Source organism: Hemibagrus wyckioides, linkage group LG15 (genome assembly GCF_019097595.1).
Source record: "Hemibagrus wyckioides isolate EC202008001 linkage group LG15, SWU_Hwy_1.0, whole genome shotgun sequence".
NCBI classification, from domain to species: Eukaryota; Metazoa; Chordata; class Actinopteri; order Siluriformes; family Bagridae; genus Hemibagrus; species Hemibagrus wyckioides.
In genome coordinates, this window is record NC_080724.1 from 18875256 (window position 1) to 18937500 (window position 62245).

General features: G+C 40.5%; 1 protein-coding gene across 3 annotated transcripts; it reads right to left on the bottom strand.

The window, feature by feature from the left end:
- Positions 1-2518: 2518 nt before the first annotated feature.
- On the bottom strand, positions 2519-43155 carry sgk1 (serum/glucocorticoid regulated kinase 1). Of its 3 annotated transcripts, XM_058410260.1 has the most exons (14): positions 42926-43155; positions 42603-42724; positions 34180-34410; positions 20280-20477; positions 16692-16752; positions 7005-7080; positions 6533-6608; positions 6260-6448; positions 5570-5701; positions 4922-5158; positions 4666-4761; positions 4409-4564; positions 4223-4312; positions 2519-3710 (listed from the first exon to the last, which is right to left on the bottom strand). In XM_058410260.1, exons 2-14 carry the CDS (start codon positions 42678-42680, stop codon positions 3543-3545), a joined length of 1788 nt encoding a protein of 595 aa, XP_058266243.1. In that variant the 5' UTR covers positions 42681-42724; positions 42926-43155; the 3' UTR covers positions 2519-3542. The 3 variants fall into 3 exon arrangements, with proteins under 3 accessions (XP_058266243.1, XP_058266245.1, XP_058266244.1); XM_058410262.1 differs by lacking the exons at positions 16692-16752; positions 20280-20477; positions 34180-34410; positions 42603-42724; positions 42926-43155 and adding an exon at positions 8085-8241; XM_058410261.1 differs by lacking the exons at positions 16692-16752; positions 20280-20477; positions 34180-34410; positions 42603-42724; positions 42926-43155 and adding an exon at positions 7215-7391.
- Positions 43156-62245: the final 19090 nt, after the last annotated feature.

Genomic DNA, 62245 nt, shown 5'->3' on the forward strand with positions numbered 1-62245 from the left:
CAAGCAGATAGATAGACAGACAGGCAGGCAGGCAGACAGACAGACAGATATAGAGATAGATAGATATTGTGAATGATATGAATGATCTCCTGTAACGTTCACTTAAACAATGAATCTGAATGAGCTCAGCTGACTCTGTAGTGTGTCGTAGAGCCGGTGAGACGGATCGTCCATGATGGAGAGCAGTTTGTTCCTCCTGTTCCTCACTGACTCAGACATCTCCAGTTTATGTCCAATGATAGATCCAGCTTTGTGAATTAGCTTGTTAATCCTGCTGGCATCTCTGGCACTGATGCTGCCCCTCAAGCAGACCACAACACAGACTCACATGTTTACAGGACTGCAAAAAGAAATATCTTCAAAAAGAAATATCTTCTCTTTATCAGAAAATTAAACATGCAAAGCTGTAGGCATTTTGTGAGGAAAATGCACACATTCTACTTTTGGCTGAACTGTTTTTAAGCTCATAGATGTAATGTGAACTGTATAAACATAGTCGTTATTCAGAACTCCAGAGGAACGCGGTAGGTTTTAGCTCTTCGGCATAATTGTTTAAAATCCTCTGTTGTTTCTGTACCGAAGCTGATAACCATGGATTTACTGTCAGTAAAAGGTTTTGATCTAAGAACCAAGCTTTATGTTTAATAATAAGAGAGCAGGGTTGTGTTGTGTGAAACATGAGGAACCAGCAGGGGACAGTAGAACACTGTGGCCGTGAATCCACTGCGGAGAAAATGGTGGCCATTTAGAATAAAGCCTATATCTGACAGATTGTTCAATAATTACTCCCTGTCGTCATGAGAAAAGCATAATTATTTCTGTCTAGAAACAAAAAACGCAAACGTACATGCGGATAGATAGACCAGTTCAAGCTTGAAATTTGTACAGTCCGGAACCAGAATGAACGATCAATTCATTTTATTCTAGTATCACAGCAATGAAAAAAAATATATTAGACCAGTCTGATTTCTTTTTGCAGTCCTATAGGCATTTAAGTCTGACTCAACACCACCAAAGTAGTTTACCATCAACAACATCCTGTGTCACTCTGTTTGTTGCACCATGAGAGAAATTTAGGCTTGTATCTCTAATCTGACCGAGAAGCAACGCTGGTTTCTAGACCTCATGTCAAATGTTAATGCAATTCACTTGAGAGATGACTGCTTGGGAGGTCGAAGACAGGCTGTAAATGTTTGTGTTTGTGCGTCAGTGGGGTCAAGTTGTGTAAGAGGAGTGACGCACAAGTTTGCGCTATAAGGGCAAAGTAAAAAGGAAGAAAGTCCATCTATCGCCATCAGGTGAGCTGTTAAACTGTCTATCTGTCTGTGGATGGAAGAATTACACCATAAATATACAGATATATCTCTTCTCATGCCTGTACATGTATTCCAGCATATACTATTAAGCCATGTTATTAGCACAGGGTGTAAACCCCCGTCTACCACATCTGTCTATGGAAAGGGACCAAGTCAAGAAGCTTTTATTGGGATACTTACTATAGGGACCCCGGTGCTACTTAAAACAACACAGAGCTACAAAACATCAACACTACCACTGAGATCTTATCATTCAGTAGATCATTCAGCACAGCAGTCACTCTGACATGTGGCACTGATATGAATGTATCAGGAGCTGCAGTATCTACGGTAACTTTATTGCCGTATACACTAAACTGTTTCAGGGTTTTGCCTTGGTCCAGTACACCAGACCACTCAACATACACACTTACCACTTACCTACTGGTTCAACTTATAGACATAAAAGTAGAGATAAAATCACATCTGTCTGTAATCATCCTCTAATCTGTACATTTTCAACCCTGTTTTGGAGTTCTAGCTTGAATCAGGTGTGCAGGGAAAAGACTAGGGCCAGGACCAGGGTTGATCAAGGAGGTAGAGGTCTGTACCTGTAATAGTATAATAGTTATATATAACAATATATTTAATATCTAATTACATACATACAAAGTCAAACTAGATCAGATTAGAGTGGAAATTATTGTCATTCTAGCTATACATACTCACGGTCATTGTGGCATTAATAGGCTTCATCTAGGCTCTCTAGACTTCATCTGGAACCAATAACCATGCCATGGCACGTTTTCTGCTCTTAGATGAAGCTCTTGACCGGTACGACTGTATGTATTGTTGCTGCTGCCACATGATTGGATAGCACTGTGTAAATAAGCAGGTGTTCCTAATAAAGTGGGATCAAGAGCGAATATATACAGTGCCGACCAAAAGTATTGGAACACAAATACCATGTCTTGTTCTACACTTGCTAAAGACATTTGGGTTTAAGGTCAGATGATGAATACGAGATGAGAGGAGAGACAACATATATAATTTGCTACGATATACAGGAAGCTTAATAGGTTCAAATATAGATCAGCATCTCATTACATTTATGTTTCACAGGAAAGTTAAACGCTTTCTTATGATTTTTAATCCCATTAAGATTAATTCCCAACCCTGAGATCACCAGCCCTGGAGATCCAGTAAATGATGGAAGCTGAACATTTTGGGGAAAATAACAATATTGTTTTTATTGCAAACCAAACAGTCACATAAATCAAACATTTTACAATTTTACAGTACATGTTTAACAGTTATCATTACATGTAAGCATATCCTTAGTTGCTTTGTTCCATATATATTAAACCTAATACACAGACTCGAAATTTACAAACAAACTTAAATAGCAGTACACAGACATATCGAGTGGAATGTGGTGAGCGGATGCAGATGGAATGCTTTTATTTTCCGAGCGGCGTTGTTACATCACATAAAGGAGGCTGGAAGACTAAAGGTGAGACAAAGGCGTCTGATCGGTCGGTCCAGGCGTCTATCTACACGCATACATAGCAGCAGATTCCTTCCAGCTTTGGCCCACTCAATCAAGAGGAATGAAAAAAGAAAAAAAAAAGAAAAAAAAAGAAAAAAAAAAAAAAAGGACAGATGAAACTAAAATGTTAATGTGATGCTTAAAATCATAAGCAAATTGTGCAACCAAACCTGAGGTCATGCAATTGGTGACAGAGTGTGGTCATATGACCCAGAGGACTCATGAGAGGGGAGAGGGAAGATGAAGGCACATATACACAAAGTCCTCTGGAAACAGAGCATTCACATTCTGACAACAGCAATACCCTCAAATATGTGGGTGAATAAAAACAAAACAAAAAAAAACTTGAAAATAAAGTCCATCAGCACTTCTGCACATTCTCTCTCTCTGTCCATCCAGGACAGTCTGACCAGGATGTATGTAAGCGAAGAAGTAACCATGCTCTGCGTAGACAAACAAGACAACGATGATGATGAAAGAAAGTCACTTCTCTCATGTGTACGATTTAGGCCTTTAAACCAAGGCCTATGGAGCTGCCTAAGGCCATGTGCAAACAGGGGCCCCCAATCTGGGGGCGGGGCAATGGGGCTGGCTTCATTCTCATAGTGATGCACTACAGGTGGGACTCCATGGGACGGCATTTCCATGGCAATGAGCTACGGTTTCAGAGTCTATGGGATGGTCTCCATGGTGACAGGCTACAAGTACGAGTCCATATTGGGAGCGTAGGAGAAGCCCAGAAAGGCCTCGGCCGCGTCGCTGATGCTGGCCGTCACCAGAGCGCTGTCTGGGGAGCAGCCGATGGAGCTCGGCACCGGCTCATCTGTGAACTCCGGGTCAAAGTGCCGCAGGTCGTTGGGACCGGTCTGAAAACAAAAAACACCACAAAAATGAATTAGCTTGAAGAACAGTCATATGTGTATCTGTGTTTAAACATCATTTTCATTTTATCATCAGGCAAAGTGTCATCAATGGAGTCAATCCTATATTCGCAGCACATTTTTGTAATTTTGGGAATTCCCTAGACTCTATGCCTCATTGAAATTTTGTAGAGGTAAGTAGGTCAGTATGCAGGTTGTGTTAATTAGCTCATTTCATTAAGAAAATGATTAAAATCACTTGTACAAAGGATATCTTTAAAATTAGATTGAAAAAAAAATGTGTTAACGTCTGCTTTAGAGTGTGACCTTTGGTGACACCATGTCCAAAGCTAGGAACCCCCTAAGGAACCATAGCAACCTTGGGAAAATCCCCTTAAAGCATCATTTACAGCTAAGGAAATGTGAAGCCTTGGGGAATATACGGCTTTGGGAACGTGGATACACTCTGTGACCCTTATCCTAACTAAAAACTAAAGCACAACAATAATGGAACATACCACATTGGGGTTGAAGGGAGGGGTGAGCTTCTTGGCATTCAGATCATCCCAGTTAATGGGGGAGAAGAACATGTGGTTCTTGATCTCATTCTGTAGAGAAAGCAACAAGAACATCATGAGCCACTGGATTACAGCGTGCATTCATGATTCATGGACTGTCAGTGTTAGAGGCAACAACACACTTACAAAGTCATCGGTGCAGCCTAGCCTCTTAGTACGGTCCTTCTGCAGCAGACCCTCCAGGAGATGGCGGGCAGCGTTTGAGATGTTGGGCTTCAGCTGCAGCGGCTTGTTCAGGATGTTGTCGTACATCTCGGCTGTGTTGCGGCTATAAAACGGAGGCTGTGGGCCGGATAAAAAAAGGGTACAGGGTTAAAACTCTAGTCTCAGTGGTGGGTGTAATTATATAGCTGACTTGGCTGCTTGTATGATGCAAGGCTCACCAAGCCGTACAGCATCTCGTAGAGCACAGCGCCCAAACACCACCAGTCCACTGTCCGGTCATATGGCTGCTTATGCAACACCTCTGGAGCCAAATACTGAAAGCAAAGGACAAAGAACATACATTAGGGATGGAACATCTTTTCCCATCACAGGCTGAGATAAAAAAGCGCCATCTAAGGATAGGCATTTAACAAAATAGAGCCATGTCAGCTCCAGTGGTCTCTATGGTAACTGTCAGAGACGGATGGTACGTACCTCCGGCGTCCCACAGAAAGTGGACGTGGTTCCGTTAGGCTCTATGTTCTCCTTGCAGAGGCCGAAGTCTGTTAGGATGATGTGTCCTTGCGAGTCCAGGAGGATGTTTTCAGGCTTCAGGTCCCTGTAGACAATGTTCAGGGAGTGCAGGTAGCCCAGAGCGCTGGCGATTTCAGCAGCGTAGAAACGGGCACGGGGTTCCAGAAAGCACCGTTCCCTCTGAAGGTGATAGAAGAGCTACAGAAAGAAAGAAAGCGAAAAAAGAACGAAAGAAGAGAGAATGATTATGTCCTTGGACCGACATCCTGCGAGCCAAATTTAATCAGCGCTTTCTTCACTCTTCACTCCTCCAACAATGGGAGGAAATGAGAGTGTACTCTACTGAAAGATACAACACACACACACACACACAGGAGTAAAGCTCCACCACTGCTAAATTGAGCTGCCCCCTCTCACACACACACAGGCCCTCCCAACCTTTTCCTGAATAGCTCTCTTTAAAGAGCACAGAAGGGATATCCGCTCTCTGTCTCTGTCTCCGTCTGCCCCCCCTTTGCTGTCTCACTTTGCCTCTACTCACTTTACCTTTCTCCTGTCCTCCATTTTACACATAGAAAAGTTCCAGAAATCACATTAGGATTGTCTTACCTCTCCTCCGTTGATGTAATCCAGCACAAAGTAGAGTTTGTCGGCAGTTTGGAAGGAGTAATGCAGGCCCACGAGGAACGGGTGCTTCACGTTCTTCAGCAAAACGTTACGCTCGGACATGATGTGTTTCTCCTGCAAAAGAGAACATGGTCAGGGTCAAGACAGAAAAAAAACAAAAAAACACCCAAATGCTAATTAATCATCTATGAGATTCTACTGAATTGTTATTAAAACTAAAGTTAACAAAATGTCCAAAATTTGGCAACCTAATCTTAATACATTCATAATGCATCTATTTTTATCATCATAGACAATACAGATAAGAGTTTTAACGTTTCCAGATATTTGTCTCCAAAATCACTTAAAAAAAAAAAATAATAATAATGCATGCATGAATTCATCAAAACCGTTCGGAAATGATTCTTTAAATATGTAAAATTAAACTAAAAATAAGCTCTTAGTGGCAGGAGGAGATATGTTAAAATTCTTGTCTGTGGTAAGCATACACACACACACACACCCCAAATGCTGTAGATTAAGAAATGGTGGAATATCCCTTTAATAAGTGCTAGATGTCCCAAAAGGTTTTACTTAATCAGAAAGTACAAAAAAAGAAAGAGGGAGGAAAAAAAAAGAAGACACTAGACACTAAACCCAGCCTGGCCTATTTAAAGAGATCACATTTCGCACCTCTTTCTTCTTCAGGATGGCTTTCTTCTGCAGAACTTTAACCGCGTAGAATTTGTCATCGCCGCGATGGCGAGCCAGAAGAACCTTCCCGAAGCTGCCTTTTCCGATAACTTTCAGAAAGTTGAAGTCGGAGGGCTTAGCGGTCGGGTTGGACGAAGGACCCAGGTTTATCTGCTGAGACGGACTGGGCTACAGGACGAGACAGGGTCACGGTCAGACGTGTGCCACTTTTGTGGGTGTATAATGTGTGCATACATAAGCACAGTTACTTACAGGAGGAGAGGGGTTGCTCGTCATCAGCTCGGGATCTTGTGGCGGTGTCAAGGTCAGGATGGAATCCACCTCTGGGCTGTAGCATGAAAGAAAGAGCGGGATTAATAATAATAATAATAATAATAATAATAATAATGCAATCAGTAGTGCAATTTACTATAAAGGCTATCATGATGATGCATGCATTTTCCCCTCTGTTGTTTATATTTATATATATATATATATATATATATATATATATATATATATATATATATATATATATATATATATATATATATATAGCAATGCAGAAAATATTTTTAAGAACTTTACATTTTGTTTCGAAGTTTGTTTGTTTTTTGCAGAAAATAAAATAGTGTTCTCATAAACAGATCGAGAAATATGAGGATTACATTAATTAATTAATGAGTTTTTATTTGTTTAACCCAACTGAATGTGTTTGTTTATCATCAGTGAACTGAATACTCACTGTTTGCAGGCGTAGGAGCTGGTCGCCAGTTTCTGAATAAAGTCATTCAGTCCCATTTTCCTCTGTTTCATAAAAGCTGCGAGAGAGAGAGAGAGAGAAAGAAGAGAAAGAAAGAAAAGATAAAAAAAAAAGGAGTCACTTGATATTCTTCCAGTGAAGCAGGTTGGGCTTGAAGGAGCTCCATTCATCGCAGCTATAATGAAAGCCTACCGCTGAGATTAGCCACCAGTCCCCTTGTTTTAGAGTAGGTCATCGCGGGAGCGCTCACGCTCGTCTCCGTTTGGATGGTCATGACTGTCCTTGTAGTTTTCCAGCGCGGGCACGAGCCCAAAAACGACACAAAAGCCTTACTGAACTCCTACACTGCTCTTTCCTCACTTTATAACCAGACAGCGGGCGGGGGGGGGGGCTGTGGGCGGGGACTTGTCGACACATTCGAACGGCACACCGACCAATCAGACACCACTGCGCTTTGAATAGTAATGAGTCACGAGTCACGCCCCTCCCACGCGCGCAACGTTCCATTGCAATAGTACCAAAAATCGGGTTCTCACGCACAGACGTGTTGCCAGATTGGGCGGAGTTTAAACCCACCGAGTATTTTTTTTTTTTTATTATTATTCTCATCCGATGCCTTAGGTCATTTAATTAAACATTATCCAAATTTCTTCGATTTAATTGTTCACTAAGGTTAAAATGTGCCAATGAATCGGGAGGGATTGAAAGAGTAAACAGTTTTGAGTGAAACGTACAATCTGGCAACCCAGCATAAAACCCGGCTTAAAAAATATATACCTATTTTTTTTTCCCAATATAACGCGAATGACACCGTGAAGTAAATAAACATCACTCATCTTGAACTCTAGTAAACACTACAAAGCACATCTATAACATCACAAGTGATTCAAAAACTATTATTTCTTTTCATTTAAGAGTCCAGTCACACACAGAGAAGACAAACTGAGGAGCATTTAGCCGAACGGTAACCATCGTACACATGAATGAATGAGAATAGTTATTTTTCTCCTCTTGCAAGCTTTAAAAAAAGGACGTTATTTTACAATATGTAACTCTTCCTACCTGATCAGGGCAAGTTTCCTGTCACGAAAACCACACCGATACCGCAGAAGTCACTTTGTTTTGCCGGTGAGTCCACGAGCCCATAAGAACTGAGGGAGTAGGCTCGCGCTCTCTCCTTACTGCACCGGGTGGCTCGTGCTACGCCGACAAAAGCGATAGGAGGCCTGTGCCAACAACTTTTCCCGGTGTTGCCAGATCTTTGGCACTTCAACTTTTCCAAATCAACTCATAATTACATACTTAAAATGTATATATTATAGAATTAAAATCTAAGAAATAAGTAAGTAGGAGAATAAAAATGATCAGTGTTTTAATGTTCACGTAAAGTGATTTTAATCTAAATGCATGAGTGAAATGTATTCATGTAGACTGATACATATACAGTTCTTCCCCCAATACCTGCAAAGTCTCCAGTGTGGGTACCTTTTTAATATGAATCCAGATGTTTACGTGCAACAGTGACTTTTACTGTTAGAAAATCATGCAGACCTTCATAGAGGCAAATTCTGGTTAACTTTTCGAGAACCATCATAAAGGAAATGTGACATAAATGCTTGTATTAGGACAGCAAACAAAAGGATGTCTAAAGACAAAATATTTATACTCGGTGTCTTGACTCGTGCAGAGTGTTCATAAGAAAGCAATTTGCAATTTTGTAGTTGTCTGATCAGTCTGAACTTAATAAATGCCCTGCAGAAACCATGCAAATAAACCAACACTGAAAATGTCCCTATTGCAAGCAGGGGGTTTAAAAAAAAGCAATCTGGCAACCCCGACTTTAGTTCATAACGGGGGGAAAAGCTATAAAGTTTTGCGGTGAAGCAAAAAAAATTTTTATTCATGCTACTAGGGGAGCTTATGGGACATAGGACAGCTCACAAAATCCAGTCTGCACCAGTGTTATATGGCTAAACTTCATAGAAAACATTCAACTTAGTGTCAAAGCACTCGACGATTAAGTCTGTCAATCACAGTGCTCCATCCTTTAATGTTAATAAGCTAGAAAAACAAAGAGTGCTGCTCATACTTAACCCCTGCTCAAACAATGCAAAATCTCCACGTGCACCCTTTTCCAGATGTGCTGTGGAGGTGAGTTCAAAGTGTATAAAAGTACATCCATGGGACCGGTTCAGATCCAGATGTTGTTTAACATCTACTTTATACAAGCTATAGCTTATTGTTTTTAATACTAAATTTTAAAAAAGCCCCCAAGACACAAACCTTTGAGTCGCTCGCTGGTCCTCATTGCCCTATGAGCCTCCTGAGAAGTGAACTTAACCTGGAGCGTTATCACACACGCAATCCAAGTCTCTTTATCAGATTTAGGCCAACCTGACAGATATTAAGTGTGGTAAAACCAGGTCAAGAGTTCTCACAGAGGTGACACTTGGTATGATTTAGTGCAGTTCATGCACTCTCAGAAGAAAGTGCACTGAACTGTACATTTCCCTGTTGCTATTGTACCTGTATTAAGTAACTGGAAACCTTTTAAAAATGTCTAAAGGTGTTTAAGGTACAGAATTAGGCCCATAATTGTTTTTAATTTTAGAATAAAGCTTTATGGGTACATTGTATGCTGTTGTCTAATTGTTTACCACTCCAGATACAAGGAATGGTATGGTGTACTACAAATACACTATATTGCCAGAAGTTTTGGGACACGCCTCCAAATCATTGTATTCAGGTGTTGTTTTTCAGGGATTGGGCTCAGTCCCTTAGTTCCACTCTTAATGCTTCAGCAAGATACCAAGACATTTTGGACAATTTCATGCTCACGTCTTTTTGGGAACAGTTTGGGGATTCCTGTTCCAACATGACTGCACACCAGTGCATATAGCAAGGTCCTGACCTCAACCCCATAGAACACCTTTGGGATGAATTAGAGCGGAGACTGTGAGCCATACCTTCTCGTCCAACATCTGTCTGACCTCATAAATGCGCTGCTAGTGGAATGGTCAAAAATTCCCATAAACACACTCCTAAACCTTGTGGAAAGCCTTCCCTGAAGGGTTAAAGCTATAATAGCTGCAAAGGGCGGGCCAACTCCATATTACATTCATGTGCATGTGAAGGCAGACGTCCCAAAACTTTTGCCAATATAGTGTATTTCCTCAAGTATGCAATTGCTGAACTCTTATTTTATCGGTCCACTTCAATTTTCCTGTAGCCTGCAGCATTTTTCATATGTTAAAAAGTCTTTTTGTATTCGGTCTACATTTTTATCCACGGCCCCTTGCAGATGAAGAAGACACTTCTAAAAACAAAAAGAGCTTCTTTTCTATCTCACTATTTTCTGGTGACATTCAATGTCATATTAATGAGAAATCGGCCATAGAGTAGTGGCAAAGCAGAAATCTGACGCAGTTAAGCTTGGTTACAGCAGAGACTCGGCCTGTCTTGTTAGGGATCTATGAAATGACAAGCACAGTGACATTGACAGTGGGATTAGCATGAATGTTGAAGCTGATCTGTTTGATCAGAGTGTACAGATGAGGAAGTGAAAGAGCTACAGGACTAAAGCGCCGCTGCATTGCTGTCCTTGGATAGAGATAAGGCAAGAGTTAGACTTCCCACTGCAGCACTCTCAGCAGGTAGCTGGACAGTATTGTGGGCAATGCAATCGGTAATCACATTTGGGAGCAGCGATATTAAACAATAACTTTTGTTTTTTTGTTGTTGTTTTTTTCACTTTTGGTATCATTCCAACCCATATAGGCCATGCCTCCTAGAGTGTGACGGTGGAATTGTACCAGGAAGCTGGAAACGATGCAGATTTTAATAAACTTGTACTCTGAACTTACTCTGACTTCTATTGAATGAAACTGTTTACCTAACAACGACTTTATAATGTCTATAAAGCCAATATATAGAGATATAAGCACAGAAATTGGGGTAAGACAAGGCTTCATTACTTCCTCATAGCTCAGGTGCAAAACTAAACCAACTACCTTCGGTGTTTGTGGAAAATTTGGCATTTGTTTGTAAATTTCCATAAACACTCATTTAACTGCCCAAAGTCTGAGACTTAAAAACAGCAACAGACAAAACAGTCATCAACAACACCCCGACTGGACGAACGTCTGGCCTGAGGTGATGACCTCAGAGAGAAGGTAAAGTTCAACACCAGACATCACTTAACCAAGAGCAGACTGGAAAAACAAATAAGAACAAGAATCATTTGTGCTGACAATAAACAAGCTTACCATTGTTAGCATCTTTCAGGAAGTCATAGAAGAGCTTGTCAATCAAACTGGTTTTCATTTCAACCTCACTACCTTTTACAATCCGAAAAGTTTCATACTTTTTTTGTCTTCTTTTCTACGCCTCGATTAAATTCATTGGCGAAAATTCATCAACAGAAAGCATTTTAGTCAGCTAGTTAGCAGGAGCTAACCTGACAGGATTTCTGAGGAGACATTTATGTCTGATTTATTAAATTTATAAACATTATATAAATCTTTACTGCCACTGAAAAGATAGCATAAGCTAACTAGACAAGATTTTAAAAGCCTTATCTCTTAATCTTTAAAAAAAAGTATAGTTTTTACTCTTAATGCTAGTTAGATGGCCAGCCTAAGTTAAACCTGTATTTCCAAAAGGATTTTCAAGTCATAGTTATAAACATTTATCATCTTTACTGCGTCTAGATTGATGGCTAGCGTGAGTTAATCTGACAGGGTATCCAAAAGGATTTATAAGTCATATTTAATGTTGCTAACCTGACAAAATGGATGGTTAACTGATGGTTATAAACATTTAGGTAGAAAGATAGCAGGAGCTAACCTGTAGGATTTCTGTGAGGATTTTAAAGTCATATTCAGGCATGTTTATCATCCTAAATGGTAGTTAGACAGCTAACATGAGCTAACCTGACAAAAATTGAGGGTTAACTGATGGTTATAAAGTTTTTTTTACCTTTACTCCGAGGTAGACAACTAGCATGAGCTAACCTATCGGATTTCTTTGAGGATTTTAAAGTCATATTTAGGCATGTTTATCATCCTTATTGCTAATGGTAGATAGACAGCTAGCATGAGCTAACTTGGATAAAATTTCTGAGGTAGCGTTTCATGACCTTCCCGGATGTTTTTCATACATTTTAGTGATGAGCTAAAATTAGACACCTTGACATACCCATCAATGATTATCATCTTTAATGCTAGCGAGCAGGGTAACATTTCATATCTTGGTAAGATAACACGTAGATCAATCGAATCATTAAACTATACCAATCCTCTTGGAGTCCATATCAGAGTTCCAGTCAAATAATTGTTAGGAATTTTATTTCTGAATGTATTCCTTGATATTTGCTCAGTAGCACAAATCCAACCTGTGCTCTACATGCTAATTTATGTGGCTGTCAAAGTCTTTTGAAGTCTTATGACCCATACATATTACATAGCATATACAAATATATAAATATCTTGTGTGTTGGGAGCTAGTTAACCATGATTAATGAGTAAAAAATAAAGCTTTATAACATTTACAACAAACTTTCCTCGCACAATATCTGCGTCTGCTTTCCCACATGAGTAGATTCGCTCATTTTTCCATCCATCATATGTAGATACAACACTATTGTATGTATTATGTCCTCAGAGAGCATTGAGCCAAGTCCACACATCCGCACTGTAAACATACACACACACACACACACACACACACACACAGACGTCAGCCAGATGATTTGCGGCTCCCTAGCTAAGCGGTGAAATAACCCGATGTTCCCTGCACACTGACCTTACACTCATCCGTCGTCAGCTAACATCGGCTTTCACCGAGCAGCCATACACTGCTGCCATAATTACGACTCTGAGATGAGTCACTGTGTTATTGTGTTTACTGTAACAGGACTAGGCCCGGTTGTGGGTTTTTTTATTCATTCTATAAGACTCGACGAATCCAGGCTTTTTATTTCTCTCCCCTGCTGACATTTTGTTTTATTGCGGCATATTTTATTCTCTCTTTCTTTCTGCAGTGGGTGAAAGAGTCTGAGATAGAAAGATTCAGGATGAGCTGATGATAGACGGGGATTTTGTGGATTTTATCCAGCAGGGTTCATCTTTCAGTGGCCAAACGCTGTGTTTATTTGCACTTGGAAATGATTATGTAATATGCTTTAAAAACCTAGTGGAGTCTTGAACTAAATCCAGCCATTATGTATGCTAATGTGGTTTTGGAGCGCAATGTTTTGGGGTTCCGTGACATTACGTAACCGCACACACACTTACTCACACACGTGCACACACACGCATGCACTGTATGCACAAACACAAGCCACATCCTGGAGACGATCCAGATCTAGATCCGTCCTGGCAGAAAGTCATTACAAATGGTATGCTCTTCAGCAAAGGTGGCTGATTTTTATGAGATAATGTGAATGGATTTAGTGTATGACGGAGCAAGACCAACCATCACTTGGGATGTTTTTCAGTGCTTCGGCAACAACAATAAGGACTAATCTGGAAAGCAGTGGCTTTCTGTAATGTCATGTTTCTGTTTGACTGTACAACCCAGATAGCAAATAAGTGACAGCCCACACTTACCACTTCCATCTGGCCTACATACAGCCATGAAATGACGCTGATGGAATCTGGCCACCAGAACACGGCCACAAGTCGACCTTGATGAGAGCACATATCCGGCAGGAAACGAACCAGAGCTTACAACTGCGCTATTTTTGGTAACTGAACTGCCACATAGCCATTAGACATCATTATTAGCATTTGGACCAAAAATATGTTTGTGAAGTTTTAAATTGCAATTCTACTATACATGTACCTATATCATAACTGACCAACAACAATCGGTCTGCTATCTGGAACTATAAGAATTGCATTTAGAGTAAAATTTATGAACATATTCAGCATTCAACGATCAACATAGATACAGGATATGAGATATTACTTCTAATAATTATAAACTAATCGGTTAGCAGTGTGCCAGTCAGCATGGTTATGTATCTGGCACTGGCTCACCAAAACTGAACAACTACAATTGGAAAAATATCTCCTGGTCTTATTCCAGCAAAAATGTCAGCAACCAGGAGCGCAATGCTATACAGTAAAAAAAAAATTAAAATAAAATAAAATAAAATAAATACATAAATAAATTGAATTTTTGTAGAATTTTAGTTTTCCAATTTGATATAAATGAAATAAAAACTGAAATGAAATCTGCATCAGTGCATTGTTTAAGTGTTTCAGTGAAACATTTACAATATATTTGAATGAGATGTATTTATTTTGTTTTATCCTGAGAAACAGTTGTACATATTGGAATGAAACGCAGTGTGTGGATTGTACATATGCTGCTAATGAACTTTATGATTCTCATGTCATGATTTTTCTTCACTGCCTTCACCTCGACTTGCTGAATTAGAATTCAGTCTAAGGGTCTAGAGGTCAGCAGGGGTCACAGTCCAGTCTGGAGTTGTGAGTGGGAAAGAAACTGAAGACTTTCGGTCATCCAGGTGCAGTTATCCTGAGGAGTCATATCAAGTGGACTTAGTCAGATTGAAACGTTTCAATCTAACCAGAAAGAAGTCCAGTTGATATGACTCAACTTCCAGATAGGACCACTCAGGTTTGTGGGACCAAAACTCTGCTAGAAACCAGTCGGTCCTCCCATAATTCCTGTCTTTACTGTACTGTTTCTCTAGTAATGAACAATGTTAAAGGTCATGTGACACAGTCACTGTGGACACTTTCAGTGATCTACTCTGTGCTAAGCCGTAGCTTTCTTAGTGTCTTTTACTATAATGTAATATAGTAGGCAATATATGGGCAATAAAAAAATTCTTCGAAAAACACTATGACACATTTTTTAACTACTTTAGCAGTTTGATTTAACAAACATCACTGTAATATAAATATACTGGTGGTATAAAATACAACTCTTGTGTAAAGATTTCGAAGAATCAGGGAGGAGCGGTCAAATATCATGTTGCGTAACTTGTTATTCTTTCATACGTCCGTGTATATGTGTGGTAGCTTAGTGGTTAAGGTGATGGACTACTGATCATAAGGTTATGAGTTCAAATCCCAGGTCCACCAGGCTGCTACTGCTAGGGCCCCTGAGCAAGGCCCTTAATCCTCAATTGCTCTGCTGTATAAAATGAGATTAAGCTGTAAGTCACTCTGGATAAGGGTGTAAGTGTTTCTGACAGCAAGCAATTATTAAGTTTTAATGTGAACAGTTAGTCATGTAATTGTTTGTTATGATCTTGAGGACTTGATGGCTAATATTTTTCTCATAAAAAGGAAATTCTCCGGTTCATCAGAGGTCATGGAGTAGATAAACACATGTAGACGCCCAGTATTTGGTCGGCATGGCTGATTTAAATTGGGCCACGTATGTTTGGTTGAATTTGTTGTTTCATTTTTAGTAAATATATGATATCTTAGAGAGTGCAGTGGGTGTCTCTAGGTCCTTTGTTAACAATTTTCTGTCAAAGAAATAAGCTGACGAAGATGAAGTTTGTATCTACGGGTTGGGAAGTCATAATTACGACATCAGGCGAGTTCAATTAAATTTGGTCGGAGCAAGTTGGAGGGTGTACCTTCTCTTAAAAATGCAGTAAGGTTTTTAAATACTGAAATCAGCTTCTGATACAAAGAAACGTTCCATTTCAACAAATTTACATTCGACTACAGCTGCTGCGTGCATAGATTCTGGCGTGTTTTCTTACTGACATGGCCCGAACTCGTAATTATGACTTGCGTGTGCTATTCATGGAGTTCAACTCGTAAATACGACCTCGCATACATGAGCTTTCACACCGAGAGCTTGCACGGAATACAAGATTTTACTTATTTAGGGATGTGCCAGAATTTTCACAGCGATGGAACGTACCTCTGCGACAGCAAAAGACTCTTAGACAATTATGGACTGCTCCTTTAAATCTGTCTTTGTCTCCCTTTACTAGGCCCCTAATTATATTTCCCTTTATGGCGCTTTTAAAGTTGACTACAAGAGCTTTTACAATTTCCTAGGTCCTTTCAAAGACACATAAAAAAAAAGCTTTTCATTTATTCATCTTCAGTAATCATGGGAAGGCTGGATGCTAAGCAGAGATACACCTGAACCCTGGAGCTGGGAGGGTTTAACGCTAGCCCGCTGCACCATGGTGTCATCCCTAAGACATCGTTTCACATCTTTAAAGTGCTTGCTTTTGTGCTAATCTTTATCATTTGGTTTCCTGAGCATGCCATTAGCATTCATAAAATGTAATTTGCCTCAATATCCTCACAAACAGAATGCAGGCAGAGATAATGGCTAAAATAATGGAAGGGAATATAATTGCCGAGGCATCTCAGCTAGTCTGTTGCGCCGTCTCTTTTGTTCATGACATTTCCAGGTTGTTTTCAGCCTCGACACAATTATGGGACGAAAATGTGTGAAGAGCTGCAGTGAGTCATCAGGCTTTATGAACATTAATTAAACCAGGACACTCTTGCTCGTCTACATATTTTGAGCAGAGAGAATTCATTAGGCAGTTATAAAATGCAGGGAATTTTTTTGTAAAGCTCTGGAGGAGGAAGAAGGAAATGATCACGGCACGTTAAATAATCGGGATGAAATGAAGGTCTTGTAAAGAGCTCTTACTGGTGTCTGATGTGCACCCGTAGTCTGGATCGGATTCTCCGTGGTAATACAGGTCCATCGCCTGGGGGGAAAATAAGCCACAAAGATGGTCAGCATGGCTGCATCTCAGTGTTCTTGCTTTATAAACAACATTTCATACAGTAACGTTAAATATATGAGTAGAACTACATTATCATCTGCATAGCTACTAGCTTTCTGTTACCTACAAACTCTGAAGGGTGGAGCCTAAGGGGGCGGGGGCAGGGCCATCTTGTTCAAATTTGTGTGTGGAATTATGCAAAATTATGTGGTAAGGAAGAAAGTGACGGAAGGAATGAAGGAAGGAACGAACAAACCATGCCATGATGAGGAGATCATCAGTGTTATTCACTTCACCTCTCACTGCTCATAATGTTTTGCCTGATCGGTTAAAGATAAACTAGCTTGGGCAAAAAAAAATTACATTTATCCTTCATCGTTTATACATTTACACTGTCAAAAAAAATAGGCTAGAGGATGCCTCAGATCTAATAGCGTCCATTATCTTGAAGCATGAATTCCCCACAAATCATTTACTTTCATACACATTATACAAATATCAGATAGACGCATTGCTCTCGCTCGCTCTCTCTCGTCAATCAATCTCGTCAATGGACACCTGTGAGCTCATCTATGTGAAAGAGGATGGAGAGATTCGCTGTCAGCAGCATGAGCAACAGTTTGATCAGATCACGCTGGCTGATAAGCTTCATGCGTCTTGCATGTGGAAGCATGTCTTATTTTTCATCATCCCTAGTTGGTCACTTTTGTATGATTAGGGAGAAGATTTTGAATGCCACTATGTGAAAAATATGTTTACGTTTCTGTTTAATTGAAACCTGAAGATTAATGTGCGACGCTAAACTGGAGACCTGTTAGCAAGATTAGATTAGCTCCAGTGTCTAAACGGGTCATGTCTGATCGAGTACAGTGGCATACATTTGATTTTCATCTCTTTTAACACACCGACCAGGCATAACATTATGACCACCTGCGTAATATTGTGTTGGTCCCCCTTTTGCTGCCAAAACAGCCCTGAACCTCAACCCAGTCGCTCGTCTGTTGGATCGGATCACACAGGGCCAGCCTTTGCTCCCCACGTGCATCAGTGAACCTTGGCCGCCCATGAACCTGTCGCCGGTTCACTACTGTTCCTTCCTTGGACCGCTTTTGATAGATACTGACCACTGCAGACCGGGAACACCCCACAAGAGCTGCAGTTTTGGAGATGCTCTGATCCAGTGGTCTAGACATCACAATTCGTCAAACTCGCTCAAATCCTTACGCTTGCCCATTTTTCCTGCTTCTAACATTAACTTTGAGGACAAAATGTTCACTTGCTGCCTAATATATCCCACCCACTAACAGGTGAGGAGATCATCAGTCTTATTCACTTCACCTCTCAGTGGTCATAATGTTATGGCTGATCGGTGTAAGTGAACAGAGCATTATTAGTGCAGCCGTAGAGCTTCAATATACAAGCCGTTGCTTGTTATATATGCACCTTATGATAAGCATCTTGTTGCAGATAAAAGGTTTCCTGTTATGTGGCTCAACATGTGTTGCTTCACGACATATCTGTGACTATTCCAGCAATAAATGACTTGATGTCATCTTTATTTACCTTCTTCAGTCATGAAGCTCATATATTTTGGAGTAATAGGCTAAATATGAAAATATGACTGTTATGCAATTATGATCTAATATTTTTCAGTCACATTGATGCCGTAGCCAGGATGCTACTTAAGGAAGTTTAGGTGCATAGTATAAAGTTTGCAGGCTGCTAAACTCTGGATTCATTCTAAGCCTGTAACCTCTTATTTATTTCGTATTTTATTTCTAATGTATCCTGTCTGTTTTTCCTGGAGAAAAGATGAGTGTAGCTCACAGCAGGGAGGCTGGAGTATGAAAGTGAAAAATTTTTGACTGCTAACCTTAACCTACTTACTTGATACATGATACACACACACACACACACACACCTCCCTGTGTCTAGAAATGATGCCTCTATTCTCTCCCTCATTTTCTCTCTCTTTTTCCATGTTTTTGTCTCTTTCTCTCCCTCTAAAGTTTATTTCCCAGACTCAGAGACTGTATCCATAGCGATAGCAGATGTAGGTCTCATCAATAATGCATGACAAGTTTTTCTTTTGCTTTGCTAAGTACCACACTGCGAGAGTTCTGCACAAATCCCTTCGCTCTCTGCTGCACGCACATATTACATTAAGTAAATTGGGGGGAGAGAGAGAGAGAGAGAGAGAGACAGAAAGAGAGAGAGAGAGAGAAGAAGAAGAAGACTGTGTCTCCATATTGCGTTTCTATTAGATTCTCAGAAGCCTGTATGCTATAGGAAATTTACTGCTGTATCACATGGCAGATTTACAACAATACAATATTACAATATTAATATCTGATATATTATAAGGGCAGTAAAAGGTTTGGTTAAATATAGAAAATAGTTCATTTAAATACAAGAATAAGAAACATAAAAAGGTAAAAAAAAAACACAGAAAAATAAAATCTATTATTATTATTATTATTATTAATAATAATAATAATAATATATATAGCTGCATTTAAATTCAAAGCTATAAGACTTTATTTTATTAAAACATAAATAATAATAATAATAATAATAATAATAATAATAACAATAATAATAGATTTACCCTGAAATTAATAGTTTATTATTTAATTTAATTTAATTTTAATTTAATTGTATCTTATTTTTAAATTGTTTATTTCATTTCAATTTATATCAATTTATTTAAATTTATTTTATTTTATTTAAATTTATTTTATTTTATTTTAGTTTATTTTATTACCTAATAGTTTTGGGCCTCAAAAAGCAGTTATTATGTCTCGTGCATATTCCCACATCTCACATGACCTGTAGCATTTTATCTATTTTATAACTTTATCCCAAACAATTCAGCTTAATCTCTGATCCTTCGCTGCTTTATCGGTTTGTTTTCAAATGATAACATAGTCTTTTAGCAATGTTTTTTGCTCATAATATGATGCCTTGCACCTGCCATATCTTCAAAATCAGTTTCTGTGAGATACCATGAGAGAGTCTACTTTAATGACCCCCTTGGAGACCGAGATGGAAGTGGAGTGTGAGCTAGCATTAGCAATGCCACCTACTCTAAGCTAACCAGGCGTATGTGTTTCAGCATGATGAATCCGGTTCCAGGAAAATTGATACGGCCGTCACGATCTCCTCTGCTACGACTCAACCTCCCAGACTGAACCGACTGAAATGTAGTGTAATGATTCAGCCTGTAAAGTCAAGTGTGTGTATTTGAGTCACATGTGTGGACATTGGGGAATTTTCGGTTCCTGCCCTCAGGTGGTGTTCTGGTAGCAGTCACACACACTTCTCTTAAAAGTGGCCTTATTAGTGCTCTTGATATTGAGGGAGACTAAGGTAAAACAGGTAATAAATGCTGCATGGAAGTACATAAAATGACACTAAGGGACAATCGTGCATTGAGACAATATCAGATATAGATATCAGTTAGCTAATACATGTAGTTGGTGTGTGTGTGTGTAAGAGAGTGAGATGACCTGTGTGCGTTGCCGTGGTTGCCAAGCCTCCTCACTGCTATAGGTGATGTAGGGTCCGTTGCAGATGGAGCACTCCATGAGTACAGGGTTTCCCAACAGGGGTGACATGGCCCATGGGCAGACCATGTGACCTTCTGGCTCCGCCTCTTTCGCCTTCCCATCGCCGTGGTGACGACTCAGCATTTTCCACTTCCTCACCTGGACAAACAAACAAACATGAATGCATGCAGGTTAGGTAAACAGGTACTGTTTGGATGATTTTTAGCTTTTAATATAGCTCTGAGAGTGTGTGTCACATTCGCACACACACAAACACACACACACATACAAACACACACACACACAAACCACACAGTGTCCTAATTACCTCACCATCAAATGGTGTTGACTGTCTAAATCCACTCTGAGATAACAGTCTAATTAACAGCAAATGTCTCTCCACTCCTCTCCTCTCTTATTCTCCTTTCCTCTATCTCTCTATCTCTCCTTTCCTCCCCTTTATCATATTCTCCGCTCCTCTCTTCACCTCTCCTCTCAATATTGTTCCTATCCTCTTAATATTCCCCTCTCTTCTTCTTCTCCTTTCCTTTCTCTATTTCTTTTCTCTTCTCTCTCTGTCACCTCTTTCTAATTCGTCTTTCCTTTCATTATTGCTCCTTTCCTTTCTCTGTTTTTCCCTCCTCTTCATTTTCCTCTTCTCTTCTCACTGTATTTCTCCCTTTTATATTTTCATTTTCCTTCCTCTTCTTTCTCTCCTTCTTTATTTCCCCTTTTCTCATCTCCTCTTCATATTTCTCCCTCACCCTCCTCTCTGCACTGCTTCTCTGCTTCTCTTCTCCTTTTCAGTTTAATCCCCCTCTCTCCATCTTTACTCTGCTCTCCTGTGTGCTTAATATTTCACATCTAATCCTTCTATCCTTTTCTGTTTTTCTCTCATCGATCGTCCATACTCTTCCTCTCCTCTCTAGATTTTTCCTTCTCTTCTATCTCTTCATTCTCCTCTAATCTATTTTTCCACCTCTCTTCTCCGTATTTCTCGCCTCTTCTCCTCACCTCTGATCTCACCTACATTACACATCTCTCCCCATTCTAATATCTATTTCTCCATTCCTTCACCGATCCATCTATATCTCTCGTCTTTATTGTCACGCCCTCACTCAGCCCTTGATACCTGTTTCTCTTTATTTCATCCACTTTCTCTCCTCTACTTTCCTTTGTTTGTTTGTGTGTTTCTCTCTGATGCCCGTTGATTGGCAGTGGAAAGCTGCTGTTTTGAAAGCCTGTATTTGTCTGTGTGTGCGTGTGTGTGTGTGTGCGTGTGTGTGTGTGTGTGCGGTGTACTGGTTGTATTACAGCTTTAAGGAAAGTTCAGGCCAGAGCTGCTCGCGTTGGATAAACATTCTTGAGATTCCCAAGATCCCACAAGGCTTCCTTCTGCTGGTTGTACCCATGGAAACCAGCCGGGTTTTTCGTCGTGTTTTAGGTTTGTACATGTGTGGGCACTGCTGGCTACGGGCCGCCTAAAGTGATACGCTGTTTTGCAAAGTGAGAATGCTTGCGTGTGTGAGTGTGTGTTTATGGTTCCACACCAAAGTTTCCAGCAGCCTAGATTTGGTGGATTTTTTATATTTATGCTACGAGAGTTCATGTTCTGTTCTTCACCTGTCTGAGAGAGTCATGACCTTCTGCAGTGCATTTCTGCTCCAGGCAAAACTACACCCTTACATTTTATTCATGGCTTCATATCCCTCTCTCTCTCTCTCTCTCTCTCTCTCTCTCTCTCTAACATAATTAAAGCTCTTACATGACCAGCCTTCCTTCTTCTTTTACACAAAAATACTCACCCTTTTTTTTTTATGTGGTTCCTTTTACTAATGCAATAGTCAACACAATATTGGAAGGAAATATGAGCAGCACTGCGAAAGTATTTCATAAAAATGCAGTTGTCTGATGTCGGAGGCCTACAAAGCTACTCTAAACATTGCAGAGCTTGAAGTACAAATCCATGAAAAGTGAAGTTTCATCAAATAGATTACCAGTACTACATTCCCAGTGAGACAGAATAGTTATCTAGGGCAAACAATGACCAAGACAGCGTAGAAGAAAACAATACAAGGCTGCCTTTTCCCATATAAAATATTAACTCAGTATCAGAACCCAACCCTGGTGCCAAAAGATTAACATAACAGATAATACACTGTGACTGGATCCTAGTTACATGTTATTACATATGTAATAAACATGATGGCTTTTCACACCTCATACCGCGCTTAACCCCGGGTTATCCTCATTCGCATGTTTGCTTTTTAACCCCCTGTGAGAGGGGCGTTTCACACTTTAGAAGCGTGGAAATTTAGAAGCAGGGTTGTTTACCCGGAGTTATGAAACCGTGCTCTGGAGCAGACTTAGAAGCTCTTTTACAGTAGACAGTAAACTCCACATTGCGGTGCCAAAGCATGTGCAGTGTGAAGCGATGCGGCGTTACAATGCTCAGCAACAGAAATCAGAAACTGTGCCTCGTATTAAAAATGCTTTGTACACTCACAGAAACCCAGTATGTTGTGTAAACAGTAGTCTACAACAGTTTCTGTAGGTTTTTGTGCGTCTCAGGAGGCCGAGCAGGATTTACATGATGCCGATTTTCTCTCCCTAATGCGAAAACACGAGACGGGCCGTTATTTAAAGCCGTTGCAGGCTGGATTTACCCAATAGTGGTTGCTGATGCTGAAAAATATGCAAATAAGGAGGTTAAGCAAGGGTTTAGGAATGTAAAGGGTGAAATGAATATACTCAGGATTCATTGTAAACACCAGGTAAAGTAGGAGCAGTGTGGAACGGGACACGAGACAACCCGGCTTTCACCCAGGGAACTATGAAAAAGTACCAAAAAGCAAGAACCAAAACACAAGCTGTATAAATCAGTAAAGCTAAACCCTTCTTTACTTTCAAGGCAAAAATGCACCAAAAATATTAATGCATTCAATTTGCTGGATTCTGCAGTCATGAGGGGAAAAAATGCACAAAAATGTCTGGAGGCTGATTTCTTTCTAGCCCAAACTGTGCATTCCTACAGACTATATATTATAAAAGCCATTTATTATTATAGCAAATGGAGCTAATGTTTAAAATGATTTTTCATAATACACCATCAGGCATTTTTGTGACTGTGCATAAACCAATCAGGCATAACATTATGACCAGGTGAAGTGAATAACACTGATGATCTCCTCATCATGGCACCTGTTAGTGGGTGGGATATATTAGGCAGCGAGTCAACATTTTGTCCTCAAAGTTGATGTTAGAAGCAGGAAAAATGGACAAGCTTAAGGATTTGAGTGAGTTTGACGAAGGGCCAAATTGTGATGGCTAGACCACTGGATCAGAGCATCTCCAAAACTGCAGCTCTTGTGGGGTGTTCCCGGTCTGCAGTGGTCAGTATCTATCAAAAGTGGTCCAAGGAAGGAACAGTGGTGAACCGGTGACAGGGTCATGGGCGGCCAAGGCTCATTGATGCACGTGGGGAGTGAAGGCTGACCCGTGTGATCCGATCCAACAGACGAGCTACTGTTGCTCAAACTGCTGAAGACGTTAATGCTGGTTCTGATAGAAAGGGGTCAGGATACACAGTGCAGGACGGGTCAGGACTGTTTTGGCTGCAAAAGGGAGAGCAACACAATATTGGTCATAATGTTATGCCTGATCAGTGTATGATTATATGAAAAAAACAGGAGGTAATAAAATCTGGATCAGTCTTGGATTTCGCAGAGTACACTGTACAGAGACAAGGTACAAATTACACAAAGAGACAAAATGATAAAACTATAAATTTTATGTCAGAGCGAAAGAGCTGTCTGTGAGCAAGCCTTTCATGTTTGGAAGAGACACAACATGATTGCAGACTAAAAAAAATCCCCGATTGTCTTCATGATCGTCATCATGTCCGTCACTCATCTCATCAACCGTCTAATTATACTTACCATTAAACACCAGAGTGGCTTTGTGGCTTTTCATGAGGGTGTCTCTATCCTGTACGTTCATGGAAATATCACGGCTGCTGTGTGTTGTTCTTAGAAATTTTCCATAAACTTCATACAACCAAAAAAAATAAAAAATGTCTTCAAGTCCACGGCAGTAAAAGTGGGTAAAGGACATGAACTTTCTTAATAATACATCTAGCAAGTGACAGAGCCAGAGCTTTCCTGGAAGAGAAGAGGCAAAGGGCAGCGTGCCAGCTAGGTGATTGTGCTCCACATCATTTCATTGGAGGTGAAAATGCAGTGCAGCAGACACAAGAGAAGAAGAAGGAGAAGAAGAAATAATAAGAAGAAGAAGAGGACTCCTGGAGAGATTACAGTACAGATTCTGCGAAGTGAACTCTGCAGTGGTTTGATTCATTTTTAAAGGCCCTGTATTGATATATTTTAAAAAACAAAGCATGGTTAGGATAAACAGATGCATTTCGATGACTGACTAAAGACATTCAGACACTTTCAAGATTTTTTGGGAATTTTTTAAGAAGTTTTTGAAAACTTATCAATTCATGTCCAAAACTTGTCATGAGAACTGGAGTTAAAGGAAAGAAATGATTTCTTAGCGCTCATGTTTTACAGTTGGAAAGTCCATTAAATTAATATAGAAGACCTCCTTTTATTGAATAACATGCCTCTATATAAATAAATAGATCCTTCTATCCAACAATCAATAATTTTTCTGTCCTGAAAAAGCCTGCCACATCGAGTCGAATGACTTTCCTCGTGTTGTTTAAATTCCTTTATGCTTACAAAAGATCCTCCTCGTCATGCACAGTTTACTGTCCCAAACTTTTTCCCCTGACTCATGCTCTACACTTTATCCCTGCACAACATTAACCATCAGCAGAGATACAAAGGGACAAAGAGCACGAGGTCGAGTGTTGCAGAGCGAAGCCGAGGCATGCGAGGGAAAGCAGGAGGTGAGAAACGAGAGCAGTGCTAATTCACCTGTAACGTGAAAGCTATATACTGTATGTACGGCTCTGGAGGCTGCTCTTATGTAACTCAACTCCACGCTCTTTCCCCGACCTCGGAGGTGGACAGCCATGCTGTTAAAAGTTTCAGATGTCAAGACCTGGCTCAAGAGGGTGGAATATTAGCTTAGATACCGGAGAGGAAGTGCTTACTTGATATAAAAGGAATGTACGGCAATGTAGGACCGTTCGCAACGGACAAGAGTTATTGCTTTATGCTTAAATAATTCGTTTTAGATTCTCTATAGAGTGAACAATCTAACCAAGTAGGATTAAATCGAGATCTGGAAAAGCTCAAAATCTGTTCACTCTAATAAGTTCAATCTAACAATTGTGCTTGATCTCATCTAATAATAATAATAATAATAATAATAATAATAATAATAATAATAAAGTGGAACCTCAGCATATGAATGCCCTCCCTTATGAACTTTTGCCTGAAGAACTGAAATTTTGCAAGAAATTTACATCAGCATATGAAGCATTTTTGTCATACAAACGAACCCGAACCCCAGCTAAGTTGCGCATACGTCCGAGTCAACCCACGATACCAATGTTGCCCTTCGGACATGCGTTCAAAAGCTAGGTGATCTGTTCTTATTTTTAGCCCAAGCTTGGTGGCACGACTTCCTGTGAGGAGCCTTGACATGGAATGCTTGGCTTGGGTCAGTTCTTTGTAAGCAGCCGTACAGTTTCCATACGCTTCGTATTGGGAATATTGGTCATATTTCTGGGCGGCTGGAACAAATTATCTGCATTTACATTATTTCTTATGGGAAAATTCATTTCGCAGTACAAATTTCCACCTTGAGAACTCGCCTTCAGAACCAATTAAATTCATATGCCGAGGCTCCACTGTAATAATAATAATAATAATAATAATAATAATAATAATAATAATAATAATAATTAAGGCCACTTAAAACTGAAGACCAAATCTGAGTAATCACTGCTTAATTAAAACTGTTTAAACCGTAAATAAATCTCAGGTAACCATCTGTAGTGTCCTTGTGGGATTTCTACAGGATTCCTCCCAAAAACATGGCTGTAGATGGATCAGCTATGCTTTATGTGTGCCTAGGTGTGTGTGTGTGTGTGTGTGTGTGCATGGTGCTCTGTAATCATCCCATTCAGGGTTTATTCCGACTTCACACCCTGTGTTGCTGAAAAAGACTCTGGATTACAGTGGAAGAAATGAACAGTTGTTTTGTTGTGTCCACGTTCAGCATTGAATGTCTTTGTCATGTCCCACTCCGCAGTGGTGGTTAATATGAAGCTCATATGAAAGTAGACACTCAGGACTTTAAGAATGCGAAGTATTTCTGCTTTTCCCCAGACTACTAGGAGCAATATATTCATAGAAACTTTCTAAAGATAAAAATAAAAAACACAAATGTTTCTATCCTCAGAGTAAACAATGATATCGAACCTCTGAGATGCCCCAAGTGCTTGTTCATAAGCAGCTAAAATCTGAAAGGGTTTATCTTCAACCACTAAAATATAGAAACATAGAACAAACATGATCAAGTTACTAACATTTACACCTAATGAGCAAGCCTGAGGCGACGTTGGCGAGGAAAAACTCCCTGAGATGATATGAGGGAGAAACCTTGAGAGGAACCAGGCTCAGAAGGGAACCTCATCCTCATCTGGGTGACAATAAATCCAACAGCTCCATGAGGAACTAATAGGTCAGTATCTTAAATCTTCAGAGTAAATGTTGACATCAAACCCATTTCTGCTCTCTGAGATGACCCACGAGTGCTTGTTTATAAGCGTCTAAAATTTAAAGGTGTTTATCTTCAACCACTAAAATTCAGTGTGAGGTTATCCAACAGCGGGGAAAAACACACGTCTCACACTGCCTCATTTTGTATCAGACTTGCGACTGGCCATAAAATCATTCATCTGTTAAAAGTCGATTTCCATTCTGCTAGAAATCCTTGTGTGGTTTTTAATGACAAATAATAATGACTTCTTGAGTTTTATGTAGGAACATCTAATAATATTATAAAGGATACTATAACGTTGAATTGTCTGTTCATGAGATACGGACAAACAGAACAATAGAAAACACAAACACAACACAACACAACAATACTGTTTGTTGCGTAAGATATGGACGCCACGCTGCTGAGGCATGTCCAGGGCTCCTTGAGTAAGTCCCGACTGCTCTTGTTGAGCTTTTGGTTCAAGGGCAGCTGTTCTTGGCGCAGGCTTTAATCAACACTCATATCACTTTCCTGACAACCGTAATCTCGGTCACACAGAGTAACGCAATCACCGGCCATATCAATTTCCACTAAGCTATAATCTCTCTTGCATACAGCAATTAGTGTAACAACAAAGATGGTGTGATGATGATGATGATGATGATGATGATGACGATGATGATGACATTTCTAAGCGCAGGTCAAAGAACACACACTCAGTAAACCCCCTTTAATCTACGATCACACTTCTGATCCTGACACTATAAATAATCCCACTTTCATGTTGTGTTAGTCTGTGTGTGTGAGTGTGTGTGTGTGTGTGTGTGCGTGTGTGTGTGTGTGTGTGAGTGTGTGTGTGTGTGTGCGTGCGTGTGCGTGTGTGTGCGTGCGTGTGTGTGTGTGTGTGCGTGTGTCTGTGTGTGTGTGTGTGTGTGAGTGTGTGTGTGTGTGTGTGTGTGTGTGTGTGAGTGTGTGTGTGTGTGTGTGTGAGTGTGTGTGTGAGTGGGTGTCACAGCAGAGAACCCGGCGATGACTCATCAGCACACTACAGCCAAGCTGAATCTTTCTGCCACATTAATTCTCTGCCTCATCGCACACACAAAGACACGTCCAAACACACACACACACACACACACACACACACACCATACAACAAGTGCACAATGTAAAACATTTCCTCTTCAAATAAAAGTCCATACAAACAGCCAAAATTCTTCGAGGAGATGATTTCTAAGTATAACATGAACATGTGGTGTGTGTGTGTGTGTGTGTGTGTGTGTGTGGTTGTGCGAATGATGTGATTCCGATACATGTCACACTCGTGAATGAAATCGTTCACAGCTGCTGATGGTTCTGACACCCGCCCAGCCAAACCTGCTAAATCACAACACCTCCTCTAGGACGGCTGGTGAGACAAAAATACCATGTGTCATCCTTCTTCATCTGTCTCTGTCTCCCTCCATCTCGCAGAACCTCATATCCAAACGCAGCCGCTCCAGAAGTCTAGAAGAACCTGCTTTTACCAAAAGTATATGAACAGACACCAAATACAGAGACAGTTGCGCTAATATTGATCGGATCTTGTGAGAAAATAATTACTATTTGTTGACAGTTCTCACACATTTACCCAGTTCATATGGTTACTTATAGAAAAATAGGTTCTTCAGTTGCCTCTCTGGCAGAAAAGCATTTTATAGAACCCTAATTGTTTGGAAATACTTCATCACCTTAAAAAATCCTTGATTGTATGAATGAACTGGATACATTTGCATTACCTAGTTTTAATTTTCATTACCTAGTACCTGACAGGAAGGACATCCGGCGTAACACCCACGCCAAATCGAAACATGCGGACCAAATGATCCGCTCTGGTTGACCCTGAACAGGAAGCAGCCGAAACAACAACAACAACAACACCTAGTACCTGACAGGCATGAAAAAAGTACGTAAAGACAAAATAATACCAAGTTAGTACTTTATGAACCGAGCATCAGTTAGCAAAACAAATCAGGGCGGGATGCAGCAAATGATCCAATTCAACATGTTAGCAAAAAAGTGATCTTTACACAAAGTTTTCACGGGAAAATATTTGATTGTTGAAGTTTAACGTTATTTATTCGAGTCAGGCATTCGCTATGAAGCTGCTTCCATCATGGAACTAGATAGATAGATAGATAGATAGATAGATAGATAGATAGATAGATAGATAGATAGATAGATAGATAGATAGATAGATAGATAGATAGATAGATAGATAGATAGATAGATAGATAGATAGATAGATAGATAGATAGATAGATACTTTATTCATCCCAATGGGAGATTTTAAAACTTCCAGCAGTATAAGGTAATAAATAAAATAAGATAGGAATATAACTAAAAAAAATACTAAATACCCGAATTTAAGGGTACAAAAATCTAACAAAAAATATAAGAAAAAAATAGATAACAAATAACCTATAATAAAATAAATATAACAAAAAATACTAAATACAGAGATTTAAATTATAATAAAAATACTAAATACAGAGATTTAAAAAATATAATAAAAATACTAAATACAGAGATTTAAAAAATATAATAAAAAATACTAAATACAGAGATTTAAAAAATATAATAAAAAATACTAAATACAGAGATTTAAAAAATATAATAAAAAATACTAAATACAGAGATTTAAAGGTATATGATATAAGTAATGTGCAAAAACAAGAATTTGAAGGTACAGACATAATGGGGTAATGTGTCATTGTCATGTCATTAATTGTTTAGTGCAAACATGACTTCTGTACGTCTTACACAGTATCATATATGATATAATATTATTTATCATCCACCAGAACATTCCCACATTAACATTATCGTTATCTGGTGCAACTTATCTCTTACAAAACGCAACACTCTCTTTCGAGCAGAATGGATGGCTACACCTTTATGTTGAACCAGCGTTAATCCATCCACCAGAGCCAGAAAACTTTCATCTGCCTTTAAATCCACCTTGTTAGATTGACGGTGTTGTTATGGAAAGTGCTTTTTTGCAAACACCGGGCAGCATTGGGTCAACTTTGTGAGTTATGCAAAGTGTTCCTGTGCCAACGTAGGTCCAGTGTTTGCACAACTTTCTATTCAGAGGGCCAACATAGCCACCCAAAATAGACCTTGGTCCAATTTCTTTTTCTTTTTTCACGTTTTTAATACACTTTCCAGTCCCCATACTCTAGTTTATGTCGGTACACGCCCATCTTGGGTAGAGTTTATTACTAAATCACTAAATGTTTTGATGTAATATTTTTTTGCTGTGTGTGTTTTTCACTTGCACAGCTGGAACCTGGACAGACTTAAAGAGACTTAAGTTCTGCCAAATCCACTCAAATTAAGCAAATCTGCCAGCAATCAGGCGGACGCTGCAGTAAGAAAACAAAAACCTAGAGGCTTTGCTTCCAGAAGTAGGCCAGGTTGGGTTTATGGCTCTAATTCCAGGGGAAGTAAACATTGTAATGACACATTAACTGTTCCTATGAAATGCCACTTTACCACCTGGAACGGCAAAATGACTTCTTTAAAAGAAACCCCGGAGTTCAAAACAATTTTACGCATAATAACGAAGGAGAGTAAAAGGAAGCCAAGCGCTAACGCCGCCCTCGGGCGCTTCGTTGGCGCAGTCTTCAGCTGAAATGTTAGACGTAATGTCATTTAATCATTATACGTTTCTAGAAACTAAGAATAGCAACGTGAGCAGTTAGTGGAACACATAGAAAGAGCAAAGAGCATGGGTTTTTTTTGTGGAGGGGGTGGGGGGGGTGAATGATTGCTCAATTATCAAGTCTTATAGTCTTTTAGACTATTAAAAAGTGGAGCAGCTAAAAAGAAATTCTGTAAGTGTGTCATTGATAACTTTCAAATTGAATAAATGAAACTCTTTGGTGGTTCTTTGGAAATGAATACGGCAGAGGATGTAGTAGTTTAGTGGTTAAGGTGTGGGGCTACTAATCAGAAGGTTGTGAGTTTGAATCCCAGGACTGCCCCTGAAGGCCCTTAACCCTCAATAGCTCAGCTGTATTAAAAATTAAAGAGGTAAAAATGTAAGTTGCTCTGGATAAGGGTGTATGCTAAAAATGTGGTGGTCATCAACGTCTATTAATAGATTAATCATTTAACTGGGGGGTTTCAAGTGGTTAAGGCTCTGGGTTGTTGATCCAAGGCTCTCGGTTCAAGCCCCAGCAACACCAAGCTTGATTGTTGGACAATTAAACAAGGCCCTTAACCCTCCCTGCTCCAGGGGCGATGTATCATAGCTGCCCCTGTGCTCTGGCCCCAACTGGGATATGCTGTGCTGTGCTGTAATGTATGTGTGGAGGCTTCATGCCCTCAGTTCTTCTTCTAATCCATCTATTAATTTTCTGTAGCACTTATCCTACACTGGGTCGTAGGAAGCATGAGGTCTATCCCAAGGGACTTTGGGAACAAGCTGGAGGACCTCCTGGACCATGCACACGCACTCATACACACACTTCGGACAATTCAGAGATTTAGAGATGTGATTGGACTGGGGAAGGAAACTAAAGCACCCTGAAGAAATCCCCGAAGCACAGGGAGATCACACACAGGGTGAAGGCAGAAATCAAACCCTCCACCCTGTAGTGTAAGGCGAAATGTGCTGATTTGGACAAACTAACCTGATCGTGAAAAGTCTGACAAAATAAACTTTTTATTAAACAAATCCTGTCCTCAAAATGAAAAAGAAAAAGAAATTCTTGTAGCAAATTTACATTTAATGCTGAATATATTACACTATTAAAATGTTATATTTACAAAATAAATCTCTTAAAGAGTGATTTTTTCTGCTGTTGTTGTGGTTTTCTGTTTTAAAGCTCACAGAGTTGAGTGTTGCGACCCGTAAATCTGAACCTGATGCCAGCAGGAAGTCACTGTAAACACACACACACACACACACATACACACACACACACACTGTAGGTGAACATTAGCAAATATAAATACAGACATCCATAAGCCATCTGGAAAATATCCTTACACTCTAAAAATGGCCGAGTTAAAAACAAACTGAACTGGGCTGTTTTTAAAAACAGGACTATAGAACTGAACTCATGCTGGGTTCATCTACCTCAGAAATATGGGTTTGTTTATTTAACATAACAGCTTGATCATAACTTATTTATCCTGGCATGATAGGTTGAGTAAACAATCCCAATATTTGACAGATAATTTATAATAATAATAATAATAATAATAATAATAATTATTATTATTATTATTATTATTATTATTATTATTATTATTATTATTATTATTATTATTATTGTTATTATTATTATTATTATTTCAATCCCAATGAGAAAATTTGACTGATGGTGATGTATTATTAATGAAATAATAAATAAATAAATAAATAAATAAATAAATAAATAAATAAATAAATAAATAAATAAATAAATTATAATTATTATTATTATTATTATTATTATTATTATTATTATTATTATTATTATTATTATTATTATTATCGGGTTGGGCAGTGATGGCTTAAGCAGTTAAGTTTGGGTTGCTAGGTAACTCTGGGTTGTTGATTGGAAAATCAGGGTTCAAGCCCCAGCACTGCCAGGCTGCCAACGTTGGGCCCCTGAGCAAGACCCTCAACCCTCTACAGGGACACTATATCATATCTGACCCTCTGCTCTGACCTCAAAAGATGAGATACGTGAAGAAAGAATTTCTCTCTGCTGTAATGTATATGTGACAAATGCATGTAAAAAGTGATTTAATGCACGTTAAGCTTAGCAAGTAGGTCAGTAAATATTAGTGAAATGCAGAAAAACATGATGAATAAACAAAAGTGCAATCCAAACCCACACTGTCCTTCAGTCAGAGGTCAAATCAACAGTATATAAAGCAGTCATAACTGTCATTAGTACATAGAGCACACAGAGTACACATCCGCATCCTCATATTCCTGCACACCGGAAACATGCTTCTGTTGTCTCTGTAAGTTTGATGCTGTTTCTTCTAAACTGAGCAACATAGTTAGTTCTTCACAGGATTAAAGATGACAGCCCAGGGCCCGAGGCTGCTGTAAAAGAGCACAGATGATGTAATGGATCATCTTTTCTTTCTCACTCTGTCTCGAACTCTGTATGATTCTGTCTTTCAGGTTTAGCCAGTGACAGCATCTCGACTGGAGTTTAAAACAGCTTTGCGCATGCTCATCACCTCGCTAGGAGATTGTTATCAAACCCCAGAAGACGAGAGAGAGAGAGAGAGAGTTCAAAAACGGACTAAGTGATCAAAAAAGGCAGCATCAGAGCAGATTCCCAAGACTGTGAGAGACAGAGTGAGGCTCTACAGCCTTATCTAACCCATATAACCATGCAGAGAGAGAGAGAGAGAGAGAGAGAGTGTGAAGACCTGCACAGCGTGACTAACACACACAGACATAGTGAAAGTCTTTAAATCCCTCCGACATGGGAGATCTCTGGAGATCTCAAACCACCAGCTCACATCCTGACAAAAATTTTCAGGAAAAACTGAAAAGTGTTGAATGAAAATGAAACATCTTCCAGCTAGATCTCTGAAATTAGCCTCACGTCCACATTCAGGTAAAGCTTGTAACAAAGAAAATGTCACCTCAAGTCACCAAGTTCAGCATACGATGTCAAAATGGCCACTGCTTATATTGTGTTGAACTATATAACAGCTATATTACAATATTACAGCCCTGAGGCTGGGCTCCACTAGATCCCTGAAGGTGTGCTGTGGTATCTGGCACCAAGATGTTAGCAGCAGATGCTTTAAGTCGTGGCCTCCATGGGCCCTACCTCACAACTTACAGGATACTTTTGATAGATATTGTCCACTGCAGACCTCACTACTACACAAGAGCTGCAGTTTTGGAGATGCTCTGATCGTCTAGCCATCACAATTTGGCCCTTTGCCCTCAAACTCGCTCAAATCCTCACGCTTGCCCATTTTTCCAGTCACAAACTAATACTTTCATCAAAAGCATCATTTCTGATGACCCCCATCTCCTATTTCCATCAACGGTCAACTAGAAGTCATCAGGAGCATCCTCACAGATAGGACATGCTCAGTTTCCAATAATATATTTTTAACATAGCTGATAAACATTGTTTTTAAGTTCACACTGATGATATAGAAGAAGTCTGACCTTGCAGTTTTTGGTCTTGTCCCGTGGGCCTGGCATGCAGGGTTGGCACAACGGGCTGGGCGGGTGAGGAAGATAATACCCTCCAGGGCTGTAGGGGCAGCAAGCGTACGAGGTGGGGAAGTGTGTGTACCACAGGTCCTGTCCATCCTGACACTTGGGACACGGTGAGAGGAAGGCTTTAGCCTGGGGCTTCTCCACACTAACCTTCGGGTTTCTCATCCACCTCCGCACCTGTTCATCCAAACACACACACACACATTTAGACACAATACAATAACCTTAACGTGACTTACAGCATCAACACTGTTTTCAGTCTGCAGTTGGAGAAAACCCTTAGGGATTGTGAATCACTTTATAGACCAAAAACTATTTCGAGGAATTTAGCTCTTGGTTTTAAAGGATTTTTGACAGCTAAGTACATTCAAAAATCTAATTTCAAAAACTCTTCAAGCTTGACACAGAAGGCATGTTCCTGCCTCGGAGCTCCAGCTTCCTCGCTTCGACCCTCAGCTTGGGTTACTATTTATATGGAGTTGTGTGTGTGTATGTTCTCCTCATGCTTGCATAGACTTTTACTTAAAAACATGCCCCTAGTGAATATGCTTAATTGCCCCTGTATGGTGATGCACTGGGGTCCAATCTAGGATCTGTTCCCACCAAGTACCCACTGTGTCTAGAATGCAATTCTGATGAAGCTTTTGGGCCTTCACAACCAGACATGTGTACAAGTTTCTTTCCCCAAGCCATCGGACTCCATAATACCCAGAGACTGGACTGATACCAACCCACACACACACACACACATACACACACTCAATGGTACATCTTTGACCTCCCACTGCAGTTTTTGCACATTACTTTTTATGCTGCTACAATCAGAAAAAACAAAATGCTGTATGGACCACCCACATCTTTCCTGCTGCTCGCTGTCTATGTTTACAACCCTTCATGATCGTACTATTGAACTGTACTCATTACAGAAGAGTGTACTGCTACACTGTGAGAAATACTGTATTGTATTGTACTGTACTGTTTGCACTGTTTGTCTTCTGTCCTGCACTGTCTTCTGTCTTCACAGTCTTCTTCATACTGTGTTCTGTCTTCACACTGTCTTTATACTGTCTTCTGTCTTGACAGTCTTGTGTTCATACTGTGTTCTGTCTTCACACTGTCTTCTGTCTTCACTGTCTTTGGACTTGCACTGTCTTCTGTCCTCACTTTCTTCATACTGTTTTCTGTCTTGCACTGTCTTCACAATGTCTTTTGTCTTGCTCTGTCTTCTGTCTTCACACTGTCTTCTGTCTTCCCTCTGTTTTCTGTCTTCACACTCTGTCTTCTGTTTTTCACTGTTTTCATACTGTCTTCTGTCCTGCACTGTCTTCTCTCTTTACAGTCTTCATAATGTGTTCTGTCTTCACACTGTCTTTATACTGTCTTCTGTCTTGACAGTCTTGTCTTCACACTGTCTTCTGTCTTCACTGTCTTTATACTGTATTCTGAATTGCACTGTCTTCTGTCCTCACTGTCTTCATACTGTCTTCTGTCTTGCACTGTCTTCACAATGTCTTTTGTCTTCCCTCTGTTTTCTGTCTTGCACTGTCTTTTGTCTTCACACTGTCTTCTGTTTTGCACTGTTTTCATACTGTCTTCTGTCCTCACACTGTCTTCTGTATTGGTCTGTCTTCAAATGTTCTTCTGTCTTGCACTGTCTTCTGTCTTCATGCTGAGTTATGTCTTCATACTGTCTTGTCTCTTGCACTGTTTTCATACTGTCTTCTCTCTTCATACTGTATTCTGCCATCACTATCTTACACTGTCTTCTGGGTACACACTGCTTTCTGTGTCTTCTGTCTTCGTCCTGTTTTTTGTCTTCGCACCATTTGCACACTTTTACACACGTGCACTTTGTGTAGTACTGTGTATTGTATGTGTAGTGTACTTAGTGCTGAGCTCTGTGCTTTATCTAGCACCATAGTCCTGGAGGAACCTTGTTCTCCAGGCAGTGGTGGCTCAAGTGGTTAAGGCTCTGAGTTGTTGACCAGAAGATTGGGGTTCAAGCCCCAGCACTGCCAAACTGCCACTGTTGGGCCCTTGAGCAAGGCTCCTAACCCACCCTGCTCCAGGGTTGCTGCATCATGGCTGGCTCTGACCCCCAAGGATGGGATATACGAAGAAAGAATTTCACTGTGCAGTAATGTTTATGTGGCAAATAAAGACAACTTCACTCTTCACAGGCTTCATGACCTGACTTGACCAGAATAAAGAACTACCACTAAGTTTTCCAGTCAGGATTCCTGGTAACTCTGTGTCTTCTCTACCTTTTTGTCTCTCTATTGTATCCTCTTTATTATTTCTGTGTAACAGCCAGGTCAAGCAATGTATTATTCAGTAGCACGATTCAAAACAAGTGTTGGGCAACTGCAAAGATGGACTAAAAACACATGTACAGAACAGTCCATCCTTCTCACATATTTCTCTACATGTGGCTTTGATCAAGAACTTTAAAAGATCGAGAAGAACTTTGCATGTCTAGTCGCATACTTCAGCTGAACATTAACTCAGTAAGTCTTGAGTCATAACTGTTACGGTAAAGAAGAACAGGAATGGCATCCAAAGTACACACACACGCACACACAAACACACACACAAACACACCCAGTTCCCCTATTTAAAGCAGCTCTCTAGATTTATGTCTCTTATCTCTAAAGGACCCGACAGAATCATTAGAACTGCAGCAAAATAACAAGATGTTCATGGAGAAATAACGAGGAATGGAGAAATGAATTTCTGTCCTGTTGCCTCATACTTTCCTTTTGATCTCTCTTTTCACCAGGCTGATTAAAATAACCGGAGAATAATAAATTATTTTGGCTGGATTCATTTCAGTGCCAATGCCATCGAGTATCCGCTGTATGTACGGAATATCGTTCTTTCTTTCTTTCTCTCCTGCTCTCTCTCTCTCTCTCTCTCTCTCTTACAAGCTCTTGCATTCTCTTGCTTTTCTGATACTCTGTCTCATACACACACACACACACACACACAATTTCTTTTGATCTGATTTTCAAAGTCGTGTCAGTGTCATCCCCTGCTGTCTGTGTGCCACTCTGCTGGCATTGCTGAACTCTCTGGCTTTGAGATTGAAACACTCTCATCTTTCCCTCCCTCCTTTCTTCCATCTCTCTCTCTCTCTCTCTCTCTCTCTCTCTCTCTCTCTCTCCATCTCTCTCTCACACACACACACACACACACACAAACACACACACACAGACACACACACTCCACACATTGAATCGATGAATTCTCAACAAACTGAAGCACATTCTTCTTGCATCTCTATACACACACACACACACAAACACACACACACACACACAGTATATATATACAGTATATACAGAGAGACAAAAGAAGAACTGAATTGCTCTAATGATGACTCAACTTTTCCAGAACAGTTCTCTCTCTCTCTCTCTCTCTCTCTCTCTCTCTCTCTCTCACTCACTCACTCTCTCTGCTTTCTTTATGAAAGCTGATATCACACCAAGAGGTAGAGGACAGCTGAAAATGTCAGCATGCAATGAATACAATACTTTCAGAAAACAGGGTTTATTATGGTATGTTGCTTTGTTTACCTTTTACAACATATTTAGCTTTAGCACCATTAACCATCTGAGCATTGTGCTACATTTGATTTAACATTTAAAGGACCAGGACTACCTTCCTGATACAACCCGAGACGCCTCTATCATATCCTTGCTGCACATTGTTACCCTCCTTCACAACCTGTCACATATCACTACACATAGCCACACCTCAAGAAACCCTGCCACACCAGGCTACACCCTGCTACACATTGGTATACCTTGCTACACTGCTACACCCTGCCACATCTTGGTACACCTTGCCACCCCTCAAGACAACTTGCCACATCCAGCTACCCCCTGCCACACCTTGGTACACCTTGCTGGCCCGCAAGACACCTTGCCACACCGCTACACCCTGCCACACCCAGTTACACACTGTCACACTGTGCCACAACTTGCTACCCCCTGCCACACCTTGGTACACCTTGGTACACCTCAAAACACCCTGCCACACCACCACACCCTGCCTCACCCAGTTACACTCTTTCACACTTTGCCACAATTTGCTTGGTATACCTTGCTACCCCTCAAGACACCCTGTCACACTCTGCCACACCTTGGTACTCCATGCCACACCTTGAGACACCTTGTCACACCCTGCCACACCTTGGTTCCCTTTTGCCACACCTTGAGATGCCCTGTCACACCCTGCCACACTTCAAGACACCAAGGCACATCCAGCTACACTCTGCCAAACTTTGCCACAACTTGCTTCACCCTGCCACATCTTGGTACACCTTGACACACCCAGCTACACTCTGCCAAACTTTGCTACACCATAATATACCTCATTAAACCCTGCCACAACTTGCTACACCCTGCCAGACACCCTGTGACAACTTGAAACACTTTTCATACCTTGCTATACCCTGCCACACCTTACTACATGCTGACCTTCTGCCATACCTTGTTTTACTGTCTACTGCATCAGCTATACATGGCCAAAATGATAATAAAAGGCTCTTGACTTACAAAACGTGCTGCACCCTTTATTCCATTACACCCTGCAATGCCTCACCACACCCTGATACACCTCTTTACACCCTCTCTTCACCTTACTACAACCTGATATACTTCGTAAAACATATTTCTACAACCCTGCCTCATCTCTCTTCAACCTGCTGTAGATCCTAACATCTCCCTCCCTTGCCTCACCTTTCTACACCTTACTATAACGTGCTATACCTTGCAACATCTCCCTACTACCCTGCATACCTTTCTTCAGCCTGCTATACCACACAAAACCTCCCAACTACCCTCTACATCTTACTACAACCTGCTATACCGCACAACACCTCCCTACTACCCTTGCCTACCCTCTCTCTTCACCTTACTACAACCTGCTATACCTCACAATACCTCTCTACTACCCTCTACATCTTACTACAACCTGCTATACCTCGCAACACCTTCCTACCCCCTCCCCTGCACAACTTTCTACAACTTACTACAACCTGCTATAACTCACAACACCTCCCAACTACCCTGCTTACCTATCTTGACCTTACTACAACCTGCAATACCTCACAACACCTCTCTACTGCCCTCTACATCTTACTACAACCTGCTAGACCTCACAACACCTCCCTACTACCCTTGACTCATCTCTCTTCACCTTACTACAACTTGCTATACCTTGCAACACCTTCCTTCCACCCTGGCACACCTCTCTACACCTTACTACAACCTGCTATACCTCGCAACACCTTCCTACCCCCTCCCCTGCACAACTTTCTACAAATTACTACAACCCGCTATACCTCCCAACACCTCCCAACTACCCTGCTTATCTTTCTTCACCATACTACAACCCTGCCACACCTCTCTACACCTTACTACAACCTACTATACCTTGCAACACCTTCCTTCCACCTTGCCACACCATACTACAACCTGCTATACCTCGCAACACCTTCCTACCCCCTCCCCTGCAAAACTTTCTACAACTTACTACAACCCGCTATACCTCACAACACCTCACAACTTCTTCTGCTTAACTCTCTTCACCTTACTACAACCTCCTATACCTCACAACACCTCCCTACTACCCTGCCACACCTCTCTACCCCTTATTACAACCTGCTATACCTCATAACACCTCCTTACCACCCTGCCACACACTGCTATACCCTCCACAGCTCACTACTCCATGCTACATCTTGCATACATATACACATACCACATACAGTACAGATACAAATACAATATATAGACCTCATGCCTTCTCTCTCTCTCTCTCTCTCTCTCTCTCCCTCTCTCTCTCTGTCTCTCTCTCTCTCTCTCTCTCTATGCGAGCAGAATCACAGTTGGCATAACTACATAACAACCCCAAACCAATCTCACTGAGTCAGCTGCTAACACCCCATCCATCTGCTGAGCGTGTGCTTGTTTGTGAGTGTGTGTGTGTGTATTTGTGTGTGTGTGTGTGTGTGTGTGTGTGTAAGGTTGGACACAAGCCTGAGCCGAATAGGCACACAACAATCTCCTGTGGACAAAAACAAAAGCAATGTGGTGGAATTTCGAAGAGTAAGCCTGCAGGTCTTTACTAAGAAAGTCTATCAGGCGTGTTACCAACATTTCTGTATACAGAAGTGTGACTGATCAACTGTGGAAAACTGTGCGTGTGTGTATGTGGGTGTAGACTTGTTTCCTGTTTAATGGTCAATCACAATCTGAGATTAGATCATTTTACAGAATAGTAAACCTCATAAATCTTAGACTAGGGTGAACACACACACACACACAATTTTTTTTTCTAAATCTCTGAACATGTCTCAGTAGGAGGAAGTATGCTGTGTTTTGCTGTTGCTAAATCCAGCAGTGTCTGCACTGAACCCTTCTTTAGCTTTGACCTGAAGAAATGCAAGTGTACCAGTTGTAACATTTACAGTATTGCTGCAATGGTACAGAACATGACGGTTCATTAGGGAAATTTGGAAATCAGTATGAGTAAGTGGATCTGTGAAATTTCCGTATGATGAAAGATGTGCTTATCAGTCTCAGTAAAGGGAGCGTGGCCTCTCAGTCCTCAAAGCTAACACTGCTTTCAACTTACTTTACTGCATCTTATCACTTATTATATTAGAAATCTTATTATATAAAATATTGTTTCTATAGCAACAACCTACACACAGACATTCTATACAGCGGACTTTCTATAGAAATTAATTCAAATCCATGTTTTTTGGAAGGAGTCTCCAGTGTCAGCACTTTGTAACAGTCAGTATGTTTTCTGCCAGAACAGACAGCACCCGATCTACGATTTCATAATATCTTGAAAGCTTTTTATCCAAACCAGTTTAGAACTGAGCTAGAAAGTTTAAGAGCTCAAGAACTAAAAAATGTCTGTCAGTTTAAATTCACAACATTCATAACAATGGTTAGCATACTGACAACAACAACAACAACTAAACTACTACTGGCTAGAAAATGATGTCCAAGCGTACAGTAGCTTTGTAGCTGATGCAATGATGTAACAGTGTAAGAGAAACCTAAAGGACTAGATCATGTGGATGACTGACGTGTCTTAAGACTGAGGTTTTACTGCAGGATCCTTTGAGATTCGGAACCGAAATGGAGTGAACGTAGAAACTCTGTATTCATTTTAAATGCAGTACTTCGTTCAGAAGCTCAGGATCTGTAGGCGTCTTAAAAATGAACCTCGAATCTGACTAAAGTTCATCGAGAAAATTTCAACAACGATCAGCATATTTTGCAAGATTAGTGTTCTTCATGGCTAAGAAGAATTCCACATTGCGTTCACAGATGTCACGGGATACCACACAGTTAGCATAAAAGCATTACAAGGTTTACTTTTAGTAACTAAAGAAGCAGTTCCACCAAGTCAAGTCAAGTCAAGAAGCTTTTAACAAGTCAATCAACCAAGACATATTTAGTCAGTTTTTCAGTGAAGATACAATGCTAATGTAGCTAAGACCCACTACCCTGCATCCTCATCCTGATATTACACAGCAAACTTTAGACAAACACTTACACTGCACTTTATTCAAAATACTTTCCATCGATCTTGTTACTATCTATCTATCTATCTATCTATCTATCTATCTATCTATCTATCTATCTATCTATCTCTAAATTGTTTTGTTAAACTGAAGAAACTACGCAATATCAGACATAAATGTTACATCTTTAGCTACTCTGAAACAGTTTCCATGGTAACAAGCACCACATGCTCATGTCTCCTCCTCTGTCCTGTCACTGCTTCGCTTTCTGACCGTGTTCACCTGTTCCGTGTTACTTCCTGATCATCTCTTTCGAGATGTTCCATGCTTTGTTTCTTTTCATGTTGTAGTCTATTTATTTTTTTGTTTTGTTTTTGAGTTCTTTACTACTTCCAAGGTTTTGAACCATTCCCTCCTTTTTCCCTTCATTTTGTTCCTTACTGTGCTTTGGCCCCTGCTCTGAATTGTCACTAATTACGATAAAATTAACAAAAAACATATTTTTTGCGCAATTGCGTCTTGCTTCTACTCACATTATGGTCATTACAGCTATGTGTTGTTTATGTTTATGTTTATAGAATACATTAGTTCACACCGTATAATGACTATTATAGCATTAGCATCGGTAAAGACCTGGGGGAAGTGTAAACAGATCGAAATTGCTGGCTAACTATGTTAGTCTAATGGCTCCACTGCACAATATGATTGAATATGAACATAGAGGAGGAGCTTAGTAAACTTTTAAGTACAATCCTCCAGCCAATCAGGTTAAAGTACATGCTTCAACAAGGCACTACTACACAAAGCTAAACATACATACCTTCCTCTTGACGAACTGGAAGGCAGAGCACTTCTTAAAGGAGAAGGTCTGTTTCTCTGTGCCGTGGACTAGGCGCATGGCCTCCGGCGGCCCCGCACACTCCGCAGAACCCAGTGTGATGCCTGTGGGGTGGTTCGGGGAAGGACGGGGGCAAAGAGATGTTCAAAAGATGTTTACATTTTCCATGCCAAATAACATTCCTAGGCAGAGTTCTAGCCATTCCTGTAGATCTGACACAAGCACCTGTGTGTTTTTAGTATACACAATACCATGCATGTGTGCATGAGCTAAAGAGGACGAGCAACAATTGCTCATAGTCTCACCGGTATTGTTGCCTCCGATGGTCCAGGATGCACTCGCTGTTATCGCTGACTCCGATGATGTCGCTGCAGCCGGGATGGTGCTGATAGGCGATGATGCCGTTTCTATTACATCATGTCCATTGAGCTGCTTCGACTAAGGCTCTGCGCTGCACTGCTGCCTGCAGGTGGTGTGTATGTGTGTGTATTTTATATGTGTGTGTGAGAGAGAGAGATAGAGAATGAGAAAGACAAGGGAGATGAAACAAATCATGCACTTTGTCAAAGAGAGACAAGAGCACAAGATGCAGCGTCCCTTCGTCTCCTCTGCTCTCCTCCCGCTATCTCTACGCTGCTCTCTCTGTCGTTCTCTCATCCTCCTGGTCCCCCCTCCCCTTTCTGCTGCAGATGATGCTCTCTCTCTCTCTCTGTCTCTCTCTCAGATTGTGTGAATGAAGGTTTTGCCTCATAAGTGGATGAATGAGGGATGATGGATTACAGGGGTGTGCTCAGCTTCACCATTCCTGTCAAATGAGATGATGCAATGCAGCAACCCTGACCTAGTGTACACCACACACACACACACACACACATGCAGGCAAATATGATGTTTACAAAACACCTATACACGGCAATTATTTATTCCACTAATATAATATTCAGCTTTAACATCCAGACAGGTAAATTGATGAATAAATCAACTAGAATTCTGCCAAATTCTTCCATTTATAAACCCAAAGTTGAGTGATTTTGATGGAAATTAGCTGAAGCTAGCTGGTTTTGAAACTTAAACCTGAATCAAATATAAAACCACACCCACCAAAACAAGCTAACGCTAAACGCTAATTGACAGGCAACATGATTGACAGCTAGGGTGGGAGGAGTTGCTGCTTCACATCTCCAGGGTCTTGGGTTCGATCCTGAGCTCAGGATACCGTCAATGCAGAGGAAGAAACCTCCCCAGATCAATGTTTGCTCAGTAAACACAACTATCTCAGTACAACTAACAACATCATTGTGCTATAGCTTTATTCATATATACACTATATTGCCCTCCAAATCAGGTGTTACAATCTTTTCTATGGCCACAGGTGTATAAAATCAAGCACCTAGGTCATTCATGAAATTTCCTCATATTAAATATTCCATGGCCAACTCTGGTATTATAACAGTGGAAGCAATTGGGAACAACAGCAACTCACCCACGAAGGATGGGGAGGTTGTTTTTCAGGGGTTGGTCTCGGCCCCTTAGTTCCAGTGAAAGGAACTCTTAATGCTTCAGCATACCAAGACATTTTGGACAATTTCATGCTCCCAACTTTGTGGGAACAGTTTGGGGATGACCCCTTCCTGTTCCAACATGACTGCACACCAGTGCACAAAGCAAGGTCCATAAAGACATGGATGAGTGAGTTTGGTGTGGAGGAACTTGACTGGCCTGCACAGAGTCCTGACCTCAACCCCATAGAACACCTTTGGGATGAATTTACAGCGAAGACTGCGAACCAGACCTTCTCGTCCAACATCAGTGCCTGACCTCACAAATCCGCTTCTAGAGGAATGGTCAAAAATTCCCATAAACACACTCCTAAACCTTGTGGAAAACCTTCCTAGAAGAGTTGAAGCTGTTAAAGCTGCAAAGGGCGGGACAACTCCATATTAAACCCGACAGATTAAGAAAGGGTTGTTGTTAAAGTGCATGTGCATGTAAAGCCAGACGTCCCAAAACTTTTGCCAATATAGTGTATGTGATACTTTGGTCTGAGATTCGAATACAAAAGTTTCCAATCATGTTTATTAGCAGGATGATGTAGTCCCCATAGTAACACACAAAGTATTGCAAAATCACAGCGATCCAAACTGCCACAGTGTGAACATTTTCCCAAGAACCCAGTATTCTTTCTATTCTTTCCCAAAAACCCGTTTCTTCAATCGCATGTTGGCCAAAAACGCTCATTATTCAACCATATCCCCAGTTCACCCGCTAATACCTCTGTGTACAATAGTTAGCTCTAAAGAACAACAGCGTGAGAGATATCAAGGCAGAAATCTGTTCTCGGGATCAGTCAGAGACTCCACGAATGCGACAATTATTCTTCACATTAGCCAGCAGGTGAATAAATCAGTCAGTAATGAAGGCTCGAGGCTTTGACTGGGAAATAGCTTTGCTGAATGGCTAGTTTAATGTTTAGCATTAGTCAAGCACTTCCAAGAAAAAGAAGGCTAAAAGATATGTGTTTGCTCTGTACAGGGAATCGGGCCTTTCGTAGAATTAAGTCATTTAACGAGGCTGCTTTCTGCTACATTAACTTCCTGACATGAGCAGGTGAGCAGCTGAGTGGCAGCATGCTGGAAAACAGGTGCAAAAAAAACATACACTTAGAAACACACAGTGGAACCTCAGCACACGAATGCCCTCTTAACAATTTGTGCCTTAAGAATGGAAAGTTTGCATTGACATATCAAGCATTTCCGGCATCTGACCACTCGCCTCCAAAAGTTTAGGCGCTCTGTCTGACCACTTCCCTCCAAAATTATTGGCACCCTGTCTGTCCACTCACATCTAAAAGTCTAGGTGCTCTATCTGACCACTTGCCTCCAAAAGTATTGGCGCCCTATCTGTCGACTCACATCGAAAAATTTAGGTGCCCTGTCTGACCACTCGCCTCCAAAAGCTTTGGCACCCTATCTGTCCACTCGCATCCAAAAATGTAGGCACCCTATCTGACCACTCACCTCCAAAAGTATTGGCACCCTATCTGTCCATTCGCATTCAAAAGTTTAGGTGCTCTGTCTGACCACTTGCCTCCAAAATATTGGCACCCCATCTGTCCACTCGCATCCAAAGGTTTAGGCACTCTATCTGACCACTCGCATCGAGAAGTATCGACACCCTATCTGTCCACTCACATCCAAAATTTTAGCCATTCAGTCTGACCATTTACCTCCAAAAGTATTGGCACCCTGTCTAACCACTCGCCTCCAAAAGTATTGACACCCTATCTGCCCACTCACATCCAATAGTTTAGGCGCTCTGTCTGACCACTTGCTTCCAAAAGTATTGGCACCCTGTCTGTCCACGCACATCCAAAAGTTTTTACGCTCTATCTGACCACTTAAATCCAAAATTGTTAGCAACCTGTCTGTCCATTTGCATCCAAAAGTTTAGGCAACTGTCTGACCACTCATATCCAAAAGTATTGGCACCGTATTAGTCCTCTCGCATCCAGAAGTTTAGGCGCTTTGTCTGTCCACTCCCATCCAAAAGTTTTAGCACCCTATCTGACCACTCGCATTCAAACTTTTAGGCACTTTTTTTTGTTTCTTTTTTTTTGGTTGTTCTCTTTCAGTCGTCTCCAGGGTCAGAGGTAAAGCTGTAACTTTCTGCTTTCTCACTAACATGACCTGCTGTGTTTTGTCTTATGAACTGTGTGGTGTGTGATAACAGGAGCAATTTTGTTTAACACTATCTTGTTTAATGTAAGATAAAAGTGACGTGTCCTTTTTTAATTAATGAAAAAAGTAATTTAATGTTGCATGTGCTGTAATTGGGGAATGGACCAATACATTTGTATCAGGCTTCTTCACTCCACTCTGTTGCTTGTTGATAGTTTTTCGTTCCTGGTTGTGTTTCATTCCTACTTCTTGAAGAAAAGATGTGTGCATTTGTTAAATCTGTAGATACAGCAATGTTTAGGTTTCTCTCCTCTCTATGCAGGGAATAAATGTGTGTGTGTGTGTGTGAGTGAGAGAGAGAGAGAGAGAGAGAGAGAGAGAGAGAGATTTAAACTAGCATGAGTGTGGAACAGATTATGTCATCTTTGGATCTCTTTCTGTCCTCCTGGCCAGCTCTGTGAATAACCACAGGAAGCGTGACACCGTCCCAGTCGAGTCCCACCGTGAATCTCCACCATCACATCCATCCATCTCGGTCTGAAGCCAAGAAATAACGTCATGGTGTGGACAGGAGATGCATCAAGGTAATTGTAATTCAAGATGGCAGATCTCCTGCATTATGCAGGCAGCTTTCTCCTGCTGGAAAGTAATAAGCACATACCAGTGGCAGGTCTCTATTTTTTATACAGAAATCTGACATCCACCATGATTATGCTGAGTCATTTGGAGATACAGTGCTGCCTGAGTCCTAACTGAAGCAAGAAGGCTGATAGCTAGCTAAGCCTGCTAATTACACGGCATTGGCGGATCGTAAAATTTACAGTCATTTCTTATCTTTAGCGTCAAATCTTCAACATAACACACCAAATTGATTCCAGAGTTATGAAATAACGTCATGGTGTGAACTAGTTTTCGAGATTTCGAGATCTCTTACATAATGAAGGCTATAAAGTCATAGGCTAAGTACGTTATGGTACGTTTATGTGGTCTTCAACCCTGAAATGCTTCGCCATTTAGAGACCACTATGTGACAGTGTATTGTTTATTGATTTCAAGCTTGTTAGCTAGCAACATTTACAGCCTGTTTATGCCACATTAAACCTTTGATTATTCCATGAAGGCAGTGGTTTATATCACTGATTTCATGGAATCTGAAGCTTTACTATCACATCCATCTTAGGACAAGATATAATCATGTGGTGCACAAGAAATATAACACTGAGGCTGAGTTTTGCCAAGTCATAAATATGTTGTTGGTAGTCATTTGGTCTATACATATATCCTGAGTCTCTAAACGTTTTTCCTCTGAGAGCTGCTTTGACAAAATGAAGGTGGCTGACAGTAACATTTATTCACATAGCTTATTGCCTTAAACCAAACAAGCTGAATACACTATTCTTGTGTGAATATTTTTTTTAAAAATCAGTTATTATTGTCAGATTTCGTTCATTCACATGAATTTATCAGCAAATTGTTAATTACGAGTCCCATGGCACATACCCTGATGTCCTTAGCAAGACTGAAAAAACAGAGACTTTAGGACTTTATGGGATTAAATTATAGCAACTGCAATGGGAAATATTCAACAGTACTTTATTAGTTACACTTTAACCATTACTCCTGGTGCGACTTCCTGCGAGAGACCTGTAAGTTGACTAGCGTTAGCTGCTAGTAAAATGACCATTAACATGCAAGGTAATTAAAATGTAACCCTTTTTACTATTACACTGGTGCTTCATTAGATCCGCTGGGATGGAAATCGACTTTCATTTTCATCATAATAAGCAAATGAATGATTTTCTGGTTGTGAGACTGATATAAAATGAGTCAGGACTCATTTACAAACTTCCCAGGACACACCCAGCCTTGTTGAAACCTCGATCCTGATTGGTCCGTGTCTACTGATTCATTTTCTATGACAGCAGCTCTGACAGAAGCACAGCTGTATAATAATCCTTTTTACCAGCACACCATATATTTTTAACTGCTACCATGATAGCAGAATGGAGATGGATTTATGGGACATTTTTAATCAGTAGAAACTAACGAATGATTTTCTGGTCTCAAGTCTGATATACAATGAATCAGGACTCTGTTGGCTTTCAGTGTGAGACGTGTGAATTTTCCCTCTGTTGGGTAACCTAGCACAGAATTTTAGTGGTTGATGATAAAAACCTTCAAATTTTAGACGCTTGTGAACAAGCACTTCTCAGAGAGCAGAAATGGGTTTGATATCAACACTTACTTTGAAGATAGAAAACATTGGTACTGAACTATTAGTTCCTCAGGATTTACTGTCCACTGTCACCCAAAAAGAGGATGAGGTTCCCTTCTGAGCCTGGTTCCTCTCAAGGTTTCTTCCTCATATCATTTCAGGGAGTTTTTCCTTGCCACCATCGCCTCAGGATTGCTCATTATGGGATAAATGTTAGAGAACTTTATAATATTTATTCTATGCTTTTATAATTCTTTAAGGCTGCTTTGAGACAATGTCCATTATTAAAAGCACTATACAAATAGATTGCATTAAATTTGTGATGAAAAAACTAGCCTTTGAATAGACTGCCCCTAGTAGGCTAGGGAAAAACTGAATCCCCGAGTGTCTACTTTGATATGAGCCACTAATCCCCACTGTGGAATGTGACACGACAAAGATATTCAATACTAAACATGGAAACAATAAAACGGAAATATCATGTGATTATTGTGTGCAGGTTTCTGTTGCGTGGTTTATCATTTAGCATGGCTAATGTGTCACTTATATAGTCTGCTGTAAACATTCGTTCGTTGTGGATTAAGTATGTTTTTAACCCAGTGGTTGACAGAATCTAAAGGATAAACCCAAAATAAATTAAAATATCAGCCCTAATTTGAAGACATTTAGTTTGTTTCTTAAAGTCTTAGCCACCGTGAAATGCTGAGTCATTTGGAAATACGCTTGTTAGCTTGCTAGCTCTTGCTAGCACAACGTAAAGGGCTGTATTGAACAAATTACAATATTATACTATATAGCCTACTACTTTGACAGCCCGTTATTATATTTGATTTAATGGGATGTGAATCTGTGATATCGTATAGCCTTTTAGCCTCGTAGCTAAAAAATAACGTTGTTGTATTTGAGCCTCCACTGTATGGAAAATGCGATTCAAGATGGTGGATTTTTTTTCGGAATCCTGACAGGTTTTAAGAAAGACAAAAAACAATAATCAAATTGGCAATGTTGAAATGTTTCTAACATCATTTTATTTCGATAACCAACCGTGAAAGTTGAGTTCTTAATTTCCTTTTGAGTTTTGTTTATCAGCTTGTTGGCGTAGTATAGCATAACGTAGCGTAGCACAAGGTGAAGAGCTACAGCTAAGTAGCCACAATAGTGTGATGTCTGCAACTCTGACACGCTGTAATGAGAATTAAATCTTCACTTTGGCATCAGTCGAAAAATAACAAAACCACAAATCCTATTTACTGAGATTTGATTATTCAGCCTAAGCTTGTTAGCTCACTTGCTAATCAGACAGGATAAAGGGCTGCATCCAGGAAGTCGCACAAGCGTAATTACTCAACGGTGTACCTTAACAGATTGTTCTTTGCTTTATTATTCAGGAGATGTGGATTTGCTATTCATCATCAATAAAGCATCAGAGAAAGTGCGTGATGAAGATAATGGTGTCTGATAAGATGAGCATCCAGAACCTTCCACAGCATTTTGGAACATTCAGAGCATTTCCATTTCTAAAGCCAGATTCTGCTGCTAAATTGTTGATTTCTTTTTCAGCACACGCACTGACACACACACACACTCTCTCGCACACACACTGTCTCGCACACACACACGCACACACAGCATAATAAGGCAGAAAAAGAAAGAGTGCCTTATGAAATAAACATCAACGGCTCCTTTTCCCTTTTCGTCAAATTTAATCCCCACTTCTATTACCTGAAACGATTCCCTCACGTGTAGTAGCATTCTCGTTGCCCGATACATGGAATGAGACACGTGAAAAGTGCAAAACCATTCCCTTTCATACAGGAGAAATGTGCCATCACACATTGAATGCATGCGGACAGAAAATAGATCAAACCGCAGACGGCGACTAGGCAAGAAAGGAGGTAGAAAAGGAAACAAAATAAAGAGAGAGGCGCGCGTGTGTGCGCGTGTGTGTGTGTGCGTGCACTACCTGGATGATCTGAAGTGATGTGGAACAGGTAGAGTACCAATGACTGACAGTTGTGTGTGTGTGTGTGTGTGTCGCATCAAGGGTAAAAATAACAGCAATGGATGACATTCAGGCATTTGATTTGTATGCTCATGACAGATACCTCTCACACACACACACACACACACACAGTGTAGCAAGGACAACAGGTTAAATCTTTTCATTAAATTATTGAATAAATGTGGCATACAGCTGATGTTGCTCTGTGTGTGTGTGTTCATGGTGCACTGCTATGGTCTGGTGACTGTCTATTCCCAGCTCCAGATCTGCTGCCAGGATAAGCGCTTACGGGAAATGAGATAAAGGTGTATTTTTCAAAGGTTTGTGCACACCTGACCATCACAAACCTGTACATGTTGTTGAACATCACATTCCAGATTTGGTCCCTCCTTTTACTTCCCACTTCTGGGAAGGCTTTCCACTAGATATTGGAGCGTGACTGTGATCATTAAGCTACAAGAGCATTAGTGAGATTAGACACTGATGATGTAAGAGCGAGGAGGTCTGGGGTTCAGTCAGTGTTCCAGTTCATCCCAAAGCTGTTGAGTGGGGTTGAGTCAGAGTCAGGGCTCTGTGCAGGACACTCCAGTTCTTCCAGTCCAACCTTCACACACCATGTCTTCATGCTTTCAAGACTGTGGTGAAGATCCATGCTTGGCTGTGATGGTCCGGTGTGCATGGTAGATACTGTACATATTGGTTTAAGTTCTTCAATCAAAATAACGTACTGTATCTCGGCAGTGAAACGGTCATCAATGCTCCATGGTGTCTGGAACTGAGAGATAACACACAGAGAGACAACACTGTCAATCACAGTGACAGTAACCAATTACTGCTATCCTGGAGATCCTGTAGGCTTTTACGTGGGGATGAATTTCTCAAATCTGATTGGTCAGAATGGAAAACAGATTAAATATAAACAGTATAAACATATGTTAAGTTTTGCTGTATATTGTTAAAAGCCCTGAAAACTACACAAAAACAACTTTGGAAAGCTTTTCTCCCATGCCACTTTCATCTTAAGAGCTTCACCATTAACTAAAAAAGTAACAAAACAAAATGAAATGCAATGCTGCTGAATATTTTCAGCGTAAACATAGAGTACTATCACATTCGGTGAGACTCATCAGTGAATCATCAAAAAAGATAACGAAACCCGTCTTTGGGTGCCATCCATCCATTCTGTGGATAAACACACGAGGACAGAAGTGTGTGTGGGTGTGAAGAATGTTTTAATGTGAAGGATCTGTGATACCTCTGTGTGTGTGTGTGTGTGTACTGTAGCTGATTAACCCTGCCTGTACTCAGCAGCCAAACCACCAGGCCAACAAACTCCTACTCCAATACAAACAAACAAAACACACACCGATCAGCCATAACATTATGACCACCGAGAGGTGAAGTGAATAAGACTGGTGATCTCCTCATCATGGCACCTGTTAGTGGGTGGGATATATCAGGCAGCAAGTCAACATTTTGTCCTCAAAATTGATGTGATAGAAGCAGGAAAAAATGGACAAGTGTAAGGATTTGAGCGAGTTTGACGAAGGGCCAAATTGTGATGGCTTTTGATGACCACTGGATCAGAGCATCTCCAAAACTGCAGCTCTTGTGGGGTGTTCCCGGTCTGCAGTGGTCAGTATCTATCAAATGTGGTCTAAGAAAGGAACAGTGGTGAACCGGTGACAGGGTCATGGGCGGCCAAGGTTCACTGATGCACATGGGGAGCGAAGGCTGGCCCGTGTGATCCGATCCAACGGAAGAGCTACTGTTGCTCAAATTGCTGAAGAAGTTAATGCTGGTTCTGATAGAAAGGTGTCAGAATACACAGTGCAGGACAGGTCAGGGCTGTTCTGGCAGTGATAGGGGGACCAACACATGTTATGCCTGATCAGTATATATATATATATATATATATATATATATATATATATATATATATATATATATATATATATATATATATATATATACATATATATATACATACATACATACATACAATACAATACAATACACACACAATTTAATTAAATCCTTAAAATGTATTGATTTTTACAGAGCTGTAGGTGACATGGTGGTTATTGTGGGACAATGTGTATCTACGAATAAAAATATTGATTCAACAAACTACTTATGTTATGGTCACTATGAAATGGTTAAATAAGTAGAAATACTATCATTAAGCACAAAGACAAACTGGAGTCACTGGTGTTACGACATGATTACCATTAGCCTGCGTCACCAATAGACTTTTTCACCAGTCACTGGTAAGTAAATAACTAATTATGTATGACATTCCACAGCAGGTTTATCTGTAGACTTCATTGTCACAACCTAGTCATTTAAGACACTCAATTCAGTTCGATTTTAATTATATAGCGCTTTCAACAAAGCAGCTTTAAAGGAATATATAAATTCAGGATATACATGATAAACTAATAGTAAGAATTATTCTTAATGAGCAAGGCAGAGGCAATGGTGATGAGGAAATCCCTGAGACGATGTGAGGAAGAAACCTTGAAAGAAACCAGATTCCTTTCTATAACTGTGTACTATATGATCGACTGTGTAACCCGGAGATTCATAGTTTTCAGTTTTCAATTCAGGTCAATTCAATTTTATTTGTATATCGCTTTTAACATTGGACATTGTCTCAAAGCAGCTTCACCAAACCTAAGAAGCATAGTACAAAAAGTTCAACATTAATATTAGACTTATATTTAAATTTATTTGTAATTATCCCTAATGAACGAGCCTGAGGCTACTGTGGCAAGGAAAAACTCTTTTAGATAGTAAGAGGAAGAAACCTTGAAAGGAACCAGACTCAGAAAGGGACCTCATCCTCATCTGGGTGACACCGGAGAGTGTGGATTACCATAAACCCCGGCAAGTGTCGTTATGAATAATGTCCTTTCTACAGTCATATACAGTCAGTTGGAGCTCCTGAGCAACTCATAAATTACTCAACATCTGAGTTCATTATAGATTCAACACCAACTCCTCCATGGCCAAGCCTTCAGATGCTCAATGATGGAGATACAGCATCAGCAATCACAATCCAAAGACATCTTTATGGCTTCTGGAGTAAGTGGCACCATCCACACCAATCCCATGTATCTCCAGGCTGTCATGTGGATCTATCTTCAGCAGCCTCCAAGATATCAGACTCCAACCAGATGTAGGGCATCAGTATGGATCAGGCAGGTTTGGAGAGCAGAACAAGAGGTGAGGATCTCAGGAGTAGCGTGTGTGGCTTCATGGCAGCTTCGACATATTAACTCATGGACATGTATTGAAAAATTACCACCACAGCAGAGAAGGCTCACCTATTTAATAGCAATACCAAACCAACTGAGATGCCTGCTTCAGCACAAACCTGTGATGTTTCAGAAAACTGTGATACGAGATGCTACAGGTGAGGCGACGAAGGTCTATAGCTGCTATAACATAAGTGATAGCAGGAAATGACTTGAATGAATAGGTAAAATGGGTATTTTATCAGTATTATAGCCCTTAGAAAAATAATTATCTTCATGTCACACCATCCCAGAATTGATTATTTTCCTTCAACAGCATGCACTGTTGTGTTTTATTCCTCTTCTTAGCAGACAGGACGCTCCCTGTCCTCTGTTTACAAGTCTCTCCACCACTCCTTTTGCTTTCTCGCCACGTATGCAGGATGGAAGAAGGGCAGATCGATCTGTACTGAGTGAAGTCTGACACAGAGAAGGAGAGAGAGATGGATCATTACAGAGATAAAACATGGCACGACTCCATCTCTCCATCGCTCCATCTCTCCAGCGGGTATCACATGCTATAATCTATTTCCACTCTAAATAATGTAGCAAAAATCTATCTTGCAAATCTTTTTTTTTTCCGTTTGTATACGCAATCTTTCCTCAAACTTTATTAATCAGTTCTGTTAACTACTTTTTCCTTGTCCTCTCTCGTTGTGACTTTCTCTTAACATCTCTCTCTCTCTCTCACACACAGTTTAAAATAGCTCACTACTTTCATGCTATATGTTTATAATCTTATTAAAAGGACTCTATAGAAAACTTTCTGGGTGATGCAAACATGGCACCAATTTGTATAAAAAGTTTTAAAGGTTATGGTAGGACTCATTCATAGCACATTCAAACCAATATATATGTCTTTTAAACAGGTCTGGGATTCGGCAGACGTCTTTATCCAGAAGCCTACAGAAGTTTCCATGAAAAATATCTCTCACACCAGGAACAAAAACAGTACTTAGTGTTCATTTAGTCTTCTAGGAAGCAAGACGCCAGAGTTTTTGACCTTGAGGTGTTCAAGCTACTGAGTGTAGAGAGAAAAAAAAACAGACACATAGATGCCCCCATGTTCTTCATTTGTTAGCATCAAGCTAGGCAGCTAACTGTAATGAGTGATAGATATTTTTCCTCCTTAATACAGCAAACTTTAAAGTCAGTGTTATAGATTTAACTCATTATAAAAGTTTCTCCACACCAAACTCGCTCATCCATGTCTTTATGGACCTTGCTTTGTGCAGTCATGTTGGAACAGGAAGGGGTCATCCCCAAACTGTTCCCACAAAGTTGGGAGCATGAAATTGTCCAAAATGTCTTGGTATGTAGCTGGAGCATTAAGAGTTCCTTTCACTGGAACTAAGGGGCCGAGACCAACCCCTGAAAAACAACACCTGAATTCAATGATTTGGAGGGGTGTCCCAAAACTTTTGGCAATGTATTGTATCTAAGCTCCTTACTTGCTAGCGTCTTTAGCCTCATAACTCCAGTATCAGTTTGACTATAAAACACTAAACATAAAGTGGCACATCTTTACTTTTGTAAATTTTATTTTGAATCTATTCCAAACTATTTCTTTTACTAGTTTTGGTCTAATCACTAGCATATAAACTCAAGAGCTAAGCTACAGCTTGCCCTTCATATGCTAGCATTGGATGCTAGCTTCCAGTCAGTCTCTATGCAGTTAAGTGTATTAATCCTTATATTATGAAAAATATAAGAAAAATATTTCTGAATTATGATATTTTTTCATATCAGATGCTTTAAATATAAGCTGCTTCTCTGGATTTGTCACAGGTGGGGAAAAGCATTCGCAGATGGTGGATTTAGTTAATGGTTCAACGCGCTCCTTTAATGAGCCGATTCCTAATTGGAGCCACCGTGATGGATTAGCTGCGGCGTCAAGTTGGTGTTGATTAATCAAATCTCGCAAATAAATGCACTCAGCTGAGTGAGAGAAAAACAGGCTCATGTCTAACTAAGGTCGAATGACAATGTGTGGAGAGTTGAGGTAGGACACAGGCGCTTAAAAATAAAACAAGTGCGTTGTTTATTCGGGGCTTTCCACAAAACATTATGTAGTATGGGTCAAATAAAAAGCAGACAGCTCGATGCTCACTATATTCCCTTACTGAAAATGGTATCATGTTTTCTGATGCTCGAAAAAAAAATGGATGACTCTCAGCCGACGTCGTCTACAAATGCAAGAGGTACTTACGTTAACATCTTATTTTTTTTACTTTATTAACTTAATTTGATGTTCTGTGTACGATTAGTTTGAGGTTGAACATTTTGTCCTCAAAGTTGATGTTAGAAGCAGGAAAAATGGACAAGTGTAAGGATTTGAGCGAGTTTGACGAAGGGCCAAATTGTGATGGCTAGACGACTGGATCAGAGCATCTCCAAAACTGCAGCTCTTGTGGGGTGTTCCCGGTCTGCAGTGGTCAGTATCTAGCAAAAGTGGTCCAAGGAAGGAACAGTGGTGGACCGGTGACAGGGTCATGGGCGGCCAAGGCTCACTGCTGCATGTGGGGAGAGAAGGCTGGCCCGTGTGATCCGATCCAACAGACGAGCTACTGTTGCTCAAACTGCTGAAGTAGTTAATGCTGGTTCTGATAGAAAGGTGTCAGAATACACAGTGCAGGACGGGTCAGGACTGTTTCAGCAGCAAAAGGGGAACCAACATTAATATTAGGCAGGTGGTCATAAAGTTATGCCTGACTATAAGTGTTTAATGATTTAAATCCACTAGCTAGCTAACGTACCCTTACAGAAAGCCTGTGATTATGCTGAAAAAACTTATATGGTGTATAAAACAGAATATTTTATATGTTTGGGTTTTGGGAATTGAATCATTAGTGTTCCAAATATGCAGTGAGTCCTTACCAGTGCCAACTTGTGTACACAATGTACTGATTCACTAGCTAGGGAGCTACAGTACTGTAGAGCACTTATTGAGACATACCCACAGAAAGAAACAAGGCTCTGTTTTCCGTGTTAAACAAACAGTAAACAGTTTACAACTTAAACAACTTTAACAACAGTTAAACTTGTCCACTTGCAAAACAAATCCATATGCTTCTGCAGACTGGCTAGAATCTACAGACACTAACAAGCTAAAACACTGGCGGAAAGAGGAATCTGAGCAGATAAATAAGTAAATAAGCGATGTGTACTGTAGTGCATGGTTAGTGTTTGTTCAAGTGCTTATCTCAGCTGTTTCAACAGTCAGGGGAAGTTCATAGCCAAAAAAAAAGAAAAGCCATGATGCTTGTCATCCTTGCTGCTGTTTCTGGATTAAATTGCTTGAGGTGCATTACTGAGAAATCACGTGATGATGGAAGGAGAAGAGAACGCGGCCTAAATACTGAGCCAAAAGTGCATCCTGTCCATGTCACCTGATACGAGCGCTCTTTCAAGTACAGAGGAGACGGCTACCAAGAATCAACAAGATATATAACGTATCTAACATTAAGCACTCACAGATATTTAGCATAAAACACATTATACATAACTATAAATGGATAAAAACTACAGTTACTGCATATTGCTGCAGTGTAAAACACTTGGGATGTTATGGTATTAGTAGATAATGTTATGGATGCTATGGTATTGGTATAGCCCTGTGATGGACTGGCGACCTGTCCAGGGTGTACCCCTGCCTTTCGTCTAATGTGCGCTGGGATAGGCTCCAGCAGACCCCCGTGACCCTAATTAGGAATAAAGCGGGTATAGAAAATGGATGGATGGATGGATGGACGGAATTGGTATATAATGATATTTATCACACTAAACATTAATGCACCAATGTTTCACTTCAATTCGAAGCTAAAATGTCTAAAGAAATCAAAGAAAGCCCTGAATTAGAGACATAAATAGAGAGAGAGAGAGAGAGAGAGAGAGAGAGAGAGAGAGAAAGAAAATGAACACATTCCCCTAGTCTTTTGACATCTCTGACTATTTCTGTATTCATCGTCTCAGTTTTCTTTTCTGTTCTGCTCTCTTCTCTCCACTGCTCTTTTAACAGCGGGTTAATAAATTATAAATGCCTTCAACTTAAGCAGGGAGATTCACAACGAGCGCTTTTCTTTTCAGACCTTTATTTAGAGAAGTTTACCTTTAATGACACTCTGCAACACCGAATGACTTGAATGAGAATTCCAGCTCAGTAGTGGACTAATGAAAAGAAAAGAGAAAGAGAGAGAGAGAGAGAGAGAGAGAGAGCGAACGAGCGAGTGTCTGTGAGTCATTCGGCAGCCGTGTAAATAGACGCCGAGGAGAGCGAAGAGAAGCAAGAGCGGCCTGCACAAAGAGAATATTCAACAAAGAGAAAGAGAGAATGAAAAGAATCCATTAGAAAGCGAGCTGACGAGTTAAAGTGAATTGGATATCAGCGGTCTGAGCTCTGGGGACGTGGCCTGGATTCTCATGACTGAAATCCCACACCTCGGTGTAACGGCTTGGCGCGTCTATGCAAGCAGCCGTGGTCAGTCATGGATATGATTGGAAATAACCAAGATTTACATAATTCAACTCTCTGTAGACCTGAGCAGTTACAGAAATCCTGCAGTGAGTCCTCGACCTTCTGGAACATTCCGTTATCTGGTAAAAGAATGTAAAGGAAATCTTTCTCACACTCACACAAAACACATATTTCCCTTTTTGTTTTTTTTTTCAGCCGGGTTGGCATGTATTGTCCTCTCCAGCGGAGACGTTACATACCTCCGAAAAGCTTTCCTGCTTTTAGGAATGCCACTGATAACATTCCAGGACCCCTTTTTCTGTATATGTGCAAGAATGAGGCCACGGTTTTCCTTTACTAGTCCTTGACAGAAAGAATAGTGACCGTTAAACAAACCTCAGCCAAGTTCACAAACGCTCGTGCGGATTATATAACTAGGAGTATGCGTGGAAAAGAAGAAAGTGTGGGGATGTGGAACTAATATTTAATGCATGAGCGGAGATCTCAGATGTATGGACGGATAAATAAAAACAGACTCTACAGTAGCACGTGTCTCCTGAGAGGTTAGTAAACACAGTGCTCTGTGTGGATGGATGGATGGATGGATGGATTTTTTTGTAGTATTTATCCTACACAGGGTTGCGGGGAACCTGGAGTCTAACCAAGGCAAGGTACTGGACATGGTGCCAAACCATCAGGAGGCACAATCGCACACACACTTTTACATCATTCCATCACTATAGACCAGGAGATGTCCAATCTTCTCCGCAAAGGGCCAGCGTTGGTGCAGGTTTTCAGTCCAACCGAGCAGGAGCCACACCCAAGTCTACTGAAAGCCAAGATCAGTTGCTTAAACAGGTGGAATCAGGTATGGCTCCTGCTTGATCGGAATGAAAGCCTGCACCTACACCAGCCCTTTGTGGATAATATTCGACATCCCTTGCTATAGACTATTCAGAGATCCGCCTACGATGCGAACTGGAAAACCCTGAGGAAACCCCCAAAAGAGGGAGATCATGCAAACTCCACCCACACAACAAACGCAGGATTCAAACCTCCAACCACACAGGCTCATGACAAGAGTGCTAAATGCGTGACCACTAAGCCACTGTTTTTATGAAATATGGCTTCCTTTGTTCAGCATCTTAACCAGAAAAATCTGGTGACATGAATTGGAGAAAACATCAGTGCATGTAGCATTACAGTTACACAGTAGTGTCCTAATTCACTGTAAGGAAATCACACTTATTATAGCAAGCAAGGATTTAGGCATCTTTAGGCAGACTGACTGTTTACTATGTTTGATGCCCAAAACACCCACAGGTTGTCATACTGTGGTAATGGCAGAAAAACATAATTTCTGGTCTTTTTTTTCTTGGATATTTCTCACCAACATCCGACAGATTTTCCCAGACTGCCTTTAAATCTCCTCAGTCATCCTTTCCCACCTGAGCCGCTCTCTTCTCAGATTTCATACTCATCAGTAACCTGTGTTACAACAGATAAAGATTGCAAGAACTCACACACACACACTCAACTGTGTGAACTGAACTAAACTCGTACACACGCTCAAACACTCACTCAGTATACATCCACGTCTACAGCAGAACCCATATTAAAACTGTTCACATGCTGTTTTTGCACCCTACATTTCAACAACTGCTGCTATTATAGAAGAACTGAGAAGCCTTTATCATCGCCACACATACATTACAGCACAGTGGAATTCTTTTCTTCGCATATCCCAGCTGAGGAAGTTGGGGTCAGAGCACAGGGGCAGATATGATACAGTGCCCCTGGAGCAGAAAAGGCCTTGATCAACTGCCCAACAGTGGAGCTTGGTGGTGCTGGGGCTTGAACCCTGATCCTCCGATCAACAACCACTTGAGCCAGCACTACCCCTTATTATACAAGTGTATATATGTTTATAATTGTTTACAATCCTCTTATTTTGCACAGTGTACTGTATAATATACAGAATGTGTCTGGGTCAGCGCTATTTTGTGTATCCGTCCTGTAGTGTTTTGTTTAGTCTGTTTGCACTAGGTTGTACACGATACACTTTATTTGTCTTGGCTTTGGCTAAGCCAACTTACTTTAAGTAAGGTGTACAAGACAGTGGTGAGACCGGCCATGCTGTATGGTTTAGAGGCAGTATCACTGAGGAAGAGACAGGAGTCAGAGCTGGAGGTAGCAGAGCTGAAGATGTTGAGGTTCTCTTTGGGAGTGACACAGTTGGACAGGATTAGGAACGAGTACATCAGAGGGACAGCTCATGTTGAGAGTTAGGGAGGACAGATTAAGATGGTTTGGACATGTTCAGAGGAGGGAGAGTGAGTATATCGGTAGGAGAATGTTGGACATGGAGCTGCCAGGCAGGAGGCAAAGAATAAGGCCAAAGAGGAGGTATATGGATGGAATAAATGATGATATGAAGCTAGTGGGTGCATGGCGATTCGCTGTGGTGAAAAAAAAGCCAAAAGAAAAAGAAGAACTTACTTTAAGTCCTTAGCTTTGTGTTGCACCATGGTCCTGGAGAAAGATAGTTTCAGCTATGACAATAAAAGCTTACTGACTTGACTTGAAGAACACTTCAAAAATGTCCTTCAAATATCCCAATAAATCAAATAAATAAATAAATAAATAAATAAATAAATCCTGCACGTTAAATGTTCTTGAATATTCTGGAATCATTCTGCTGTTAGATTTCAGCTGGTAGTAAGATGTATTTAGTACGATTTATTCAAAACAGTCACATCATGTTAGCTCTACTATGTGTAGTTAAGCAAACCTAGCACTATGTTACAGCAACAGCTACTATGGTCACTGATTTACAGAACAGAGACTAGCCATAGATGCTGTCTTGCTAGTTATTAGTAGCTATCCCAAAATGGAGGTAGAAGGATATGCAAGCTATCGATTAACAATCCCAAGCCTCATATAAAGAGGAGCAAACAGAAAACCTTACAGCTCAGCCCTTGCAATGATATATGACCTGCTAGAAATTCAGAGACGTAAATCACGGCTAAGAGGAAACAGGTGAGTTCAATAAGCAAGTGAGGGAGAGAGGCTAACATCTGGACTGGATTGGACTGCGGATTGGACATAACAGAAGCTGTCTAATATTAGCTCCCTTTAACAGTCCTATTATTATTATTATTATTATTATTATTATTATTATTATTATTATTATTATAGTACGTGTTTTATTTCTTGCATAATATAATGGAAAGGTGCTGGGCATGGGGGCTTAATAGATTTGCCCCACACCTCCAGGGGGTTAGGGGTTTGATTCCTGCCTTCACCTTGAGTGTATTTGGAGTTTTCATGTTCTTCCCATGTTTTAGGGGTTTCCTCTGCGTTCTCTGGTTTCCTCCACCAGTCCAAAGACATGCACTGTAGACTGATTGGTATGTCTAAATTGTCCATGGGGGGTGTGTGTGTGTGTGTGTGATGGTTTGATGAGTTGGCACCTGGTCCAGGGTGTCCCTTAGAATAGACTCCAGGTTCCCTGCGACCCTGTGTAGCATAAGAGCTACAGAAAATAATTGAATAAAAGACTGAATGATGAACAGCATGAGAGATAAACGTTAATACGGAGTCCTCTCATAAATGTTTGCAGGTTGTATAATTGCAGTGCCGTGAATACGAAGACTCTGGATTTCGAGACTGCAGTTTATGAGCTTTTTATTAACCATCCTGCTTGCACTGTATGTTGATTAAATCCCAGCTGAGAAGCTCTTCATCAGCTCCCTGCCAGTCTGCCTGCAGATCGAAAGCCCCCTGCCTTCATTAGCTTTCTCATTAGTGACAGTACAGCACCTCAATTAAGTCTTATCTCCTGTTTTTTTTTTCTTCTTCTTTAAAGCCAGGAAATGAAACGCTCGGATCTAGAATGTTCTCTACCCTTCACAGAGGTTGTGTCGATGTCTGAAAGTGTGTGTCATGCCTTGGTCTAGTGTGTGCCTGGCTGCTCTGT

Bases quoted from the DNA above. Each gene is read 5' to 3' on its own strand.
- sgk1 (XM_058410260.1), bottom strand. From the start codon at position 42,680: ATGCGCCTAGTCCACGGCACAGAGAAACAGACCTTCTCCTTTAAGAAG. The intron at 20,478-34,179 runs GTCAGACTTCTT...TTGTTTGTCCAG, and splicing joins ACAAGACCAAAAACTGCAAG to GTGAGGAAGTGGAAAATGCT. The intron at 4,313-4,408 runs GTAAGTGTGTTG...CTTTCTCTACAG, and splicing joins TAGGCTGCACCGATGACTTT to AATGAGATCAAGAACCACAT.